General features: G+C 35.3%; 1 protein-coding gene across 1 annotated transcript; it reads right to left on the reverse strand.

The window, feature by feature from the left end:
* Positions 1 to 30879: 30879 nt before the first annotated feature.
* DRP5A (Dynamin related protein 5A) lies at positions 30880 to 42654 on the reverse strand. Its single transcript, XM_089378367.1, has 9 exons — positions 41936 to 42654; positions 41417 to 41608; positions 35080 to 35286; positions 34733 to 34998; positions 34260 to 34422; positions 33912 to 34139; positions 33453 to 33651; positions 31923 to 32634; positions 30880 to 31707 (listed from the first exon to the last, which is right to left on the reverse strand). Exons 1-9 carry the CDS (start codon positions 42299 to 42301, stop codon positions 31521 to 31523), a joined length of 2520 nt encoding a protein of 839 aa, XP_089234493.1. The 5' UTR covers positions 42302 to 42654; the 3' UTR covers positions 30880 to 31520.
* Between the last annotated feature and the right edge of the window lie 27776 nt (positions 42655 to 70430).

Here is a 70430-nt window from a genome sequence, read left to right on the forward strand (position 1 = left end):
AGAGACAACGTGTCAAACCATTTGAATGGCATTCCTTCATTTTCCAAGATCCAACATAACCACCCAACTCTGCGGAAAGGTCTCTATCCTCTCTTAACCATACAAGAAACATGCAAAGATGACCAAGAGTTGATAAGCCTTCCTAAGTGACTTCTTCTTGTAGACCTGGTTGGGTGTCCCTTTGAAATTTGATGGCTCTTTTACCCAATGCATCATGATGTCTCTAGTGTTCACATTGTTGTTGGGAGTGTAGAATAGTGCATCCATGTAGTTCATCGGTTACAGAAAGTGATACATTTGATTGTATTTTTTTTGTCCTAAAGGTGGCAATCTGTGTTCCACTGGCACTTCTCAGTATCATCATCTTGGGATCGGTATGTAATACAATCCAGTGAATGATATCCGTACACAGGATGGCGGGGTACCTACATGCAACCTTGTACAAGCCTGAATTATGAATGTTGACATAGACCCATCGTTCTTCCAGATCTTCCTTAAAGCTACCTACAAATATGTCCTTTATTTATTTCCATGTAATATTCATGTCCTTCTCTACGAACAGTTGTGTATCTTCATAGATGGGCAATTTCATTGGCACATGTTCAACTACATCTCCAATGCTACTCTCTACAGTATCCTTTGATCCATATCTCTTGGAAACCATGATGCATGTACTACTGAGAAGTTGTTCAACAACTGATGTACCTGGACATGGAGCGAACACTCACGGCAAGCAAATGTCAGCTTAAAAACACAAAGCACTTCAAGGATTGATCATGCAACAAACTAGGCAACTGTTGGGCAAGATTGCACAATTGTGGCTCTCAGAGGTGAGAGACTATCATTTGTATTTGTGCATTGTGCAATCCCAGCTACCAGTGAGAGGTACTAATGATCACAATTGTGCAGAGTGTAGTCCAGTGTGGCTTGTTGTGGACTAGAACTGTGTAATGCACGGTTCAGTCTAGATTGATGTTGGTTTGGACTGCGCATTGCGCAATCCCAGTGGGAAAGACTTGGGACTGACTCCTCGAACTGTGTAGAGCACAACTAGAGCCAGTGACTGACATCCTCTACACAATTCTTGGAGCCAAGGAAAAGCCTTAAGTTCTAGAAATGTGCAGTGCATGTCGGGAAGAGCTATATCTGAGCCAAGGCAGCCTAGATCTACCCAAGGGCAACTTCAAAATGAGTAGATTTGAATGCATGAGTGAAGGATCTGAGTGAATGGTCATGCATGCAATCAAAGCAAGTGCAAAAATTAGTCAAACAAACGAACAATGAAGCTTGTGCGAAGAGTAGCCGCAATGGCAACCATTAGTGCAAAAACGGGGTTATGAATGAGATGCTTAAGAAAATCAATGCAAAACTTAAAACAAAAATTCTACAAGTTAAAACAAAATAAAACTCCAGTGGTCATTCAATAAAACATGAAAAATTGCACTCACACAAGCCAAGGAAACAAAAACGACAAAAAAAGCAGCAAAAGACTTGAAAAGCATAACTTACCCAGAAAAGTTGTGTCAATCGTGCCAAAGGTTCCTAGATGCCTCGAGAAAAGCCAGAGCTCCAAATCGAGTGTGAAAATGAGATCTGGCGGCATCCATTAAATATATTTGATCGATTTAGGGTTTATAACACGCATGCCAAAAATCTAGGAAAAAGTGGCAAGTTGCGACATTTTCCTAAAATTAACTCAAGTTTAACTCCCAATGCTAAAAATAGATCCCTATTTTTTAGGCATGCTTTTTTTTGCTTTTTTTCTTTTTCAGAAAAGGATTCCCTGCATGCATGGAGAAATTGCACAGTTCTGGAGGGAACCGGGCAACCTGTCGGCACATGCATCAGGCAGCAGTTGAGGGAATGCTTCTACATAATTCCTGGGTTGAGTGGCTCTAACTGCCTATCATGCTTTGCACAATTTCCCAACTGAAGACAAGTTGTCATTTGGGTCTACGCATTTCTGGAGCCAAAGCTCACTGTTGGGCTACTTTGCACAATTCTTGAGAGCAAGGCTCATTGATGGGCTACACTGCGCAATTCCTGGGAGTAAGGTTGGCTACCCTCTAGGACTACACAGTTTGCCAAGGCAGTGCAAGAACCAGATGCAACCAAGTCACAAGGGTTCAACTTGTGATTAGAAGCAAAGAAAGTGAGTGACACAAGTTGTAAAGTGAAATATAAATTCAAATGAAAGCACAAGTACCTGAGCAGTGAAAGACAAGCTACTAAGATTTTAAGGAGGGAGGCTCCAAACTGAAGCAAAGGCAAAATTTTGGAGGGTGGTTGTAGCCGATACAACACTAGGATAAGTTTCAATTCTACTCTTTTAATGGTGCCTAATCTAATATTAGGTGGGGACTTAAGTGTTACTTTCCACAAAGATGAGTATTAGGGGCACTTTATTCATATTGATTCATTTAATGCTTCTCTTATAACCTCCTTGGAGAAGGATAGCTTAGTAGATATTGATCCGATGGAAATAAGACCCACAACGATAATCAATAGAGTATGTGTTGCAATTGTCTCAAAGAGATTGGATAGATTCTTGTCGCATACAGACTTGTGCAACAAGGTTGGGAGATTTAAATCATGGGTTGGTCTAACTAGATGTTCAAACCACTTCCTTATTACTCTAGAACTTAATGATATTGTAGAAAATCCAAAGCCTTCATTGAAATTTAACCCGACTTGGTTGGAGGAGGGAGAATTTGGGGAGATTGTTACATCTCAGTGGGAATGTTTTGACCTGCCAACATGTAGCCAGTTTGTCTTGGCTTCAAATACTACTAAGGACCTGGTGGTGTAGTGGTTAACAATAAAGCATAGGCAGAGGGGGTCTCTTTTAAAGGAAATTGAGGAAAAAAAAAAATGGATTCCACATAGGACCAAGGAATGCCTTTTGGATGATGTCGTTTTACAAGATTTGAAGGCTGTAGAGGCTTGTTTGTTAGAGATGATGAAGTGTTACTCTGGTGGAGAATAAAAAACCATGCCACATCGATAGCCTATGGTGACTAGAACACGAAATATTTTCATTTTTTTCTAATCATAAAATATCCTAAAATACCATTTGGGAGATTCATGATGAGGGAGGCAAGGAAACAATATTTTTCCAATATTTGGCACAGTTGTGAGTGGGGCATTTTCGTATGTCAATATAGAACCTGAACATTCTCCTCTTTGAAAGATTAATGAGTTTGATTAGCAAGTATCCCATAATGGTGGAGTAATATGATGAGGAGGTTGTTTCTAGGGAGGTCATGAAGGATGCATTTATTTTTGTCATGAATACCTTCAAGAATGATTTGAACCTTGGTCTAAATGGTTGAACCATAAATTTTTTTCCCTACTTTTTTTGGTATGCTAGGAGAGGACTTGTTGCAGGTGGTTGGTTGAAGAGGTCCATTTAGACGAAAGGGTCCCAAGGAATATAAACTTTGCCTTTATTTCTTTAATACCAAAAGTGGATCATCTTGAAACTTACAATGATTTCAAGTTGATCTCTTTTTGTAATAATGTCTCCAAGATTATTTTAAACATGATTGCAATGAGAGTAAATCTTATTATCTCTCAAGCTAATTATGTAGAACAAATTGGTTTTCTAGAAGGATAATTCTGCAAAACAAATTGTTTTCTAGAAAGGAGGAATACACATGAGGCAGTTGGTTCTACCCAAAAATATTTACATGGTTTTATGTTACATTCTTCTCCTTCACTAACTATAAAACTTGATTTATTAAAAGCTTATGATCAGGTGTCTCAGGCCTTCTTGCACTTAATGTTACTTCAAATTGGTTTTTTTCTAAGAATAATAAAGTGGATCATGGGGTATGCTTTATCTTTCCAAATGGTGATTATAGTTAATAGATATGCTTCCTCATTTTTGAATCCTTAGAGAGGTTGATGCAGGAGCATCCGAGCACCCTTCATTAAAATTGGAATCCAAAGTTGTGAATGAAGAAACGTGGACAATCATCAGAAACCGGGACAATTTATGTTTAAAACAGGGTTAAATTGATGGAATTGATAAGTCTTTAGAAGACTTAATTAAATGTAATTATCTGCCATGTATGTGTATAGAGAGATTTAGAGGTTGATTGAAGATCAAAAGTTAAAGATGTTAGAAAGACAAGAAAGCATATGACAATGAAAATAAGAGGCGCAGCGAAAGCAAAGGAAAAAACAGAGGAGTCAGTTGTAGAATTTTATTGAGGTAAATATTTTCTTTTATTGAATTGAGTTTGAAGAATTAGTGGAAATGAACATGGAGAAACTTATGAAAGGTTCCAATAAATGTCATATGATTGATGAAGAGCGTAGGAAAAGTATTGCAGAGATGAAAGAAGAATTGGATATGCTACATGAATGGTTTCAAGAGAAAGTGAATGAAGACCGAAGACATGGATGGAGAATAAGAAAATGGGTCAAGTGGAATCTATTGCAATAGAAATGGAATGCTATGTTGATGAACAAACTTGAACAAATACATATTTCTTTGTTGGAGAAGGAGAGACTCATAGGAATTGAGTCACAGCAAAGAGGATTTGCTGAAAACCAGAAATTCCATGGTGGGAATTTGGTGCTTGAAGCATCAAACGAGACCAAAAGGTTTGATATTTTTAAAATTGATAGTTTGTCTTTGAATGCAGTTATGGAATTTGTTGATATAGAGACAGCTAATGACCATTGTTTTGATCAAGAAGTCTTTTGTGAACCTGAAGGAAATTGGGATGATTGTTCTTCATTCCATGAAGTTGAGTTTGCATCTCAACTAGAGAAAGAAGCAATAGACAAAGAGACAGAAGCCAAAGAAGTTGAGACCAGATACCTATAACAAAAGGAGTAAAGGACACCATAGAGAACATCAACTGTGTTGATGTGATTAACAAGAAGGAATTACTCCTAGAGCATGGTGGAGAAATTTTTTTTACAGATGTACAGAATTTGGTTGATTGTTTGAGTAATGATGATGGTGAACTTTCAGATTTAGTTCTTACTTATCTCAGCACGAAAGAGTTACCTGGAAAAGCTACAAATGTAGGAGGTGAACCAGTTCAAGACTCGTTCAAAATTTGGAAACCATGAGAATGGGTATTCAAGTTTCCACATGCAGTACCCAAGTCTATATTTCCATAACAAAGGATCATGTTTAATAATTCTCTGAAATACAAAATTCATCATGAAGTTAATGCCAAACTACATGATCCAGTTATTCCTTTGAAGGACCATCTACAAAACAGAGATTGGAATCCTGGAGGTAGCAATTCATTCAGACTTGTAGCTGTCACATTACTACAGAAAAGTGACAGACCTCATAGACAGGAGTCTATGAATTTTTTCTACATTGGGAGTATAATGCAGGAGCATCCTGCTCAAAATATTTATTGTTCATTTGGTTGATTTAGGGGGTGATGTTTTTAATTATTTTATTGAATTTTGTATATATTGAGTGAAAATATATGTGTGAGGGTTCAGTTGTGAAATATTCTCAACTATGTGAGAATATCATAGATAATTAATGTGTGTATATCTCGTAGAAATCTTAGGGATTATGAGATCCTTAAATAGGAATTAGTTGAGTGATTTATGGAGAAGATTATGGATTTAGAATAATCCATAACTATGTACTTATTTATATAAATGTAAGCCTGCAAGAAGGAGTTGCGAACAAAAGGAGAAGGTACAGTTATGTTGAATATTAGTGAGTTTGTGATCTTTGCACTGTCGTACAGATAGCGGCAGCAGAAGGTGAGAAGATTGAAGCAACCTAGAGCATGGAGTGCTCATATGGTTCCAAATAAGAGAGAACCAAAAAGATTCCAAAAGACTAAGCTCATAGGAGAGAAGCTTGGTGAGGCATGTGTAACAGGGAGACTTGTTACTGCATAGGTTATGTTGCAGCTCACGGAAGGATCATAAAGGCAATTCCACAGAGGATGTGCGTAGAATTGTTAAGGGATGAAGGAGAAGCATATGACCAAGAGGTCATAAATTTTTGTACCTCAGGAGTCTGATGCAGGAGCATCCGAGCACCCTTCATTAAAATCGAAATCCAAAGTTGTGAAAGAAGAAACGTGGACAATCATCGCAAACTGGGGCAATTTCTATTTAAATCAGGGCTAAATTGATGGAATTGATAAGTCTTTAGAAGACTTAATTAAATGTAATTATCTGCCATGTATGCGTATAGAGAGATTTAGGGGTTGATTGAACGATTTTAGGAGAAGATCATGGATCTAGAATGATCCATGATTCTGTAATTATTTCTATAAATTGTGTAACTGTGTGTTGTGATAGGAGAGATTGGATACAATGTAATCAAAAGGAGAATTTGTGACTAAGGCTGAGATGCCTTAGACTGTAATTTAGTTCTGTATATAATGAAATATGTGTGTTGTTTGTATTTCATGTGTCTGTGTATTGTTTAATCATAATTTAGATGTATGTGATGGAAGAGTTAAAATCTCGTGTTATAGGTTTGTTGATTGACCATCGATCACTATAAGGATCGATGGCGATCCAATGATAATACAATATCATAGAGTGAGCTATGTATGGAGTGATGTGAGTGTAAAATGAAGTTCACGTGAACTTCGCCTTAAATAGAGCATGGTAGAGATAACTCTGTATTATAACGTAATTCCACCAATAGCAAACGATATCAAGTCAACAGAGGAGATTGAATAAACACAACAACAGTCGTCAGATCGTCTAGATCAATGGATAGTATTGGTGGAACATGAAGGAAAACTAGGAGTAGCTCTGGATCATCAGATCAATAGATCCACAGATCTACGGTCATCGCGTGGTCAATAGCACCAAGGTTTAATTCTAAAAACGGACTCAATAAAATCATTAAAACAAGTTAAGGTCCAGAGGTGGTCGGACCTTCCGTTTCAGATTGATCGGACGCATATCGCGTCGGGACAAGCGTAGACGTTAATTCAAAAAATGGACACGATGAGGGTTTATACAACAGGATTTAACCCTTGTTGAGTTTCAGCCATCGAGACCGTCTGTTGAATGGATGATCAGACGATAATCGCACGCGAACATGTGCGTGGGTTAACACGTCGAGCGGACCCGATATGTCATCAATGCGGGTTTAGTTTATTTGGGTTCCAGTCTTATGCGTTCAAAGTGGTACCACTGTTTGTGAGTCGGATTTCTTTGTTATTTCGTTGTTTGTTTGCTTTCGGGTTTAATGCGAAGTCTACCTATAAAAAAGCTTCTGATGTAAATGTGGGCCCATAAACCACAAGTCCACGCATGAAATTTTTAAAGATGCAGCTTTGTTGCATAAAGCGGCTTAGCTGTCATCAGAGGTTTACACTAGGTATCTCCTTTATTGTTGTATTTATTCTTCTTGGTGGCTGAGGGTCTGAGTAATGACTCTTAGATGCAAAATATTGAAGATTTAAGAAAGGTGAACAAGTTGGCAGGGAAGCGTCTTTTTCACATCTACAATTTGTTGATGATATTTTTCTCTTTTTTTTCGGGGTCTGAATGAGAAATCCAAAAAAAAATACATATATTAAATCCCTACTGTTTAGGTATTAGTATGGAGGTAAGTGGGGAGAAGTCTATAACCCATGAAAATTTTCTAGAGGATCACCTTTTGGCCCATTTGGATGATTTACTTCCTTGTGGTGAAGGGAACCTAGAGAAAGGTATCAATGTTATCGGAACTGACTGGTCCAATCAGTTTGGGACCAAAACTAGTATGGTTCAGGCTTTGGAACCATAATAGGTTAGTTTAGTACTAAACCAGCCGATTTAAAACTAGTTTCGTGTAATCCATACCCACATGGGACAGCATAAAAAAATTTGTCTTTTTTTTCATTTTTTATTTTTTCAATTGGTTGGCCCACTTCTAATTCTCCCCTAGGCCAACCTAATATTCAAGCCTGTGGCCATAGTATTGCTATGCAACTAATAGTAATGTAATTCTTAAAGTAAAAGTGGCTTTTTCCTTTATATTTAATTTTCATCCTTTTACTCAAATTTTTAACATTACCATCAAATGAATCAAGATGTTTTAGAGTGGTTCCAACCTCATTAGATTTCATATGGAGAAAGTATTTTTTTAGATTTCACTAAAAATTCAGCAGACTTAACAATTTTTTAGGATTTCATGATTAGGGGGATTGCAATGTTTCCATTGGTTTTGTCATATACAAGGGAATGGAACTAGTATTTAATCAAGAGAACCAAGCCCTATGTGTACTTTTATGTTATTGGCAATGGTTTTCAAACTTCTATATCATGATCCAACTAAAAATGTACCCATCGCTCAAACAAAATCATGACTTGACATGCTACATTTTTGCTATCTTATCTTAATGTTTAGAGGGTTATATTGATGATGAAGAACCCAAAATAGGTAATTATTTTTATGATATGTAGGTATTTGTTGTAGCATGATTTTTTTGGATTGTCGAGGCCATCCAGAGCCTATTTGTTGATGTATTTTCGATTTAGAGATGGATTGCACTTGATGCTATTTTGGTTGTGTGCACCCTTACATGCTATATAAATGAGAACTTTTTCTTATTTGTGTATAAATGGTTTGGATTAATATGAATGAACATGAATATGTATATTTTTTCTTTAAAATTTGAATACTTTATGTGTTTTTGGTGAACCAGTTTTTTGGTCCGATTTTTTTACTGGTTCCCGATCCACAAGGAATTTCGATTCGGTTAGTATAACAATGGAAGTTATAAAGTACCTAAGCTTTGTTTTCAAGCCCAAAAACTATAGGAAAGATGATTGGATATAACTTTTAGTTTGGATTGAAAATAGTATACACTTTTGGTGTAACAAGTGGTTGTCTAAAGGAGGTAGTCTAGTTCTTGTTAAAGCAATGTTGGAGACTATATTGTTATAATGGCCTTGCTTAGCACAACCGAAATACATTTTGGGGAAGATCAGGAAATTATTTGTCAACTATCTTTAGAGAGGAAGTGGGGAGTAAAAGGTCTTCATTTGGAAAATTGGAAAATAATTTCCCTTTCAAAGGAGTGGGGAGGGTGAGGTCTAAAAGATGTCCACCTTTTTGGACAATATCTTGTCGCTAGTTTTTCATGGAATTTTATAATCAAGCCTAGTCTCTAACATGATATCATTATTGAAAAATATGTTTTTCCTGAAGTCATTATGGATTGGGTAAAAAAAGCCAACAGGGGTATTTTCAATGTGTCTAACAAGAGTGGGAAGCACTTTCTCTTTCCTTTTCTATTATTGAATATTTCCCTACTTGGAAGGTAGGCCCTGATCTCTTCTAAGGATTAGTGTTGATGCCATTATGGGTTGTAGTGTTGACATTTTTCTCCCTGAAGAAATGATTTTGTTCCTTTAACGATGAGGAATAACTCTATCCAAAATTGTTGATCCAGGGTCGACTATGATTTGGAGACAAGGAACGAAGTATCCTATCAATCCCCATGGTTATCTTTTTTGATAAAGGGGAAACCCTAATTACCCAATGTTTTGGGAAACATGGGATAAGTTTTGGGATAGTTAGGGAAAAAAGCCCAAAGTTGGGGGTTGCCACAAACCCCTCTCAATTAATTAAGAAGGAGAAAAACACCCACAAGGAACTCTATAAATGCAAGAGAGTTATGATCATTTGGATCATCATCGAAGTGGATTGATTTGTCTTTGTTTTTCTTTGACCCTGAGGCTCTGAGGGTTTTAAGACCCCTTTTTCTTCTTTGACTAGTTTCCATGGAGGTGATCCCACCCTACCTACCCACCCTTCTTGCTCTATTATAGGTTATGGGGGAAGTTTTGGTTTGAAGAATATTCTCATTTATGACTAGCATTTGGACCTATTAGGCTATGAATTGTTATAGGATTTCCTCAACAAATTAGTTAGTTTATGTAGAGTAAGATAAAATATTAGTTGGAAAACAATTAAATTGTTGGAATTGGTTTATTACTCTTGCTACAGTATTGAATTATCAATTCTATACAATATTTGTTTAATTGGACACTCAGTCGTGTTCAATATTTCTATCATTTCTACATGTATATCATTGTCGTTAAATAAATCATGTAATATAAGTAGTAATATTTTCTATTTGTATCCATGAATTTTATAATGCTTATATGTTGAGAACCCTAAATTGAATAGAAAAACCTAGGGAAAACCCCAATTATCCAATGTTTGGGAAAAATGGGGTAAGTTTTGGGGTAGATAGGGCATCCCAGTTGGGGGTTGCCATGAACCCCTCTCAATTAATTAAGAAGGAGAAACACCCATAAGGAAATCTATAGATACAAGATATTTAGGATCATTTGGGTCATCATTGAAGTGGATTGATTTGTCTTTATTTTTCTTTGACCCTGAGGCTCTAACATTTTTAAGACCCCTTTTTCTTCTTTTACTAGTTTTGATGGAGGTGATCCCACCCTACCTAGTCACCCTTCTTGTTTTGGCTCAAGTTACGGGAGAAATTATGGTTTGAAGGATTTGGAAAATGGTGGGATATATTTTTATGGTTTAAAAAGTAAATTCATTGCCTTCCTAAGATAGAATTTAGTAACCTCTCAAATCATAATTTGTATCTTGCTAGGACAAAATTTGGTGCCTTCCTGAGGTAGAATTCGGTAACTTCCTGGGGTAGTTTTCGTGCTATTCTAAGACAAACTATGGCACTCCTGAGGAAACTTGGTGGCATCCATAAGGAAATTCACTAACATTCTAAGGCAATTTAGGACACCTTGAGGTGGCTCGCTGGCAGTCTAAGGTAATTCAAGACATCTCTGAGAAAACTTGGTGGGTTTTGTGGCATATCTGCGGCAAAGATTCGTGGGTTCCGGAGATTATTTCAATAGCATATTGAGATAATTAGAGTGGTTGTTCTGAGATCATTTGGTGGCATATAAGGTAGAATTCCATGGAAATCATGGACAATTTGGTGGTTTTATGTGTCATTGATTTAGAACTGATTATGGTCATGAAATTCAACCAGGCTATGGCTTGCCACTGAGAAAAGATATTCTAAGACGATAAGGCAAGAGGGAGGAGAATCTCAAGGATGTGGTCCAACGACTACCTATGGAGGTTTGGTCCCCACATGTCCTATCATCCAATCCCAGGTAGGACTATGTATGTTTGAGAGCTGCTCTAGGTGTGATTTCCTCAATTGAAAAAAAAAAAAAAAAAAGGTGACAGGAAGGAAATATGCTCATTTACGACTTGCATTTGGCCCTATTATGCTATGAAATATTACAGGATTTCCTCATAAAATTAGTCAAGTTCTGTAGAGTAAGATAAACTATTAGTTGGAAAATAATCGATGTAATGTCCCCATTTTTATTTTTCTCCATAGCATAGCCAGGGTGAATTTCCAAGGCAGGGGATGGTCAGGATAGTGGAGAAGGCTTATGTCGTCAAGGGTTCCATTGGAGTTTTGAGGAGTTTTTATAGGATCTGATGAAATTCTCTTGGAATATTTCATCATTTGCACAATTTTCCTTTCATTCTGTCGCATTCCGACAACTTTCAAAAATTAGCATTATTATGGGGCCTAACTTAATTAATTATGCTCGAGGTGGCATTCCAGGGAGATTAATTGATGGAACGCCTCAGTGTAATAGCTTGTTGGAACCGAAACGAGAATATATACAGGATGGGATGCTGAGAAGTGACTTCCAGTGGCTGAAGAGAGTATGGTGGGTGATTTACCATTTTCCTTAATTAAAAATTACTTTAATTAGTCATTTATTTAAGGAAAAATAATTAATTAGATGAAATGCGCCAAAAGTGACTTAAGTGAAATAAAATTAAATTAAAAGGTCACTTAAGATAAATTCAATGGAGGAGCTTCTAGAATAATAATAAAATAATATGCTTCTAGAGGCTTGGAGATCTATTCATCAGATCTATAAAAGAGGAGGAGGAGGTCGTTTGGAGACATCTTGGATTTGATATTGTTTCTTGTATGATAGGTTGAGAACCTAGTTCTCTACTCCATTGGTAGCCTCGAGATGAAAACCCTCAGGCGATTCAGTGAGATTGGGCGAGCACCCATCTCCACTTAGTGAATTCATCCAGAATTCACAGGAGGGTTGAGCAGCATAGTTCAGTTCAGTTTGGAGGGCCAACATAGTGATGCACCAGATTATATTGGAGGTCATCTTTTCATCTCAGCTCTTTTGGTTGTATGTGCATGTAACCCCAGTTTATATATTATTAATAAAGATGAGATTATTTCTGCTCATTTTTGTTATTTACAGTTCTATGGTGCTGAATTTTACATGGAAAACATTTGTTATGAATGAAAGTTATGTCTGAAGAAGTTTTGAGTTAAAATATCAAGGGAACCCAAATTTTTTGCATTTGGGACAATACAATCAAATTGTTGGAATTGGTTTATTACTCTTACTACAATATTGAATTATAGGTTGTATACAATATTTGGTTAATTAAACAATCAGTCTTGCTCAAAATTTCTATAACTTCTACATTTATATCATTGTTGTTAAATAAATCGTGTAATATAATAAGGAATATTTTCTATTTTTACCCATGAATTTTCTATGGCTTATATGTTGGGAACCCTAACTTGAATAGGCAACCCTAGGAAAAATTACCCTAGGATATTTCAGTGGTATCAAAGTTGGAATCATGCGAGTTTCTGAGTGTATGCCACCTTGTATGCTTCCAACAAATACAAGAAATGTTATAATAAGAATAAATAGGAACACCCATCATCCAACAATGGGGGATAGAGGAGTACAAAGAGAACAAGAACCTAGTGATCTCTTGTAGGCAATAATCCATGAGCAATAGTGAATGACTAACCCTTACTTCTGCAAGTTTTAGATAATTAGCCAGACACAACCCAAGGAGCAGTGGCGCAGAATGGACTCTTTAATGAGTACTTTCAGGAGTATACAACACTAGAAGAAAATACACGAGCAACCTTATCCTTTCGAAAATACAGCAACATCAAATACCAAAATAGACCCAGGGAACAATGAAATCAAGTTTTCGCTAACTGGTGCTACTCCCCATGGCTGACTGTCCTTCGGTAACGTATAACATGGCACGAAAACCTCATTCAAGGGCACGGGGTATTGAGAAAACAGGTAACATAGAATCAAATCATTCTGGTCACGTATCAGTAATGGCCCTAACCTGACTAACCTGACTGACTCACCTTGATGCACAACGTAGGAAATTTGTCCATCCCCTCTTTTCATGGGACATCAAAATGCTCAGTAAGGGCTTGGGTACAAAAACTGGACAACTACTTTCAACTCAATCATATGCTAGAATTAGACTCTCTCCAACTTGCCACACTGCATTTGATAGGAGAAGCACATGAATGGTGGTATCATGGATTGGTTACGTTAGGGCATGCGAACATCACTTCTTATGTAGATTTTACACAGAGGTTGATAAATCGATTTGATCGAAAATACCCTGATATAGAGAGTTGACATAACTCAAATAAATGGGATCGCACAAAGAATATATCACAAAATTTGAATGAATTGCAGTCATGGTGATAGACATATATGAAGAAAGACTGAGCATTCTCTTCACAGAGGGATTATCTGAACCCCTACAGGGTTGGGTTAAGGCATTCAGTCCTGCAACCCTACAAGATGCCATCAAGAAGATTTGATATATGTACAGTGCAACACCACAAGTGAAGATTCCACCCATACCACAAGTCCCTCCTAAATATAATGGAAAGAGGATATCTCTGAAGGAAAAAAATAAGAAGGATTGGTTAGATGAAGAAACTTGAAACGAGCTTAGAAGAAAGAAGTTATGTTTCACTTGTAAAGAGTCATGGGAACATGGTCACTGATGTTTGGGAAAGGGGAAAATTCACTACATTGAAGTACTTCTTGATAGCGATAGTGAGAATGATATAATAGCAACACCTACCAAGGAATATAGCATCTCTAAAAATCACCATTTCTGAAAAAGGCTAAGAAGCCACTTCCAATAATTGGAGGTACTATCGCTACTCTCTCAAGAATCCCTTAATATCACACCTTCAAAATCAAGGGTGTTATGCAAGGGAAAGGAATCATAGCATTGGTAGACGATGGAGAAACATACAAATTGGCATCCCTGACCAAGAATTTGAGAGCTTTGAAGTGAGGGAAGCTTATGGGTATCATATCACATGCACACAAGTAGTTCCATGTTTGAGCATCGCACTAGGTAAGTATACACTTACTGATGATTTTTATGTGATATAATTGGAAGATACTAATGTGGTGTTGGGAGTAAAATGGTTGTACTCGTTAGGAAGATTCATAATGAACTACCAAGAGATGGAAATGGAATTTTGAGACCCAAATGGAAACAAGGTAGTACTAAGAGCATGACCAATGGTGGCCCCCGAGTTGTAACAGCTAAGAAAACAGATATCATACCCAAGCAGGGTGAAGTCATTTGCATGATAGCTTTCATAAATACAAACCCTAGATCATCAAGTAAAAATTTACAACCATATGAGTTGAGGTGCAAAGAGAATACTAAACCTAACACATGCACATTCTTGAGGGATTGGAGAACCCCCTCTTAGTGGAATACTCCAAAAATAAGTTTTCCTACGAATTGTTGGACGTATTCATCCATGAAGATAGGTACAAGATAGAAGATGATATCATGTTTTATGAAGGTAGGATATATTTTGTTCCTATATCTGAACTCAGGGAAAAGATCAATATAACATCACATGACAAACCAACTGAAGGCACATTAGAGTTTCACCATCATATCAGAAATCACAGAGCAAATATGAAATGGGAAGCAAGAAAAAATAGGCCAAAGATGAATGGAAAAGAACCTAGAGGAAATTTGATCGCAATAGCAGACTTTGTTGAAGTTGAAGTCAATCTTATAAAAGGAGGAAAAACAAGGCCTACTGATTGTAAGAAGCACCATAAACAACATGAAAACAAATATGTGGCAATGGAAATAAACAAGGAAAATGTTGAGTTCTATCTACATAAATTCTTTGCTCCCTATAAGACCCATTGTTTAAAGGATTGGAAACCAAAGGCGATTGATTTTCGAGAAGGATCTCATGCCCCTGAATTATATGTCAAATTCTATGATGTTGCAGTTTTTTGCATTAAAATTTATCTTTGGACGACAAAGGTTATGGAAGGAGAAAAACTAGTCCATAAGAGGGTTAAAATCATATGAAAACAATGTCTTGAAAATTGAGAATTTGTCACCTATAAATAAAGTGAAGACAACAACAAAACAAGAGCAACTTATGGAGGTTGTCATGAACTTATCATCAATTTTTTTTTGGGAAGGTGTTACTATATCAGAAGTAAAAAAAAAAAAATTAAAAATATATATATATATATATTATGTAGCATCCCACTGTTGTGTTTTTTCCACTTATGATTCAGGAAGAGGAAGTAACAATTATTGCAGGATGATATTTCCCTCGAGCATCATAGCCAGCAGACTGCAAAAGGACAAAGGGAGTGTTGGTATACTCAATATAACATGTGTGTGGCACCTGGACATGTCATTGCTTGAGGGAAAAAAATGTCGAGAAGGAGTTATTGTAGTGTCCCTAACAAATTAATTTCCCCAAGGGAAAAAGTAACCTATCAATCCCCATAGGCCATAGTCTTTGATAAAGGGGAAAACCAAAATTACCCAATGTTTGGGCAACATGGGGCAAGTTTATGGGCAGTTACGGAAAAAATCCCAAAGTTGGGGGTTGCTACAAACCCCTCTCAATTAATTAAGATGGAGCAACACACACAAGGAAATATATAAATACAAAAGAGTTAGGATCATTTGGATCATCATCGAAGTGGATTGATTTGTCTTTGTTTTTCTTCGAGTCTGAGGCTCTGAAAGTTTTAAGACCGCTTTTTATTCTTTGACTAGTTTCGATGGAGATGATCCCATCCTACCTAGTCACCCTTCTTTTTCTGGCATAGGTTATGAGGGAAGTTCTAGTTTGAATAATTTGGAAAATCATAGGATCTATTTGTCTGGTTGAAATAGTAAATTTGGTGCCTTCCTAAAACATAATTCAGTACCCTCCTAGGGCATAATTCATATCTTCCTAAGACAAAATTTGGTCCCTTCCTTAGGCAGAATTTGGTACCTTCCTGAGGTGATTTCTATGTTATTGTGATAAAAATGGTGGCACTCCTGAAGCAACTTTGTGGCATCCCTAAGGAAATTTGCTGACATTCTAAGGTAATTTGACACCCTAAGGCAGTTTTTTGGTAGTGTAAGGTAACTCAAGTTATCTTTGACGCAAACTCGATGGGTTATGTAGCATCTCTGTAGCAAATATTTGTGTGTCCCAAAGATTATTTTAGTGGCATTTTAAGATCAGTGCAGTGGTTGTTCATAGATCATTCGATGGCATCTGAGACAGAATTCGGTGGCAATATTGGACAGTGTGGTGGTTCTCTGCGTTATTGATTTGGAAATCATTTTGTTCAGGAAATTCAGTCAGGTTGCGGCTTGCCACAAGGAAATGAGATTCCAAGACATTAAGGAAGAAGGAATGAGATTTTCTCATTTATGACTAGCATTTGGCCCTATTAGGTTATGGATTGTTACAGGATTTCTTCAGCAAATTAGTCAAGTTCTATAGAGTAAGATATACTATTAGTTGGAAAACAATCAATTCTTTTTTAATTACTATAATTGGTTTATTATTCTTGCTACATTATTGAATTATAATCTTTATACAATCTTTGGTTAATTGGAAAATCATTCATGTTCAATAATTCTATTGTTTCTACACATATATCGTTGTTGTTAAATAACTCATGTAATATAAGAAGGGATATTTTCTATTTGTACTCATGAATTTAGTATTTCTTATATGTTGGGAACCCTAACTTGAATAGGCAACCCTAGGAAAATTTACCCTTGGATATTTTATAAATTCTAATTAATTTGGTCTATGCAAAAGTTAGAAATCATGATGGGAGAAATTTGCTTACACTTTGGTTAATGTCCACATTAAACTTATTAATAACAAGGATGAATTGGTTTAGATGTGTAACTCTTCAAATGGTTACTACAATGCTCAGCAACAATATTGAGCCCTTGTTTTAGATCAAGTCTCGAATGAAGAATGGTAGTGGAATCCACCATGGAAGCTAAGGGCCCTTACTGAAAGCATTGTCTTGATTGGCTAACTCTGAATGGAAATATTTTGACATGGGATGTGCTAGAAAAAAGGAATATGAATGGGTCAAGCCTGTGTTTTCTGTGTGTTGAAACCTAGTCCTCTGGGATTGGGCAAATATGTTGTAAATATGTAAATACAAAATATGAATACAAAGAGACCTTGGAATGTGAATCCCAAGTGCCTCTCTCATATGTGTATATATTGTTATTCTTCTTAATAATAAAAAAATCAATATTCGAAAGTTACCATACATCCTGGTCTGACATGGTATCAGAGCACAGGTCCATGTTTCATCTGCAGGTTTGTCCTGTTTAGTAACTCCTGACTACTTCCATTTTCTCTCTGTTATCCACTTATCTTGTCATATGTATTATTCTAGATCCTGCGTTTTTGTAATGGTACCTACGTTTTTTGCAATGAGTTAGTTACCTATGTTTTTGTAGTCATATCCTAACGTTCTCCGTGACACGATTCTCAGCTACACAACACCCTCCACATTTTGGAAGGATTCGTGTTTTTCACTCCTTGATATTTGTTGTGGCCAAGCTTGAGAAGCCTGCTACTGAGAAGAAGTTTGGTGATAAGCACAAGTCCAAGGTCGTAGGTGTCATGAAGAAGGCTAGCAAACCAGCTAAAGTTGCTAAAGCGTCAGCGGCCAAGATCGCTGAAAGGTGCCTGCTAAATTTTCCACCAAACCGACCCAAGGCTCAAGGCCCAAGGCTATGCTCAAGAAAGTTGTTTCCACTAAGGCTCCTATAGTATCTAAAGTTAGCAAGCCCATATAGTAGTTCGAGAGAGATGTGGAGAATTGGAATTAGTTCAAGAAAGATGTGAATGCCCTCCTTTCTCCCCTGGACATGAAACAAGTTCTCAAGGCGATGAAGCGTGAAGAGACAAAGGTCAATAATACCAAGGTACAGTGGCTTTGTAGCTATAGGAGTAGCTTCATAGTTGGATCTAGAGTTCAAGAACACGATTTTCTCTCATGGTCATATTTTTTCTCTCATGGTGATAGTTATTATAGATAAAGTTTGAATAGGTATATGTTGTGTTGTATCTTATCTCTCTGTATTATTTTGAATCCTCTCTACAGTTGGATTATATGAGAGTTGGTTTATTTATATGTGCAAGTTGGTTTATATCAAAGTGAGTGTTCAAGATCGAGATCCTGAAGCCAAATATAACACTGCAACATCATTTTTTGGGTTATTATGATTAATTTTTAATGAAAAATGGAGATAAATTTGTATGGTGGGTCACTGTTGTTTGTAGAGATATATTAATTTTTTATCAGTGATTATTACTACAAGTATTTTGACTATTTGGGGCTCAGCTCAATACTTTTTAATAATGGATTCTCTCATTTCAATAGTTGAAGTAGTTCTCAATGGAAAAGAGAACTACCATGAATGGTCAAAAAATATTAGGCACATGCTCATCTTTAATGACTTATGGAAAGGTGTATGTGAAGAAGTTAACAATTTGCTTGCAAAACCCACACCAAACAAAGAGCTCGCCATATGGGAGAACAAGAATAGAAAGGCCTATGCTTTAATTGTTGCATATGTAAATAAAGAGGTGAGTCGTCACATAAATCCAATTACCAATGCCTTTGATGCTTTGTAGAAGTTTAAAGATTTATATAATTCACACTCAGAGCTTGAGGCAGTCCAGTTGATGATCAAACTCTTCAAGATGGAGTTGAAAGATGATGATCCCCTTGCCCTATGTAGAAATTATGTGTGTATTTTCAACTTCTTATGAAGTTTTAATCAAAATCACAAGACACAAACCTACTCTACTTCTCTGCGGACATTAAACCACAATTTAGAACAAAAATATCAAACGTGCAATAAGAAAGCACACATGCAAATAGTATTTTTCCCTAGGAAAGCAAACTGCTAAAACCCCAATGTCTGCTCAATGCATTAATCTAATGAATAAAGATGTATTACAATTTCGTTGCTCGACCTGTAATTGCATAACCTATCTCTTTGTTCACTAAGAAGCTCTAACCCAGAATTAGTCAAATTATGTCTCTGCTTGAGCCCCTATTTCCTTGAGAAATTAGGCCCCTATTATTTAGGAATTTCTCCAAAATTGATTCTGAAATTCCAAAGGTTGATCATCGAACTTCATGCAACACCTATACACTGAAGACTAGTCTACAATTGATGATACATTGCCTTGAAATCTCCACCACAGCTAGGGAACTCAAATTCTCTACATGCACTCGTTGTTATGGTTTGATTGATGAGTTAATTGGATGATCACTGGTTTCTACTAAAGTCCCACTGCACAACTAACTTCCACTAGTTCCTCCAACAGTTGGAACTAGTTTAACTGAAAACAACTTGAGATAACTTACCTTGATTGATACAAATTATAAATCAAACATGCTTAATTGAACTCTAACTCCTCCAACTCAAATTTGCTAATTAAACTAGGTGACACAAGCCATATCACACAAATTAACTCCATCTAAGTTGTCTACTAATTTGGAAATTCAAATTTTCTTAATTTAATCAAGGTAAAATCAAATTGAGAATTTCTTGCTATAGTTTTCAACACTCCCTCTCAGTAAGAAATGGATTATCAACCACCCCTATCATGCACCAGTGGAACTCGAACTTCCCTCTTGACAAGGCCTTTTTCAAAATGTTAGCATCTTATTCCTCTGTCGGAATGTACTGCAACAACATTATTTACCTTTGCACATAGTCTAGTAAATGGTGATACCAAATATCTATATGCTTGGATAGATCGTGAAAAACAGGATTCTCAGAGAGCTTGATGCAACTTTGATTATCACAGTAGATCACAGTCGGATCTATCATCTTACCAAACAATCCAATAAGTATCTTTCTCATCCAAATCGCCTCACATGTTTATTTATTTACAGCCATGTATTCTACTTCTGTCGAGCTGAGCGCCACATATCTTTGCTTCTTGTTGTACCAGGGATCAGATGTGGACCCAACATTGAAAATTCCACCTGATGTACTCTTTCAGTCTGATGGAATCCCTACCCAATCTACATCTGTGAATCCACACAGGGTCACTCCCTCTATCCGTTTGTACCATAGTCCAAATTGGGTAGTGCCTCTTAGGTACTGTAGAACATGCTTAGTTGCCTTCCAAAATAATTTTGTTGGTCTAACCATAGCTTGGCTCAGCTATTTGATTTCATAGCACATATCTGGCTGTGTGTTCACAAGATACATTAGTGAACCCACTAGTTGCCAATAAATGGTAGCATCCACTTCCTCACCTAAAGTGGCATCGTCCTTCCTCCAGTTGGTCGCTAGAGATGTCTCTGTGGATTTACAACTCTCCATGTGGAATATATCTATTATCTCATTTGCATACTTTTGTTGAGATGCAAACAATTCCCCATCATCTTTCCATACTTATAATTTGAGGAAGTAGTGCATGAGACCCATGTCCTTCATTTCAAATTCTCTTGCGAAGTCCTCCTTGCGAGATCTGATCAAATGTTCATCACTAGTTAAAATAAAATCATCAACATATAAGACAATAATGAGCAATTTACCTTCTACCAAGATATGATAAAGGTTTTCATCCGCTTCACTTTTGGTGAATCCCAAATCAGTGAGATAGTTATCAATCATAGTGTACCAAGCATGGGGTGCTTGTTTGGAACTGTACAATGCTCGCTTGAGTCTGCACACTTGAGACTCTCAATAAAAAGTATCTAAGTCTTTTGGCTGCTCGATATACACCTCCTCCTCAATAACTCCATTGAAGAATGTTGTTTTGACATCCATCTAGTGGATCTTCCAACCCATCTGCATAGCTAAAGAAAGAACTATTCTAATGGATGATTACCTTGCTATAGGAGCAAAGGTCTCCTCATAGTCAATTCCTTCAACTTGAGAGTACCCCTTGGCCACAAATCTGGACTTGTACTTTTCTATGCTTTTGTATATTGCATGATTTACCTTGAAGATCCATCGCAAACCCACAACTGATCTATCTTCCGGTCTTGGGACCACTTCCCAAACATTATTCTTCACAATGGATTCATATTCCTCCACCATTGCATCAACCCATACAAGTTGCTCAACTGCTTCCACGAAATAGGATGGCTCAGTCTCTACAAGCTCAATCATTAGAGCCATGTAGCTAGTGTACCAATCAGGTGACCTTATCTGTCTACATTGATTTGAAGGAGCACCCACATTCTCCCTCGCATCCTACACAAGTCTCTTAGCTTCCTTGGCCCATTTTCTACCTTCTCTGGATGCTTCTGCTTGAGTGGTTGTCTCCACTCTTTGCTCCTCAATTTGTGGTTTCTCCACAACTTCTTGAGGTTCCTCCTTTGGAGCTAAAAGCTCCTCTTCTAGTGAGATCTAAATCTCCCTCTCAAGTGAGCATCACATCACTTTCTTCTCATCAAATTTTACATCCCTTCACACAACTGTCATTCTAAGGGATGGAAAGTACACACAGTAGTTGTGGGCAGTTTTTGTTTAACCCACAAATACCCCCAATTATGTTGTCAGATTGAGCTTCTTCTTTGATTCTTTGGAGACATGGTAGTAAACAGAGGCTCAAAAAATCCTGAAGTGTGACACATCTGACTGCCTCCCCGAGAAATCCTCCTCCAGTGTAATCATGCCCAGAATCTGATAAGGACTCTGGTTCTGCAAATACATTGTTGTGTTGCATGCTTCAGCCCACAAATACAGAGGTAGGCCTTGGTCATATCCCCCTTGTTTCTCCCACAATGCTACAGTTCTTTCTCTCAACCACCCCACTCTATTGTGGGTTGTGGGGTATTGTCAACTCTCATTGAATGCCTTCTTTCGCACATAAATTTTTAAATTCATTCGACACGTACTCACCTCCATTATCGCTCCTAAGAGCCTTCACCTTCTTTCCAGTTTCTTCCTCAACCAGTGCCTTGAATTCTACGAACTTGGAGAATGTCTCAACTTTCTTCCGCGTGAAGATATATCACTTCCGTGAGAATTCATCTACAAAGATAGCATAATATTTGTGTCTGGCAATGGAGGCTATCGAGAAAGGTCCACAGACATCGGAGCGGATCCTTTCAAGGACTGCATGTGCTTTGTTGTCACAATCACAGAATGTGGATTTTGTGTACTTCCCCAAGGTACATCCTTTGCATACATCATGTTGCTCAAGTGCTCCTTTGGGGAGGCCTGTGGTTATCTGTTGCATGATCTTCAAGGCACCATGATGCAAATGGCCAAGTTTTCTATGCCAAATTTTGCCACCATCGCGGCTCTACACCTTCTCCGCCTTTGTGCTTAATGCAGCGCAGTCATCCACATTTAGCTTATACAATTTCTTCACACGAACCTTGATCTGCTTCACATTTCCCTTGGCTATGTGTCTCAGGAATGTTTTTCCGTTGTTGAATATCACATCATAACCACGATCTTCCAAAACTGCAACAGAGATGAGATTTTCCTTTAGGCCTACAATGAAAAAGACATCCCTGAGTTTAAGAGGCGATCCCGACTCCCTCTGAAAATTGATTGTACCAATCTCGGTCGTGTTGTACCTTCTGTCATCCCCAAACTCAATATTCATGTAGAGATCTCTCTCCTCCAAATCACTGAAAAACTCTCTACACCCTGTCATATGGAACAAGGCACCGTATTGCAAGTACCACACACTCCCCATCACTGTGTTGCCCATGCATGCGATAAGGGTGAATTCAAGCTCCAATTGTGAACCTAAAGCTTCACCCGATGCTCCTCCTGCAAGCATCTTCTTGCTAGACTTTTTGTGTGGACAATTTGTAGCTTATTTCTAGAATTCATGACAACTGAAGCATTTAATTTTGGACAAGTCTTTCTTCTTTCCCTCTTTGTTGGATTCAACCTCACCTTGGGACTTCTTTCTCTTGGCCTTCATTCCTTTGTTGACTAGAGCAAATTTCTCTTCCTCTTCTTTGGATGAGGTTCCATCTTTGGTATTCCGCCTTTTTCCTCCTGTACCATGTCGTACCATGAGCGTTCCCAATTTGGTAGCTTCTCCCTCTTGTTCACCAAATCTTAGTAGTTATTCCAGCTCTTGGGAAGGCCTAGAAAGGCTACGCTCACCAAGTCATCTTCTAGAACAGTGACACCAAGTCAACCAAGTTCATCATGACATTGTGTGAACATGCTCAAATATTGTGGAATATTGTCATTCTTTTGCATCTTGATGCTTCGAATTTTATCCTTGAGCGTCAGCTTCTTGTGGTCACTACTATTCTTGAACAATTTTGTCAGTGTTTTCCACATTTGAATGGAGTTTATTTTCTGTGGACATTTGAGACAATGTGATCCCGTACAACCTCCAAGATTATTCTCCTCGCCTTGGCTACATCTTTATTCCACTGAGCATGGTTCTAGGCATCAGGTTCTAATGGTTTGCAACATCTATCTTGATGTATTCTAGCAATCCATTATCATCTAATACCGCCTCCATGTGATCCTTCCATGCAACAAAATTAGAGGTGTCTTCAAAGGTGTACTCTAGCCTTAGTCCATTGAAGGCCATCTTCTCAGCTCTGAAGAGATCCTTCTTCACTGAACTCCAAATTCAAACCTCCTGAGAACCAACTTCGAAATTTCTACTCTAATGTGAATCTTGCTCTGATACCATGTAGAAATTATGTGTAGATTTGCAACTTCTTATGAATTTTTAATCAAAATCACAAGACACAAACCTACTATACTGCTCTATAGATATTAATTCACAATTTAGAACAAAAATTTCACACATGCAATAAGAAATCACACACATGCAAATAGAATTTTTCTCAGGGAAATAAAATTGCTAAAACCCCCAATGTTTAATTGCATTAATATGATAAATAGAGATGTATTACAGTTGCTTTGTTCAACTGAGCTCAACCTGAAAGTGCATACCTATCTCTTTGCTCACTGAAAAGCTATGACCCAAACTTAGTCAATTTTTGTCTATGCTTGAACCCCTATTTCCTTGTGTAATTTCTTGAGAAATTAGGCCCCTATTATTTAATAATTTCTCCAAAATAGATTGTGCAATTCCCAAGGTTGATCATCGGACTACATGCAACACCTGTACACTCAAGAATAGTCTACAATTGATGTTACACTACCTTGGAATCTCCACCATAGTTGGGGAACTTGAATTCTCTGCATGCACTAGCTATTTTGGGTTGATTGATCAATTAACTAGATGATCACTGAGTTTCACTGAAGTCCCACTGCACAATTGACCTTCCACTAGTTCCTCCAACAATTGGAACTAGTTTAACTAAAAACAACTTGAGATAACTAATCTTGATTGCTACAAATTAGCAATCAAACATGCATGACTGAACTTTAACTCCAACTCGAATTTACTGAGTAAACTAGGTGAAACAAGCCATGTCACACAAGTTAACTGCATCTAAGTTGTCTGTTGATGTGGAAATTCGAATTTTCTCAATTTAATCAAAGCAAAATCAAATTGAGAATTTCTTGCTTCATTTTTCAACACCCTAGCGTCTGAAATTAGAGCTATCATGCATGATTTAGAAGCCACTGAAGTTAAAATGGATATTCCTCATAACTTTCGTCAAAGGTCTCTATACCACATATTCTCACTATCTTGAATCCTTATAGGCTAGTGCTCAACTTAAGAATATTACATTTGTTGCTCTTGTGGAGAAGTTTGCATAAAGGGAGAAGGCCTTTGGGAAGAAGAAGACAATTTTTCAGTCTCCTGAAAAAGTTGTGTCTTGCACGAAAAGAGAAGAATTAGACACAAGAATCTTCTAGAGGAAGGGGTGCTAGAAGAGGACGTGGAAAAAGGAATCACAAAGGTAGTGGGGAAACGTTATCAAGGAGGAATATATGATCTCCATTGTATTCGATGCAACAGAAATGGACATGATGCATCCACATGCAACTCTCTTGGGACAAAATCTAGCAAGAATGAAATGAAGAGAAAGGTAAAACCCCATATCCAGGGAAAGGTAAAGCACCTGAATTTGCTCATTACATTGTGACGCATTACAATATTGGAGTAACTGAAAACTTATTTAATACTTCATTTGCTTCGTGGAAATATGTGTAGTTACTTGATATAGGTTAACTGGATGATCACTGAGTTTCATTGAAGTCCCACTACACAATTGACCTTCCACTAGTTCCTCCAACAATTGGAACTAGTTTAACTAAAAACAACCTTAGATAACTAACCTTGATTGCTACAAATTAACAATCAAACATGCTTAATTGAACTCTAACTCCTCCAACTCGAATTTACTGAGTAAACTAGGTGACATAAGCCATGTCACACATGTTAACTGCATCTAAGTTGTCTGTTGATGTGGAAATTCGAATTTTCCCAATTTAATACAGGCAAAATCAAATTGAGAATTTCTTGCTGCATTTTTAAACACCCTAGCCTCTGAAATTAGAGCGATCATGCATGATGTAGAAGCCACTAGAGTTAAAATGGATATTCCTCATAGCTCTCGTCAAAGGTCTCTACCCCACATATTGTCACTATCTTGAATCCTTATAGGCTAGTGCTCAACTTAAGAATATTACATTTGTTGCTCTTGTGGAGAAGTTCACAGAAAGGGAGAAGGCCTTTGGGAAAAGGAAGACAATTTTTCAATCTCCTGAAAAATTTGTGTGTCTTACACGAAAAGAGAAGAATTAGATACAAGAATCTTCTAGCGGAAGGGGTGGTAGAAGAGGACGTGGAAAAAGGAATCACGGAGGTAAGGGGAAACGCTATCAAGGAGGAATATATGATCTCCATTGTATTCGATGCAACAAAAATGGACATGATGCATCCACATGCAACTCTCTTGGGACAAAATCTAGCAAGAAAGAAATGAAGAGAAAGGTAAAACCCCAAATCCAGGGAAAGGTAAAGCCCTGAATTTTCTCATAATATTGTGACGCATTACAATATTGGAGTTATTGAAGACTTGTTTAATACTTCATTTGCTTCATGGAAATATGTGTAGTTGCTCGATATAGGTGCAACCTAACACATGACATTTTCAAAAGATTTCTTTGAAGATTCTAGTGACAATGTAGATGGAGCAGTCTACTTTGCAGACAAGTCAAAACCCAAGCCATCCGACTTGGCACCATCAAGATCAAACTCCCTGGACTTACTAACTTTCTTCTGCATGATGTTCTATACCTCCTAGAGTTGAAGAGACTTTTCCTTGATTCACATCCGCCAACGAGGAAACGCCATTCATATCTTTGATGGCAAAGTTGAGGTGAGAAAAACATTAGACAACTCACTTGTCATGATGGGAATAAAAGAAGAAAGACTCCTGAAGTTGCAAGGAATGCCTGCTCATGCACAGAACTATGCATACAGTTCTCAGTATAATGAAAGTAAATTTCCATCCAATCTCTTATGGCATGCAAGATTTGGACATATGAATTATGAGAGTCTTTGTTTATTGAAGAGAAATGGTGTTATTTGTTTGCCAACTATTCCTAGAAAACTAAAGCAATACGGTGATGTGTGTATCTTAGAAAAACATAGCAAACAACATTTCACGATTTTGTTTCCATAGCACCTAGAAATCTTGAACTGGTTAATTTTGAGTTGTGTGGCCCTATGTTTGATCCTTCTTCTAATGGAAATATATATATATACATATATATATATATATGATGACTTTTATTGATTACTACACCAAAATGTGTTGGGTATATTTATTGAAGAATAAATCTAAAGCTTTTGAAACTTTCAAAAAATTCCATGCATGGATTGATGCACAATCTAACATTGGTTCTATTTGTACTAATAATGCAAAATAATATACTTCAAATGATTTGAAAACAATAAGTTCGCCAACATGGAATTCAACATCAAACAATTTTGCCATATAATCCTCAACATAATGGTGTAGTTGAAAGAATGAACAGGGTAATCCTAAATATGGTTCGATCAATGAGGTTTTTTAAAAATGTAGAGTTGATATTTTGCATTGATACAGTTCTATGTGCAATATATATTAAAAAAGAATGTCCACCTCATGCTCTCAAAAACAAGACTCCTTATGAAATGTGGTATGGCCACATTCTTTCTATGAGGCATCTTAAGATCTTTGGTTCCACCTGCTATGCCTTGATTCCTAAGGAACAGAGAAACAAACTTGGTGCAAGGGGTTGAAAGTGTATCTTCTTGGGGTACTCAAATACCTCCAAAGTATGTTGTCTCTACAATGAAGTAAATAAGAAGTTTATATTGTCCAGAGATGTGATTATTTTAATCTTCTAACACTGACAATGTTGTTGAGCAGCAGCTTGATCGTTTGGACAAGTTCAAGGATGCAAAAAAAAAACCAGGAATTTGATAATGAGATTCTACATCTTGAAGGGGGGGTCCCTATCCTAGATCAAACTATGGAATCTCCTTCTAAAGCACTCTCCCCCTCATGAATCTCCAGCCACTTCTTCAAATCAAGAAAACACTTTGAGTGATGTGATTGAGAGGATTGGAAGGCTAGATCTTGATTCAACCCCATCTCAGTCAACAAAATAGACTGGACCATCTCAGAAAGGTCCTCCAAAATGGCTCACTAAGACACTTGAAAGTGTTCATCCTGATAAGGTTGGAAACACAAGAACTAGAAGTTCCACTAGACAAAATGGAGGTGATGAGAGGATTTTGATTCAGTTGTTGATATCGATGTTTCTTATGATTGTGAATTAAATGTGTCTATTGTGAAGTTGTTTCTCGCGATAAATGGAAAGAAGAAATGCAGAAAGAGTATGATGCTCTCATAAAAAATGGAACTTGGAAGCTGGTGGACCCTCCATTTGGAACCAAACCAATTAGTTGCAAGTGGGTCTTCAAGAACAAGTATAAATCAAATGGCTTGTTTGACAAGCACAAAGCAAGGCTCCTGGCAAAAGGATTTCACAAAAAGAAGAGGTCGACTATGAGGATACTTTTGCCCCCATAGAAAAATAGACTACCATCCGAACTCTCTTTCCCTTGGCAACTTAGAATGGATGAAAAGTCCAATCAAGTGGATGTAAAAATTGTTTTCTTGAATAGAGATTTAAAAGAAAAATGTTTTTTGCCTCAACCAAAAAGTTTTGTTGTGAAAAGACGAGCATAAAGTATGTAAGTTTATCAAATTCTTGTATAGCCTCAAACAAGCACCACAAGCTTGGTATAAAAAATTCGCTAAGCATCTTTTGAAACTAAATTTCAAACACTTTGAACTTAAAGATGCAACTTTATTTTTCAATAAAGTTGGCAAAATTGTTGTCTATCTTGTGGTATATGTAATTGATCTATTAATGACAAGGAGCAATGGAAATTATATTGCATTCATAAAGAAATAATTGAAAAAATGATTTCAAATGACAGATTTGGGATATGTTCACTACTATTTGGGTATTGAAATAACCCAACATCGGAAATATATATTTCTCTCTCAAAGGTACATTGGAGATTTGTTGAACAAATTTGGCATGGTTGAATGCAACCTCTTGTCCACTCCAATGGAACAAAATTTAAAGCTCATATCTAAAGAAAGAAATGAATTTGAGGATGCAACTAAGTACAACAAATCGAACGAAATCTTAATTACCTAACTACTACCAAACCAGACATTTCATTTGTTGTTGGAAGCTTTTCCAGGTTTATGCAAAAACCTTGTGAGGGTAATTGGTCTACTGCAAAAAGAGTTGTAAAGTACTTGAAAGGAACTCAAAACTTTGGACTCAAATATACACAAGTAGATAACTTCAACTTGATTAGATACTTTGATTCAAATTTTGATGGAGATAAGGAAAATGGAGTATCTACTTCAAATTATGTTATGAGTCTTAGATCAAGAATTGTCTCTTGGAGGTCACGCAAACAGACAATTCTAGCAGACTCCACAATAGAGACAGACATGTGGCAACTGCAAAAGCAACCAAGGAGATTATGTGACTCAAAAAAATTGAAAATTTATAGGAGAAACAAGTGCACTTTACTCCTCTTCTAAATGACAATACTTTTGCAATTAAATGGGCCAAGAATCCAAAATTCCATAATTTAACCAAGCATATCAATACAAAGTATCATTTGATTCGACATCATGTTGAAGCCAAGACTATTCACCTACGTCATTGTTCCACAAATAAGCAAATTGCAAAGATCTTCATCAATGCACTTAGAAAAGAAAATTTTGAAATATTCAAAATAATTTTGGACTTACAAACACCCCTTCAGATTAAGGAGGGGAATGTTGACACCTAATCCTTCGTGATTGGGCGAATATGTTGTAAATACATAAATACAAAATAAGAATAGGAAGAGACTTTGGAATGTAAGTATCAAGGGTTTCTTTCCTCTGTGTATATATTGATATTCTTCTTAATAGAAAAATCAATATTCGAGAGTCAACCTACATCCTAGTTTGCCACTACGCAAAAATACTAATGAAAATATACATCTCTTTGTTCAATGCAGGTTCACAAAGGCGGTTAGTCTAAGGTGGCTCAAGTTTCCAAAATTCAAAGAGCCTTGGAAAAGAGAAAGGGTGGTTACTTATTCCGAGAGTGGTTTGCTAAATGCAATTTAAAGTTTTTAAGAACTCTTCCTTTAATAGTGAACGGGAGTATATGTGCTGCAAAAAAATTTACTATCTTCAAGGGAAGGTTTATTACACCTAAGGCGGTGGCATCCAAAGCAAGAGTTCATTTCAATTCATGCCTCTCGAGGCCAAAGATTGCTTGTGTAAGATAGGTGGATGTTTTGGTTTTTTATCACAATCAACTATGCTTGTGTAAGACAGGTAGATCCTTTGGTTTTTTATCAAAATCAACTATGATCCTTTGGTTTTTTATCAAAATCAACTATGGGAATTTTTTTATAGGGCATGCCAAGGAAATGATAACATATATGGTTTGGGTTTTGAGGTTTATCTCTAAACATTATTTTTTTCATTCAAAGAAAATGTTGCAACAATCAAAATCAAGTTAAATTTCTAGCTTTGCTTTATTTATTACTTACATCAGATACAAGTGACAGGGGACTCATCCCTAGTTATTAATTTGATGAAAAACAATAATCAAGTGCATGACATCTATCTCATGGCTTTGGCACATCAAGTCAAAGAAAAATCATCCCTAGTTATTAATTTGATGAAAAACAATAATCAAGGGCATGACATCTATCTCATGGCTTTGGCACATCAAGTCAAAGAAAAAAAATTGACTCTCTTGCAGATGAGTTACCAGCATATTTACCAAGAACATAATGGTAAGGCGGATTCTTCATCCAAGGAAGATTTGTCATTGACAAATGTGGATCGTATCAGTTGGAAGTGATTTTATTGTAAGCTGATGCTGGTCAATGTATCCATTCTAAAAGTGGTTTTAATTTTATAATTTTTGAACCTCTTTAGAGCAGATTCTGACTATTGATGTCTAAAGATGCTCTTTTGTCGAGACCTCCAACATAGTCCTATTTTGGATGTTTCTTTTTAGCTGTGCAAAAAGCACCTCCAGACTGTACTTTGTTTTCAACTCGAATATCACGTACAATTTTTTCCTCGGAATAAAATATATACATAGAAGCACCCCCCTAGTATTTCTTAGGGTTAAGTCATCTTCAGGCCACAGCTCCCAACAATTTACATTGTTTTAGTTGATCATGGTATTAAAAATTTAAATTAATAGGACCACAACTCCCTTCCCAGTGCTCTGCTTGATAGTTGCCAGAGAGAATTTTTAATTACATTAACTTGAGTGTTATTATCAACACATCAATCTCGCAAAGAAGTACATATCACCAATCAGGTTCAAACACCTTTCCAAGAGATCTGCTATGGGTCGTTACATTTAGTTCCATATTAGTAATGAATGTAGTTGATATTTTGCATAAAAAGATAGCATGTTTGCTAAGCATATGCTTAAACCCCAACAAAAATTTAGCCATCTAAGAATCCAGGTTGAGTGTCATACTGCAAAAATAAGACCTTAAATGTAACACGCCTCTGACAAGGGTGGCTTCCAATAGCCAATAAAATTACATGAAGATCTAATCGTAACAACCAATGTAACTAATTCGTCAAGTGACTTGGTCCTTCAGACTTCCGCCCAGCACAGTCCATTATTGTTGCAATTGACACAATGGCTCACCCCAATGATATGCTTGATCCTTTCAACATCAGTCATTTGATTCATTGGCAATCAAATTGCTTGAATGAACAAGAAACTCTGTTCAAACAACTAAACCCATGTCTTGTTGATCGAACCACAGGATAAGACTCGGGTCATGCAAAGAAGTCCGCAAAGCTAGCCATGACCACTGGATGTGATATGCATAGTGATAGATTTGACATACAGATCCAACTCAAAGTGCACGAGCAAGATTCCTAAATTCATTCAAGCAAGATTGCAAAGTCTTTAGACGCTTTTGCGTGACTTGGCGTTCATTCCTAAGAAGGTCCACAGCACCAGGTGCAACAAACATATCCATAAAGGTTTCATCCGTCACAGCAAATAGCTCCACTCCCAGTGCCACTACTAATTTGTCTCGACTATATCAACACAACACAAGAAAAGACAGTGCTCATTAGAGGTGCATACAAAAGGTAATTATACCAAATGTGACATAATATAAAAAGAAAGACTTTTAACAGAAAATGTATTTATAATATATACTCTAGGACTAAGTCACTTATTCTAATTTCAAGACCATGGATGAGAAAAAAAGTAGAAGTGATATAGGACCTAAAATAAAACATGTGCTTACCAAGGAGTCAGGAAGCCAGCATTCAGAGCGGATGGCACACTTTGTTCTATGAGGGCTTCACGGATACTCCCAAAATGCTGGGCAGCTAAAGAACAAACTTCAGTGTATGCTGATGAAGAGTTGTTGTTCCCAAATAACACATTCGAGTTGGAATGTTTAGGCTCCTTGTTTTGACCTACACGAGAATTAGATACCAATGGCATTTGCCTCTTCCGCCCTCCCAATTCAGCTCCAATACGCCCACTGGCAATTCCATATTCCTTTTTCTTTGCTGCACCGATCTCACTGCTTGGTTGATCCGGCGAAGGTGTCTCAGGGACAGTCATTTGACTTTCTCTAAGTGGATCTCTTGAATCAGACCCTCTGTTTGGTGTTGCTTGCAGGTGCCCTGGCGGAGCAACATTCTCATGTTCCTCATCCAATCCCTCTTCTTGGGGACATCCTAGATCTTCAGAAAGGTCCATAAACATTGGAGCAGATGAACGATTGAACCTGTATCCTGTGGTTGATGCTCCAAATCCAAAAAATCCATTTCCCATGTTGTATTCTGGCCTATAAACCTGAGAATAAGGACTTGTCACCGAGTCCAAATGATGCCTCACAAGCTCCTTGCATTTCTTTGTCAAATTTTGGATGAACTGGTCATAGGCCCGCCTCAAAGCAGCATGAAAAGCAATATAGCCTCCAACCCCAGCAGCGGTGCTTCTATCACCTAGATATCAAAACAACTATGTAAATTTAGCACATAACTATTATCCAGGTGAAAAATAAATATCATGTTGGCTTGAAATTTGGTTTACTGACTCTGGATAAGTCATCCAAAGATTACTGCACATAAGAATCTCAACACTGACTCTGGATAAGTCATCCAAAGATTACTGCACATAAGAATCTCAACACTCAAACCCCAATGCGTAACATAGCCAATCTAAGTATCCCACTGTCCTATCTCCCAACCAGGTTTGGTTCATTTTGGTACGGTGAACAGGTTCAAAGGCAGGCAGTATTGGGAACGAAAGCCTGCAGCTCTGTCCCAGAGGTTGAGGTATACCAGTCTAAACAGACAGGTTTACTATGGAGACCATTCATGAATGTGGGAAGCATCTCTGGGTTTCCCTGGGTGAATTGTTCCCTTGAAAAAGAAAGAATCACAACAATTAATTCTATTGCAGAAAGAAAGCATATCAATGTCAGACAAACTTTCATAAAATGAGAACAATTGCAGACACCTACTAAATTGTTTCCTGAGAAGAAAGGATTTATTAAGTTGTTGGTAAAATCCTAACTTAATGTCTAAATCAACAGATAGGATTTATTAACTTAATGCCAATTTCATTCAGCCACGTTTAGCAAATCATTAAGCATGCAAACATTTCTGCGTGTAAATGTCTAAGAAACTGCAGACCTTACTAGGAAAATGGATGATTTAGCAACCTATACAGTATAAAGTCATAATGGTAAACACGGCAAGTAAGTTTCAAAGTGAAAACATATAGTAGGCAGATAAAACAAAGGATAGCAAAGTCTCACAATCAGAAGAGTCTTCAATTCTTTTGCGCTCAATTGCAAGTTCAAATAGGCTTCTGAGCACAAAAGCAAGGCGATCACAAGCAGCATCTAAAAGCGGAGCCAACCACGAACGAGCAGATGCACGCACTATTCCTGCTGCTGCTGCTGTTAATCCCCCCCCACCACCTCGACCAGAATGTGCAAGCAAAATATTGGCAACCTGTCAAGTACAACAAAAAAACAAATCTGTATCATCATCTCATACTAGGACTCTTAAGATCAATTCTTACCATATTATAATCTACTAAACCCAAATACAAAGACTTCAAAAATCTCAGAGGATCAATTACATTGTCAAGCGTCAAATACAACAAAAAATACTAATCGCTCCATATGTTTTTAAGAGATCAATTCTGACCATGGTCTGAATCTATTCAACCCGTAAAACAAAGACTTAAAAAATCCCGGAGGATTGATTACCTTCTCTCTTGACACTGGCGGGCATTCTATGGAACAAGTAGCACACTGAAATTCGTGCATTACCCTCTCAAAGGCAGCTCCTCCATGCAGCTTCAAGCTAGCATTTGCAGGTTTAACATCCACAGCCAAACCAGGCCAATTGCCAACACCACTCTCAGACCTTTCTTCATCAGTTTTCTTTCCCCATTCCTCGGGATCTGGATCTGCAGCTCCATCTATAAGTGCACCCTTCATAATTACCACAAAACCCACATAGCCCATATCATCTACTATTTAATGAAAAGATCCTGCATTTACAAATTTTGCTTGAGATATCACGTATTAGAAAAGAAAATATCAAGAACGTACCACATGTCTAGCCATAGCAGCTGCATATAACATGGCAGACCTTCTGAGCACAGCCACATTAGAGGTTGCTTCAAGTTTTGCATCAATTTGAACTACTTCCGATTCCACTTCACTACAACGTTGTTCAAGCAGTGCAAGTGTTGCAGGGGCAGCTTCTCTATACCTAAAACAAGAAAATAAAACAGAAAAGTTAGGCATGTTCTCTTTCTCTTCAAATGAATGCCATTTATCAATTAATCTTCTTAGTCTCATCCTCCAAAGTGAATTGACATTTCATGGCCCCTCTTTAAACTTACTGAATGAGTTTGACATTTATTTGGTCCCTTTCACCATACAGTTGCAAGTTTCACAAAATATTATTTGCCTAATTTGTAATTTGTCATCTACATCGACCATTTGTTTGGTATCATTCTTATATGAATCAGAATTATTCCCCTGCATTGATAATTGCTTGCAAAATGGTATAAAATTACCTGCGCTGAAGTTCATTTTCCAAGTAGCGTTTCAGGCTTCCAAAACCAATGTAAGACCCAAACTGCTCTTCGTCAAATCCACCACTTACACTCTCCCGGAGATGGCGAATGACTTCAGCATCCACATGGGCAATTTGTTTTCGAAATTCCTCATTCGTGATGTTCCCCCTATCTTTAGGTAGAGCAACAAAGAATGGTTTGGTGTTCTCACCGAGATAACCACTAGCACCAAGATACCGATCTACCTCCCATCTTTCTCCAAATTCCTACATTGAAAGCAATAAGGTCATCTGGCAATCAAGAATATTTGAAAGAAATCAAGTAGACGCTTCTCAAATTTTAATTACCTTGAGACGATTATCAAATTTAGAAACGACAACAATCGTACGCCTCAAAGTAGGATCAACTGCACGAATTGTGTCCAACCAAAGTGAAGAGCACCACTCCACACTACTCTGTTGAAGGAATAGAAGTAAACGGTGGGTGGGTGCTGCCAATGCCTTTACCATAGCTAAAATATCATCCGGTGTACTTTCCGGTTCACCCTTCTTTGCCTGTTAAATACACAAAAAGAAACCCATCAAGAAACTAAAATAAGCTTACATCAGATCTGACTAAAGTTGCTGGACCCTTGAAATTCAGTATCTAACAAAGATCACAGCATAAGTTACAAGGGGTGCTTTCAAGGATTCGACAACACTCGGAAAACTCAGAGCTAATCTAAACCCAAACATGTCTCACAAAGATCAAAAATATATTATCTGCTGGCTAAAACCAATCAGAACAGTAGCCAAGTCCTTAATGTTAATTTAAATACAAAGATGTTGCCTTGCTCACATCAAAAACAAAATTTGTCCTCTTGGCATTTTTCAACCGTGGTAGTTTCAAAGACTTACAACATAAGATTTTGCCCGTAGGTTAAGTGATTCATGGTAATGCAATATATTATGAACCATGCATCATTTCTCATTAACAAGAAATACAATTTCTTCCAATGATAATTTGCAATACTACCAGCAGCATATAAAGTGCACTTAAGCTTTTAATACACTAGTATAAGCATGTCTCAAGTAACAGTTAAACTACCCTTTGGGCCCTGCTACCCCCTTGACAATATAATATTCAACAATGAGAATCATTTCATAAAACAAATCTTAAAAGTACTAAAATAATAATGAAAACATGTAGACGCCTTAATGACCCTAGACAATACTTGTAGTACTGTATAGAAAAAAATAAATTTAAAAGAAAATCAGTAATTCATCTTTATTGATTTGATTACTCTGACAATGAAAATGATGACCTATAAATCCTTTACTTCATTGGTGTTTGCTCCTATGCTTGAAACAATCTAACAATTAATGAAGTCAGAAATTAGAATATGCTGTTGTGATCTGGAAATTGATGTATGAAAGTAACAATTAATAAGATTCATGCACAATGTGTAAACCATTTTCTTAACAACTTAAAGAACTCAACCAAATTGGAATATACCGAAAATATAGTGGGTGAATTAAGAACATATGGAGACAAAATCATCACCTATTTATAACAACAAAGAAGATCAAGCAATGATCAAAGAGAATGAGAATTGAGAGTGATTTCAATTGATTTTGAGTAAATAGAAATTCATTTGAATAAAATTATGAATAATGTTGCACATCAAGCAAACTATGAATCACTATTCATAACTGCAACCTTCCATTTCCAGATGGTGTTTATACAACTTCCACTTACAGTTGGCACTTACATGGCTTCTACTTTCAAGCATTCCACAACTTCAATCAGAGCATTTCCTGGTTGAATTTCTATGTCTCAGACAGTTATCCTTGTCAGTCAATTACCCATCGACCTTCGTTTTCATAAACTGCCATATGTCACAGCTTACTGTTAGATCAAATTCTAAGCGTTGAGATGTGCACTTCTAGATCCCATATTATGGAAGAAAAAGCAATGCTCTTATTACATTCCCCTTCCAACTTTGTCTATATAGTCTCCTCCATTCATGGTTCTTGGATTTCTCTTTTTGTATTTTATATGGATTTCTTAGTGATTTTTCTATGTCAAAGTCTACATCACATAATTAAGAACAAGAAATAATGGTAGACCAATAAGTTGTCCCAAACTTATTGATTGAAGCCTATGTGAATTATCTAAGTCAATAATATCTTATGCCTTGCTTATCACTTGGTTTACTACTAATCCCAATCTTGAGATATTGATAGACAACATATAGGCATCACATGATCTGTGGCACACCCGGCACCCTTTGTCTACTACGAGAGTATGGGGCACCTTAGAAAACACTTCCTAATTCTCTATATTATGATACCAATTTTTTTTTGTGAAATTCGTTCCCAGAGATCTACTTAGCCCATTCGTTCACGAATACCACTAGCCCATCAAATATCCATCGACCATTCTACATAGATCGACTATCTGTCGACCACCCATTCACCATGTACAACAATGTACATGGATCAACTGTTTATCAGCTACTCGTTATCCATAGTTTTAAAAACCAGAACCAGCCACCTATCAAATCAAGTTTCAAACCTGAGCCAAACTAAACAATATCTGTTAATTTTAGGCAACAATGGTATGTTCTATGCTTTAGAGCAATTTTACTTCAATTTTTTTATTAGCCCAATATCAATATCCAAATTAGCAATCACATCAACATGATAGTAAAATGTAGATAGAGAACATAAACATAAATAGTAGAAGACAAGCCAAGACAAGAGGACAGAAGATGTGGCACCAACCAGGGACAAACCCCAATGTGGGGAAACCCTTGATCAATTCTTCTTATAGTCTTCATTAGTTCAGTAGAGAGAGACATAGTACAATTTCCAAATCTAATAATTTATAACAACAACAAAAGAGCCCTAACCAAAAAAGTCAACGCTGGTCAACAGGGCAGATTTGACCTCCAAAATAGCTCGGGCAAACCCAATCAACTCGGCCTCCAAAAGTCCTCTAAATCAGCCCAAAAACAATCCCGAAAATCACAATCAAACTTGGTCAACGCAAAAGTCAAACATGCGGTCAATTCTCTGCAGTCAACGTTGGTCAAATATTATGGAATGCCTCAATTTTTGTGCCCAAAAATGCAGCCTGCCCAAACAAAGATTTCCCTCACAAAAACATAGTCAAACAGGGCCAACAAAGTCAGCCTCCGAAATTTTGGTCTCCTGAAATTTTGGTCTCCTGAAATTTCAGCCTCCTGAAAATGACTATCTTCTTCTTCGCACGTGTGGAGAGACTGCCCAGAAATTCGTACCCAATCATGTGAGGAGATAGAGATGTGTGAGAAGTGAAGTGTGTCCAAATGAGGATGAGGCATCATGTATTTATAGCAAACGTTGAGGATGAATAGACATGACTATTGGGGTTTTGAGCCTACATAAGTTTGTTGGCCGACCTTAACAATTTGTCCATAATCAAAATAAATTCATAACTTCATTTGTACATGTCATAATTAGATGATCTCTAGATCAATCCTACACCTCTCGGAGAGAGGAATCCAAGAAAAATATCTGTTGTCAAAAATAAGATGACCTATATGGAGTTTGGCCCTAGCTTCCAATTTTAACACTCCCTCTCAACTAGGGAGAACTCCATCTGCTAATCCATCTGCCAATCTATACTATCTCTACCATCAATGCACTGCTCTGTTGTGTCGAACTATGAAGCAGAAGTGATCGAGAATTTATCATACCGTTCTCTACCGACCCGAAGTTAGTCCCAAAAAGAGAGTGTCTCATATCACTCTTACTGACCCAAAGTCAGTTCCAATCAAAAGAGAGTGTTTCATACCACTCTTACTGACCCGAAGTCAATTCCAATTGATCCCAAATCAATATCGGCCATCCTACCATAGGGAGTACGATAGTACACAATGCATTCATCAGTAGTACTATGGTCCCTATCCTCATTTCCCTACTCATCAGCCAAATGAGAGGTACTTCCCATAAGTCCCAGACTGCATGGATAGGATGTCTCAGCATGAGAATGATGAACCACTCATCCTGCCTACATGTCGCCAAGGGGTATCACAGGGGAAGGCTAAAACACTCACCCTGTACACAACAAACCACTAGGGGAAGGCTCCAAGATTTCTGTCGACCATTTCCTTGATGTCCCACATTCCTTTTTCCTTTGCCATTTGCCCTGTCATTCCTTTGATCGTTATTGTTGAAGTTTCCCCCGGAATAATTGTGATCATCATCATGCGACGTGTCCCTTCGATTTGGACACTCCCTTGCATAGTGGCCAAACTTATTGCAAACAAAACATCTTCCCTTTCTTCCATTTTTGAATCCCAGTCTTCCTTGACTTTGCTTCTTTGAACCTACATTGTTCTTCCTCTTAACATGAGCGAAGAATGCAGTGGGGTTGCTTTTATTAGAAGGAATTTATTGCTCCACCATTCTTGTTTCTTCTTGAATGCATCTTGACATCAATTCTTCAAACCTTGGAGTTCGATAATTATTGAGTATAGTAGTTCTAAATACATACTACTCAAGTGGGAGTCCTCCAAGGGTTGGTGAGAATAAGTTCCCTATCAGGAATGACTTCTCCAGTCAAGAGTAGATCATTCTTGATCTCAGTGATCCTAAAGAAATAGGATTGAATGTACTCGTCCTTCCCCTTCTTAATATCCTTCAATTTATTCTTGAGAAATAGAATTTGATTAGCATTATTAACCTTGAACATGCCAACCAACTTGTCGTAGTCTCCTTGGAGGTCTTCAATTCGGAGATATAAGCCACCAGATGCTTGTCAATGGAATCCCGGATAATCTTCTTCGCTTTGACTTCAGCCCTATTGTACTTGGTCTTCGCAGCAGCCAGTGCATTTGAAGGAGGTTCAAGGATTTTACCCTGCACATAATCCATCACTTATTTTTCTTCCAAGGTCAAATCAAGAGACATCTTCCATCCATGATAGTCAGAGCTATCATGGAGCTTGTCTTCAGCTGGGAAGCAGGATGAGGAACCCATTGAGTCTTTTGTCCTTGTCCAATTGTCTTTGGTGATTGCTCTTTCACTCGCTTGGGTTTTGTCTTCACCTCACCTCTGATACCATGTTAATTTTAAGCAACATTGGTATGTTCTATGCTTTAGAGCAATTTTACTTCAATTTTTTTATTAGCCCAATATCAATATCCAGAATAGCAATCACATCAACATGATAGTAAAATGCATATAGATCATAAATATAAACAGTAGAAGACAAGCCAAGACAAGAGGACACAAGATGTGGCACCAGCGAGGGGCAAACCCCAATGTGGGGAAACCCTTGATCAATTCTTCTTATAGTCTTCAATAGTTCAGCAGAAAGAGATAGTACAATTTACAAATCTGATAATTTATAACAGCAACAAAAGAGCCCTAACCAGAAAAGTCAACGTTGGTCAACAGGGCGGGTTTGACCTCCAAAACAACTCGGTTAAACCCAATCAACTTGGCCTCCAATAGTCCTCTGAATCAGCCCAAAAACAATCCCAAAAATCATAGTCAAACTTGGTCAATGCAAAAGTCAAACATGCAGTCAATTCTCTGCAATCAACACTGGTCAAACAATACAGAATGCCTCGATTTCTGTGCCTAGAAATGCAGACTGCCCAAACAAAGATTTCACCCACAAAAACGCAGTCAAACAAGGTCAACTCTGGTCAAAGTCAACCTCCTGAAATTTTGGTCTCCTAAAAATTCAGCCTCTTGAAATTTCGGTCGAATCTGGTCAACGCCCAAAACAGAAAATGATTATCTTCTTCTTTGCACGTGTGGAGAGGCTGCCCAGAAATCCGTACCCAATCATGTGAGGAGAGAGAGATGTGTGAGAAGTGAAGTGTGTCCAAATGAGGATGAGGCATCATGTATTTATAGCAAACATTGAGGATGAATAGACGTGATTGTTGGGCTTCTGAGCCTACATAAGTTTGTTGGTTGACCTTGACAATTTGTCCATAATCAAAATAAATTCATAACTTCATTTGTACATGTCAAAATCAGATGATCTCTAAATCAATCCTACACCTTTCAGAGAGAGGAATCCAAGAAAAATATCAGCGATCATAAATAAGATGACCCATATGGAGTTTGGCCCTAGTTGCCAATTTTAACAGTATCGAACCAAATTCAATGAACCGTTTTTTTTAATATACAAAATGATCAAGTTCTAATGAAAAAAAAAAAAATTTTAAGATTAGAAACCATTAAAGATAAAACTAAGTAAAGTTTGTAAAGATATGTACCATTTAGGGGTGAATATATCAAAATGGTACCTAGTGCAATATATGGGCAACAAAATACATAATCAATGAGCTTCTAAATGGCCCATAGAGTCAAAAAAAAAAAACATTATGCAAGCTACTTTGCCACAGGCCTACTACAGATCATTGATCTACATGATTACTTATCAAACTCATCACCACTACTAGGAATGGGATCTATCGGCAAGAGCTACATAAACATCATCTTGCTCAGTTTCTGTTGTTAACTTTCCTGGCCCCTATAGATCTTTGATGCAAAAGAGAAAATAATTGAACATAACAAAATATGTATCAACTGAACAGATGCTTCAATATTGTCATCAGCAGCGCATCTTAAAATGTGAGTTTCATTTTCTATAGTTTCACTCTATTGAATAAAGGAGATTCAAAACGGAATTCCATACCTTGAGAACGAATCCAGGGGTATCAATGATTGTCAAATTGGGGCAGTATGCATACTCTGCCCGCATCACAATAGGCTTCGCAGAGACAGCAGCTCGGATTTTCTTCAAATGATGCTCTGTTCTGCTTCTGATGGCATCAGCAATAGCAGAAGACAATGCAATTGGAGCTTCATAGTCATCAGAATCCTCATCCTGAAACCAAATAAAAACCCATAAAAAAAATGATGCATATATAAAGCTAGTTTAAAGAGAATACTGTCAAACAGAGAGTAGGGCAGAGCAGTTCTGCATCTGATCCTTTTTGCCGTTGCCGATATACAGGACTATTTAAGGAGGGAAAAGTATCAAAGAAAGAGGCGAAAGTAGAAGAAAAGCAGCTCTGTATAACATCAAAAAAAGGTGTAGAAAATGCTCAATCAAATGCAACTAATCAAAGTCCAAAACCCCAAACATACAGCTTTAAATCCAAGATATAGTCTTTTAATCCCGATGGGCCTAACGCGCCTACCGAACGCATACCTGAAACCGGCAGCGGGGTTCTAGAGCCGAAGGGTCGTGCACCATTTGCAGCATCAACGGCCTTCGCGTTCCCATTTCGACTTCTCTGATATTGAATCTGAAGCCCAGTAGAGCTTCTAGGAGAGAACTCTTTCCATCAGACTGGCCACCGAGGGCAACGATCTCGGGAATTGGGAGCTTCTCACCAAATGCCACAGCGCTAGCCTGAAGCCGATTGTAGGCTTCGAATCGAGATCGAACATCCGGCGATGCATAGAAGCTGTCAACATATCTACTCTGTTGAGATTGAGAGTGAGATTCCTGCCTCCGGCTTTGGCTGGGTGTCGTCATGGATGCCTTTGGCCCGGGCGTGCTGTTTTGACTCATCCTTTTGACTGGCCAATGAATTGAATCCCTCAGCTGAACTGAAAAATGGGTGGGGATCAAAGCTTTTTCGCCAAGGGATTTTCAATTTTTGGCCGGAGCAAGATGTTAACTGCTGTAGCTCCCGGGACCTTAATGTTGAACCCTCATCGACCAGTTTCGATATACTCCCACAAACTAGGAAGCAACCAAGCCGACTGGAGTATTTTGTTCATTAATTCTAGAAGTTGGAGGAGCAGATTAAAGGTTTACCAGAGGAGAGGCAAACAGCGTCTGCTATGCCTCAGAGCAAATGAGGGTTTCGAAATTTGAATGGAAAGAGCTGTTAGAAGGCAACCGACTCAGACGGTGTGAGATAGCTGTTGACCCGGTCATTTGGTTCCAATAGTTGTGTATTTTGAATTTTTGAATTCGTTTAGGGAAAGGAAATGTGGATGCTCTAAATGGATTATGAATTCTAATCATTTCTTTCCTGTAGACTACTTTATTTTAGGTTAGGTTAAATTAATAAATATTATTATTATTTATCTTTAAGGTGACGGTTATTAATTTCTTTTTTATATACTATTTTATTTTAGGTTAGGTTAAATTAATAAATATTATTATTATTTATTTTTAAGGTCACAGTTAAGTTAGACACTAAATTGGTGTATGAGATTTTTTTGTTTGTGGGATAAGGGAGCACCCAACTTAAACACCAAATTGGTGTATGAGATCACCAAATAGGTATATGAATTAATAAATAATATTATTATTATTTATTTTTAAGGTCACAATTAATAATTTCTTTCTTATATACTATTTTATTTTAGGTTAGGTTAAATTAATAAATATTATTAATATTGATTTTTAAGGTCACAGTTAAGTTAGACACCAAATTGGTGTATGAGAACACCAAATTGGTATATGAGATCCATTTGTTTGTGGGACAAAGGACCATAGTGTATGAGGACCATTTGTTTGTGGGACAAGGGACCAACGTTAGACACCAAATTGGTGTATGAGAGCACCAAATTGGTATATGAGATCCATTTGTTTGTGGGACAAAGGACCATAGTGTATGAGGACCATTTGTTTGTGGGACAAGGGACCAACGATTTGACTGCTAAGTCTACAAAGGCATACATACTCTACCCCTCTGGTTTTGAACTTGTGACCTCTTAGGAGGAAAGGCATGCTCTTAACCATTAGGCCCACTCAAGTTATATGTTATTATGAATTGTTAGATTAAACCTTTTTTTTAGATTATAATTTGTAGAATTAGTATATTCATATCGTAGTGTTATATTAGTGAGTAGTTGTTTATAAATAAACAACCATATAAATTAAATGATTAATGAATGCTCATAGTCATTAAAATATTTATGTGTTATTTGTAAAGTTATAAATATGTAACATGAATAGAGGTAGGAAATAGTCAAAAGTGGAGGTAGGAAACTTAAAAATCATTTAGAAACTCTTAATTTCATTTGTTTGATCAATGAATAATACATTATTAAATTAAGACCATTCATAATTTTTTACTACTTAAAGAATAGAAATTCTAGAAATCCTATTCTGAAATAGAACATGTATGTTACATAATAAATAAAACATTAGAACACTTAAATTAGATATAGATATTCATATTAGGATATTATGTGGATTGTGTATTGTGTGAATTAACAGTGCAACAAAATATTGAAATACACATATTTTGTCATCTTGGAATAATGGAAAATTTTGAAAGTTTTTCTATAGTCTAATTATTATACGTTTTGGAGCTTTTTTGGGAATATTTTCCAGTGGAATTAGCCAAGAATTTGTTAGAATCCCAAGTTTGAGTTGTAAACTCTCCATAAATCAAGTGCCCCACTCTCCATAATTCCAGTGCCCCACTCTCCATAATTCTAGTGCCCCATGGGTTTTTCAAAATGTTGAATCCATATATACAATGAAAAACACATTTTAAACAACAAAAAATCATGATTTGATCATTGTTTCGCCAAATCGTGACTAAAATCTTTAAAATATATAATATTTAGACAACACCTATTGATTTTTGTGGTGATTTGGTGAGACAATTTACACTCCCTCTAACCCGACAATGTAAAAAATATCCTTCATACATTTATGTATTTTGGACATTTTAATATAAAATGATATTTGAATTGTATTTTATTTTATTGTTATAACATTTGAATTAGTCATTATTGTGATTATTAGTGTAGTTGTTCATCTCCATACTTTAAATGAGAGTGGTTGTAGAACACTTTTAGGGGATTGCTACATTGTCTTAGTTATGGGCAATTCATGATGTGATTTACAATTATATATGTCTAATGAATCTTTTCTTTTTAGAGGATTGCTACATTGTTTCAGCTATGGGCAATTCATGATGTGATGTGTAATTATAAATATCTAATGAAAATAGTTTAGTGCAAATTTATCATATGAATGAAAAGGTGCATTAAAGTCATGCACACCAAATAAGAAGCATGTCATGTAAACTGGCATGTTTTGTCATCACCACTCATTGTTGTAGAGCAATCAAGTAGGTTGGAAGAGGAAGACTTGCAAGCCTATGAAGTCCCAGTTCAATTCAATTAGAGACGATTTATTAATAGAGAAAGGGATTGTGGAGCTTTCTTGAGCTGTTTAGATCCATATGTTTGATTTATAAACAGACACCAAATGTACATGACTATACATAAGCCATCCATAATAGTAGTATTGTTATTTATGTGTGCATGGGAAACGTGGAAAGACCTAATAGTAGTGCTACTAGTATTTGCAATGGAACCATATACATGTTTGCTCACCCTTATTAAATCGTGGAAAATAATTTTCACCATAAATAGAGTTAAGTTGAATGCTTTATTGACCAAGAATGTGAAGTTTGAATTATTGGTCCAATGCATTTCCTTTCCTGTCTCTCCTATCCACCACCTTATTAATTAATGGAAAGGTAGGCATATAGTAATTAAGTAATTTATGCTAGAGGTTGTCATCAAGAGGCAATGTCTATGTCCCCGATGGGGTGGAAGATGAGGAAGGTCGGGAGATTGGGTGGCGAGCCCACCACCCCACCTTTGAGTGGATCATTTATGAATGGGGTGGTGAGCCCACCACCCCACTATCAATTGGATCATTTATGAAGTGGGTGGCATGGTCAGTCTCCTACATGCACAAGCATGTGAACATTCATCGTGAAGTTAATATGGCAAGTGGCACCTTGATCCTTTGCTCTAGCCCATATATCTATTCTCCACGATAAATAAGGAGGAAAAAGCCTTTGCCCCCACTACAGATGGGATCTTTTAAGGGCGCCACTGGCAATGAGGGTCCAGGCCTTGATAATCTGGTGATTACCTTAGTTAATTATGTTATGTTTCCTTCTAGAGTAAGTCTAGCTGATCTTGTTACCACTTGCGTGCTGATCTATGTTTGTTTGGGCGAGAGTCTGGTTTCGGGGTGATGGAAGACATGGTGCCTATTGCATGAGTGGAGAGGTGGTTGTGCTGCAGAAGTTATTTGATGGGAGTGGTGTGTTTCTTTAGTTGTTGGGTCATTGGCACTCCCTCCAGTCTTATAGCTCTCAAGTTTTGGGTTGCAAACGGACGCCCTGTCAAGAATAATTTATGAGTCCCTCGCCTATGTTGTCAATTCTTGTTTTAGGGTGCTAGCTTGGCACTCCCTCCAGTGTTATATCTCTTGAGTTATGGGTTGCAGATGGATGCCTTGTCTAGAATAATTCATGAGTCCCTCGCCTGCGTCATCAATTCTTGTTTTAGGGAGCTAATTGGTCTTTGTTCTATTGTTATAATTGTTTTGATTGGGTTCTGGTTGCATGGCTGGCAAATTAATGCTAGTAGTTTGATATTTTTTTTGGTCTATGAAAATTATTCTAATCCTCTGCTTGCTAATTCTCCTACCCTATGTTGGTTTCTTGAATTTTTTTTGTTGCATTCTTACTTCCAGCTTGATTTGGTCACTCTTTTCTTCCATTCCCCTGTCCCTGTTAAAATTTTTGTGGACCCCTAATGTGTGCTCCTTTTGCACAACATGCCATGAAAACATATGTGTAGCCACCATGGAGGTGGGGTTCATGGCCCTCGAGGTCAGAATCTGACAATAGGCGTAGGAAGTCACAGATATTTTCCATTCGCTTATCCCTCCTTAAACTGGAAACAAGATTTGTCACCTTGAATCTATTACTACTATGGACCATCAAGCTTTTTCATATTCAAAGATATTGGAGAAGGTTTCTCATTGGGTTCCTGACCCTAATCACACTAGGGGAAGAAAGAAACGGTACCTTAACTCCATCTCTCTTCACTTGCAGATGAAATTTGTTGGGCAAGGTCTTAAAATATAAATAGGAGTAAAGGTATGACATCGTTTTTGCCTTGAATGACATCAAACATGCTCAAAGGTGTCAATATGTTTGCCTAGAAAGATTATATGCTTGGATAGAACATTTAGAGGACCACCTTCAGTGTGAGGATGACCCTCCAGCTCCTCCAGGATCCAACGTCAAAGACCTGTGTCGGTCACCTCCTCAGACTCTTGACTTCATGTAATGTTTGATAACCGTTTTTTATATTACAACATTGTAGTAGATAGGCTTGTTTTGCTAGAGATGGTTATATTTTGAACAATTTACTTATTTTATAGGCGGTTAAAAATAATTGGTTTCCCTCGTGGCATATTGAAAATGCCTACATAGAACTTCATTTAAACTATGGTTATTTGGCTTATGTATTTTGATATTGTAACATATTGAGGCAATACGAATATTAATTTGCAAAAGAGAGGCAATGTCTATGGGCTTACTAGTACAACTATATCCCCTCATGGTAATATAATTATATGAATATATTAGAAGCTACCTACTATAGTATTACCTATTATAACTAGATGGGGTTCTTTGATGACCCTACATAACTATCATAATATGTTAAATGTTAGATATATTATCAGGGTGTATATAATAATCTCCTTATAACATGTTTACCCAATGTTAATGATATCCACTTAGACTGTTAATTCTTCAATATACTATTTAGCTATGACATGTTATTAAGACTTTTGTGCCCCAATATTAATGGTGTCTACTTATGTAGATATTTCTTCAATATATCATATAGTTGGCATTTGTTATTAAGATAATATTGTATTAGATAGCACTGTATCTAATATGCTTTATCATATTATGTTATAGGAGATTCATTGTGTCCTTATTATACTATATGTTCATTATACATTAGTTATAATAGCTCATATATCATTTAATTTCTAGTATGAAGAAACAAAATTATTTACATAAATAATTTTCCCATGTTATGAGAGATTATTCAGAATTTCAAATTCTTAATCTCTTTGTTTTGAGTTAGCAAATAAAAGTGATGATGAAACAACTAGGGTCAAGGATACCTAAGATGTAATCATTTCAAATCAGTTCAAAGGACCTTTTTGTTACTGGTATCTCATGTTCAAGTTATCAATGAAGAGGGGGATTTGGGTTTTGGGAGATTGGTGTCTGGTCCATTTGAATTTTTTCAGTTCTCTATAGCCAAGCAATGCGATGAAAAATCACAATGAATCTTATGGATAAATCATAGTGAATCTTATGGATTTATATGTATTTTTAGGTTATTATCATTGCCTTATACATATTTTTAGGTTACTATCAGGGCACAAATAAAGCTTGGCCTTGCGCATAGTTCAACGTAGCATAAGGTATAACCTTCACCTCACCCCAAGCATGATTCTCTATAAACACTTCATGATTTTCTCAGGATCATTGAACAAAGATAACTCTTTATGAAATCTCTTTAAGAGCTCCACAAACCACACCTAGTAGGATTCTCGTGTGTGTCATGAGCTAATTGTAAACCATAAAGATCATAGCTACAAATGAGCTTTCACTTGTAGAACTACTAGATATATTAACCTTCAATAGTCCCTTGCAACCAATAGCCCTCACAATAAACCTACAATAGCTTGACAAAAACAAAAGAACATTTACAAAGATGCCTCCACATAATCGATACACTCATAAGCCATTTCTCATTATCAGATTTATGAATAGCATAAGTGGCATTGATCCATGAGAAAATTCTACCATGTATTTAAATATATCTTATTAAATAGTGTTGTGTTTACCATTTAATGTGTGCTTATCTCAGTGTGCATTCCACACACAGGGTGCACCAAAACCAAAATGTAACTTGTCAGTGTTGATACACATCCTCAACATGCATTCTAATGCCCATGTAGAATGAACAACGAACAAAGTTCGATTCTCACAAAGGCTCTCACATTTCTGGTGAATGTATCAAATTCAATACACTAGACCATTTGTAGTAGATTGTTTTATTTTTATGGAAAACTTAGCTAGTGTGAGGAAAATAGAGATTGAAGGAGGCTAAGCGAAGAGGTTATCACATTTCCCCATCCACTTCATTTCTTCTTTACTGGATTATTCCTTCTTCTTTTTAGGTTTACACCTCCTTATGTATTTCTACAAAGAAAAATTCCTTCACCTCAATATTTTTGCAACACAGCCTTTCCCTGAGTGCCATTATAGAATGAATGCCCTCCCTTTTCCCTGGGTCCTTGTTACGATATCTCTTGTTGATAGTTTCCATTAACGATACACCTCCTATGGTTACTACAATAATTGTTGGGACTTTGGCATTTCTTGGCTTTGAACTAATTAGGTTAACATCCCTTTGTTTGGCTTTAGACAAGGGAGCATGCTTCTATTTCATTCCAACCCAACCCATTATTCACGTTTATTCTATCCTACCATTCATTCAAACCCTATTTATAGTCCTTGAGTTGTAGTTCCTTGAATAATGATTTACCCTATTGCATCCAACTACATTTTTCTTTGACATGGTGATGCAAGTGCATAGATGGGGCACTAAATTCAATGAAGACTGGACCAGAGCTTGTTAATGTGATAGGATGGTCACATGATGATGCTGGGAGAAATTTTAAATTTTTTATTTACATTTGGAAATGAGTTTTGTTACTTAAAGGAATTATTTCCTAATGTAAATGTAGTTTTAGTTTCCCTTATTTTTTGAGAAGGGGAAATGATTCATCTTGTGACTCTTGGTTGTCCCTGTTAGCTTTCTTGACAAGGAAATGAGTGTTTAAGAAGAAGAGTAGTGTGTGCAGTAGAGGACAAGCGCAATGGAAGAAGAGAGGAAAAGCTATAGCGCTAGGAAAAGAGACAGAGGTTGAGGGCCTAGGCTACACATGCCCACATTGTACATTTTGTCTAGTTTAAAGTATGTCTAGATTTTATTAATGAACATTTTGTTTCGATGCCTATATGGTTGTATACTTCTCTATTTGTATATGATTAATGAGTTTTTGTTATGTGGATAAATCGATTTCTATCTAAAACTATGGTTATCACCTTTTATTCTTGTGCATCGTTGTGTTTAGAAATCTTCTCTTGGTAAGAATCTGAATGTTTCATGGTTGTATGTCTTCATGTCAAATTTATGCTTAGAGATTAAATGGAATTTGGGGTTGAATATATATTTACTTGTGCGTATGGGTCAGAGGTCGTGTGAGGAAGCATTGTTGTCATCGTTGTTTGCTTATGGATTGTGTTCCATTTTGGTTTGATTTATGTGTATTGCTTGCCTTTGAAAGTTTGTTCTTACTCCATTGAGTTGTATTGAGAATATGCACTTTGAAGCCTCCATCATGGTGTGGTGTCCCTTTATGTATTGATTCTTGTTGTGTTAGATTAAAGCTTAAGGAAGAAATTGCCCATGCATTTTGGAGACTGGTGAGTGCATAGTTTTGTGACGTAGAACCCATTAGTAAAATAGAGCACCATTGTTCGGGTGTAGTCATGCCCTTTCAACTGGAATGTGATGTGCCCTTCATATTTGTAGACTCCCCTAAGGTTAGAAATAATGTAGTTGAGAGTGAGCAAGCAATATTGTAGCCTATAGTTTATGCTAGCACTGTTGAGTCGATTTACATTAGAAGTTTGCACATGGTGGCCCAACCATTATGTGGTTGTTAATGACCCTTTAGTATTTTGTTTCCAAACTTGTGGGGAATTTTCTCTATGGTTTTGGAGTGTGAAGGTGTAGTATTTACAACAAATAGAGTGTTGCTACAGAGAAATAGAGCACCTTGTTGTGTGAACGTTGTCAAACCCCTTTTGTGGTTGATTTTGATTGGAAAATGTTTTAGCTTTGCAACCCCAGTGAAGAAGGAACAATAATTCAATGGTTGAGTTAAGGAATAAGTTAAGGTCATGAATATGTGATTTGGAAGTCGACTGGAACAAGGGCGAGGAGTTTCAACTTCCCCATAATCCGAAAAGACATTTTTGGAGCACTACGAAAATATTTTGTAGCGCCTACAAGGTTTTTACAGTGATGCAAAAATATTTCGCAACGCCTACAAAAAGCATTTTCCAGGACTGCAAGTTTGGGTTTTTGAAGCCTGTTTGGCCTGTTCGGTCTATCATTTGATAAGTGGTGTTAGGTCCCTAGACTACTAGTGTAACCCCTATTGTTATTAGTGCAACCCCCTTACTATATTGTTGTGCCCTTACATTATTATTGTTATGTCGCTCTGATTATATTATGACCCCTTAGACTCCTATATATAGAAAGGAGGCCCTGTCATTTGTATCATCCAAAAATTGTTCATTTGTGTAATGTAAAGGAGGTTGCCCCCTCGAAGACACTGAATTCTAAGGCGTTAACCTTTCTTTTCTATCTTTTTGTGAGCTTGTTTCATAAAATTTGGTATCAGAGCTTTGGATTCTAGGGTTTCACTGCTCCAAACATGTCATCATGGAATTTTTGTTGTAACGTTTCTTCTGCGATGTTTCAGAAGATAAAAAAAACCCATTTGAGCCGAAATCTCACTAAACCTCGTATCCGAATTTCGGATCTTGTTACTCTATATTAAGAGATATGATCTGAGGAAGTTAGGGTTTTTGCAAGCTCTAGAATTCCATCTCACACAGGTCATCGTGGAATGTTCGCTATAATTTATTTTTTACTAAGGTTTAGATTATGAAAGTAAACCAATTTGAGTGAAAACCTTGGTGAATCTCGAGCCCGAATTTCATATCTTTTTTCGCTATATTTTTGGAGATATAGTCCAAGACATTTAAGGTTTTTGCAATATCCTGAATTACATCCCAAACAGGTGACCTTGGGAAAATCATCATAACTTTCCTTTTGAGCATCAGATTGAAGTTTACGAAGAAGTTCCAGAAAGAGGACGGCCTGTAGATTTCTGTGTATCATTTTCAAGTCTGAAGGTCGAAACAGTGACACGTGGCACTTCGTACAAGTTCGCTCTTCTGAAAAGGTATATAATCAGGTCATCTTGGGAGATTGTGCATAAATATTTCTTGGAGAATCCAATTTCGATCAAATTGGTGGCATTGGAAAGAGGACACAGAGGGCTACCGCAGGTCATAATTTCAGAACTGGGAGATCTGAAATTACAGAGTTATAGTCGTTTCAAGATCGAGCTCCTAAAATCAAGAAAAGGCGATATGAGGAAGTTTAATGGCAAGAATCCAGTAAATTAGATACTACAAATGGAGAAATATTTTGATCTACATGAGGTGCAACTGTTACAAAAGGTACATATTGCATCTTTATATTTAGAACCGAATCAATTTTAATGGTATGAAGGGCTTTGTTCTCGTAAACCACTTGTCACGTGGAAATGATAGCACATTATGAGGATACAAAGAGAAACACCTTCTTTAGCCAATTGATAAATCTCAAACAAAAGGGTTCAATGGCAGAGCACATTGAGGACTTTCAAAAATTGAATATAAGGGTAAATGATATTCCAGAGAAGCAAAGGGTTGATGTCTTCATAGGGACTTTAAAGGATAACATTCAACATGAGGTTCATCTTTGGGAACCTGATTCATTGGAGAAGGCATTCAAGTTGGCAAGAAAAATTGAAAGCGGAATTATGGAAACAAGGAATCCCACCACTCACAACTATAAATATGGAAGTATTTTTGCTCCTAGGCTTCCACAACGTACAAGGCTTACACCACAACAATTGGAAGAAAAAAGAGAAAAAGGGCTTTATTACATTTGTGATAGCAAATACACTAAAGGTCATAAGTGTGCTGAGAAGAAATGATTTTACATAGATTGTGAAGATGAGGAAGAAAAGGATCAAGAAACATCAAAAGAAGAGGATATACACCAGGAACCAACCCCAAAGAAAGAAGAAATGAATTCGCCAATATTTTTTAAGGCATTGGCAAGAATTACCACTCCCCAAACTCTCAAGATAGAAGGACATATCAAGAAGAAAAAGGTTCAAGAAGTGAAAGATCACATCGAAAAAGAAGAAATGAATCTGACCATATCTTGTAATGCAATGGCTGGAATTACCACTCCTCAAACTATCAAGATAGAATGACATATCAAGAAGAAAAAGGTAATAGTTTTGACTGATTCGGGCAGTACCCATAATTTTATTCATTGTAAGATAGCCAACGAATTGAATTGCTTCCTATATCCAGCACCAGAGTGTCAAGTGATGGTTGCAAGTGGAGGAACCATAAATTGCTCTGGAAAGTGCCATAATATCAAGTTATTCATAGGAGAATATGTATTGAATACCCCAATGTTTCTATTCCAATGGGTGGTGCTGATGTTGTACTAGGAGTCCAATGGCTACAATCCTTGGGTACAATAGCTTTTAATTTTCAAGAACTTTTCATGAAATTTTCTTCTAAAGGAAAGGAAGTTGAATTAAGGGGTATCACAGGGAAACCGAGAAAGATAATCAACTCTAACGGATTGCACAATTATGTTCACTAGAGGTTCTCACATCGAAATCATCTATTTCTCCAAATCTCCAAAAAGTTTTGGACAATCATTCCAAGGTATTTGAGACTCCCAAGGGCCTCCCACCTATTCTTGATCATGATCATGCTATTCATTTGATTCCAGGAAGTGTTCCTCCAAAAATAAGGCCTCACAGATATCCATATGCCCAAAGGAGTGAAATTGAACGTATGGTTGCAGAAATGCTAGAGGTTGGTATAATTATCCAACCAAATTCGATAAACAAAGCAAGGGATGAATGGAAGAATAACGAAGCAAGGTGGGAACTCATTCAAAAATTGCAGAAGATCGTAGTTCAAGCAATATTTCCAGAACTTGACAAGGAAGGAAAAATCATATTGGAACCTGAATCAGTCATAGAACCAAGAAATTGACAACTGCGACATAGATCAATTTCAGAGTATCTCATCAAGTGGAAGAACTTACTCGCTGAAGATTCCTCATGGATCGATGATAATTTTGTACAGAAGCACCCAAAACTACTCAAGCGTTGAGGATAGCACTTTTGAAGGAGAGGGGCATGTTAGGTCCCTAGACTACTAGTGTAACCCCTATTGTTATTAGTGCAACCCCCTCATTATATTGTTGTGCCCATGTAGTCTCCATATTGTTATTATTGTGCTCCATAGAAGGCCACTATTGTTATTGTTGTGCCCTTACATTATTATTGTTATGTCAGCTTTGATTATATCATGAACCCTTAGACTCATATATATAGAAAGGAGGTCTTTTCATTTGTATCATCCAAGAATTGTTCATTTGTGTAATGTAAAGGAGGTTGCCCCCTCGAAGAGGCTGAATTCTATAGCATTTTTATATCTTTTTGTGAGCTGATTTCATAACAAGTGGAATCCCTTGTGAGTTGGATGAGGTGAGAACAAATATTGGAAGGATGAGAGAAAGCTCTCTCATGGGACTTGTGAAGTCAAATTCATATTCCATTTTGACTGCATATTTCAAATTAATTTGCTGAAATTCCATAATGTGGTTAAAGCAGAGCTATTGGTGTTTGTGTTGGAGTATCTTAGGTTTTGGGCAGTCAAGGCAACTCAGCTTGTCCCCATCACATGTCATTAGAAGGTTCTATAAGAATTTATTATAAACCTTGGGAGGACCAAAAGGAATTCATTACAAAGTTCAAACAACATTATTGTTTGTAGTGCGAGTGCTGTCAAATTCAATAGTAATTGTAATGCAAGGTATAATTATTTAGAAAGGAATTTTGTAAAGAAAAATTAACATTATTTAGCCCCAAGATTCATTCCATGTAAATGATTAAAACACCATACATATCTTCTAGAAAATGTTGGTATTTACTAAACAATTTTCATGAGCATAGAGAGTATTATTGTTTGCATGTTAGGCTTGAGTATATTTTTATCTAGATGTTTTCCTTAACCTTGTACATCGAGATTACACTTGGAACCAAATAGGCGCATTATAGTAGACATATTTAGTCTAGCATTTAATGGTGTGTTTCTTATCTTTGAACTATATGGAATAACATATCATATATAATAACGAATTAGCCTTGCCCTTCCTTTTCTACATCCATAAACACCCCTTTGAAAGAAATGTCAATTTTATATCCATCGTTTACCTTGTTGCATATTCGACTACAATTGACTCAACATCTGAGATCGAGATAAATTTTATATCCATCTTTAAATTAGTGAAATCTTGTCAATTCCAATGTAATTATATCACATTAGTAATACTAAAAATCCAAATTTATTTCAAAACTCATCTATTTCTAATTATAATTCTTAATTTATAATTATGTAAAGGATTCAAATGTGTGGTTAGGATTCCACTATAATAAGCATTACTTTCTAAAGCAATAGACATTGCTTTTATTAATGTAGCCTAAAACATAATACGGGATAGGGGATGAACAACTATTTATTACCTCTAAATATATTTGATTGACATATATTCCTCATTTCTTACTAAAAACATTTTTCTGTGTTATAATGGAAACATTGGCTTTACTTATGAAAGTACTCTTGAGAGATCCCTAATCAATATTATTTGGTTTTTATATACAACTTTCAAAACTTTTTAACTCTAGTCGTTTGAACGATGTTGGCCTCTTGGTTTGGATAAAGTGTGTCATATGAAAGATCAATTGAAATAAATAACAAAAGCAATATTCATGGATGAAGCATTATCTTATTACAGAAATAAGATACTGGTTTTTTCACCAAAGTTAGGGAAGCCTTCTTTTTATTTCACGATGAATTTATCTGCACATTAAAAGTTGTGAGAAAATAAATTCTATTATTTATTCGTATATGGGAATTTTTTCATAATAAAAGAAACTATGGTTTAATGGTTGTAAAATTGTTTTGACTCCCCAATTATCTTGCACGAGTCGAGTACATATTGCTCTTGGTGACGATGGTTCCTTTGTTTCAAGGCCAATTGAAAACCCAAGTGGACGTATCTCGTGCAGAGCAGCGAGACACTATGAAATGGTCATTGTATAGACTAATACTCTATACATTGGATAGTTAACCAATGAACGAGGCCCTACAAGTGGGTAGATAGTGTTCTTTTGGCAATGGTAAGAACTATGGTAGATGGCCAACACGCACATTAAGGTATCATTTAGGCTTCATGTAATAATTATTATGAAAAATTAATCTAAATTTTTTTTTTTTGAAAAAGTAATAATATAAAATGTTAGGGATTAATGCCAAGGATAATTTTAGGGGCGAATGTTCGTCCTTTGGCGAAATTAAGGGGTTTTAAATTTTTAGTGGGCGAATATTTTGTATCATAGTACATTTTTACAAATCACCTCAAATAGCCCACCTTATTTTAAGGGAGAGGGTAAAAAAGGTAAATTTAGCCCTTGAAATTAGGACTTACAACCTTCCATTCGCCCATTTTCAAGAATAGGTTTTATTTAAGTGAATCCATTCGCCCATTTTCAAGAATAGGTTTTATTTAAGTGAATCCATTCGCCCATTTTCAAGAATAGGTTTTATTTAAGTGAATCCTATGGGCCAAATACCATATTTATAAAAGAGTTATGGTAAATTAATAAAAATATAAATAAATGAAAGGTATGGTAAATAAATAAAACATTTTTTATATTTACTCCATAAGTCACCTTATATACATGTAAGGGTGTAAACAAATAAAAATATAAGTAAAGTGGAGGTATGGTAAATAAATAAAACGTCTTTTTATACTTACTCAAAAGGTATGGTAAATAAATAAAAATATAAATAAACTAGACGTATCGTAAATAAATAAAACCTCTTTTTATATTTAGTCCATAACCCTCATTCTATTTATGAAGGCTCAAGAAAGAGGTTCTATTTAAGTGAATCCTATGGGCCAAATACCATATTTGTAAAAGAGGTATGGTAAATTAATAAAAATATAAATAAACTAGAGGTATGGTAAACAAATAAAACATTTTTTTATATTTACTCCATAAGTGACCTTATATTTACGAACACTCAAAAAATGGGTTCTATTTAGGTGAAACCTATGGCCAAAATACTATGGGACAAATACCATGGACTAGATTGTTATTAATACCATGCAAAAAACCATTATTAACCCTAATATTAGAATTAATAAAAATAAAAATGGCACATGGTATTGACCCATGGTATTCACCAAAATGGCACATGGTATTGACCCATGATATTCACCAAAATGGCACATGGTATTGACCCATGGTATTCACCTGGAATGTAGCCTATTTAAATGGGGGAATTAAACCAGCATGTAGCCTATGCTAAGATTCACTAGGACTTTACAAAGTTTTATTATTTAGTGAAAGACTCGCCAAGATCTTACAAGATTTTATAATTGAGTAAAATATTCGCCATGCCTGGTGAGAGATTCGCCAAAAAATTATATATACATATTATATTATTGATAAAATCGCCTTTCATTTTTCCTATATACCATGGAGATTCGCCCATTTATTATATTTATAAATTTAGGGGGGGTTCTTAAAATTTTCCCTGATTAATGCTAAGTTCAAGTTTAGCATTAATTATTTTTAAGGTAGTTTTAAGGGTTAATTTAGTTAGTCGAATTTTCATCATTAAAGCACTTTTACTATTGAGAGGTTATGTGTTTAATTCTTTCAACACTCTCGAGGTCAAGTTTCGTGGTTGAACCAATAGGAAGTGATCTTTTCGGGTAGATATGTCTGGTACAAGTATTTTATGAACGTGGCGATTGCCAATCTACAAGGACCATGAACCACATAGAAAAAAGAAATCCTCAAGATAAACTAGGACAAATATATGATATGTTTTCTAAGTTTATTTGACGAAATAAATGATCCTTTGCCTCAATATGAGGCCAAAAAAGGCCTGAAGGTTTATGATTTATTAAACAAAAGCAATGTAGGTGGTTAGGAAAAATATTTACTCAAATATTGAGCCAAAACTTTATCTTAAGAAATTGGTTTGTGTGTAGGAACTAATGTGAAATTGTGATCCAATTACTAATAGTCCCTACCACTTTAAGGGAGGGACTAATAATGTCAATTGATATAAAAGAATCCAAATTTACATATTATATATTATAAATTGGTTTTTTTATCATCTAAAGATAATATTAAGGAAGGAAAATTAGTATTGCTAACCTAAAATCTAGTAAAATCATTTTAATTTGACGGAATAACCTATCTTAGATGTTAACATTACGTTTGGCATAGAATGAGTGTTTGAGAGTGTTGAATTTTATTTTATTTTTACATTAAAAATAACAATTTCATCAAATCCCCAATTGACAAACCTAAAAAGGTCAAAAGCATAGTATATTTAGCCATTTCCTTAGAAAAATGCTTACCATTTGGTTGAATCAATGTCCACAAGTACATCTAAATGAGCTAAAAAAACAAATAAAGTATTTAATGCAATGTTCCTCAACATTAAATTAACAAAACCAACCAATCAACAAGGCTAGACCAAATAAGAGAAACTTTTTTTTTAACTGAAACCAAGTTAAAATTTCTCAACAAAGAAACAACATGTTCCCATAGTCATTACAAGATTTTGTGTGTGTTAGTGAAATGCATGCATATTGCCAACTACAATTTTACTCCATAAACAATTAGCTTTCGTTGAACATTATAATACAATTTTCCATCCATATCGCTAATCAACCTGCTTGAGACAGACACATATCCCATGAGCTTCAACCCATTTGAGACAGACTTATCTCCATGATATTCCCTTTATGATTGAGACATAATTAACTACATCATAGATCTTATAAGCCTCTCACTTTACCATCAACCATTCCACACTTACAAATTCAAATCCATGTATATTAGCTAAAAGAATTATGACTAGACCATGGACAACATTATAAACATATGTACCAAAAACATCAACATTGGTATACATCACGGATAATTTTTTCAATAGGTTCCATCCTTACTATGCTTTGGCTTATGCATAAATACAAACAATTTGCAATAATATAAAGAACTATAATTTATATTATGGCAATGCACTTCCAATTCTAGAACATAAGCATGATCATTAATTTACTCATAAGGTACTTTGCATTCTAGGAAATTCTAAGAGGGAAATAGGTTTGAACTAACAAATATAAGCATTCACATTTTGCATACATGCCTTCTAAGTGTATTTCCACGTAGCAATTTTAATACATTATTAAACATCTTCTAACAATTTCATCAATTTAATGACAAGAGCTAGAGAAACAACATTAGTACCTAACAATCATTCTACTCATGCTTAGACAATGAACCAAACATCTACAACACCATTCTTTTACAAGTCTTCATATTGATATTAATTTTTACCATCTATAAATGTGATGATAATTTTCCTTTTAACAACCATGAACACATGCACTTTGTACGTTACACAAGCATGATATACTCACACATTTTACCAATTTAGGTTGTGATCACATTTTAGACAACATAACTTTAAAAACTTAGAAATTGTACTTAATTTTTTCTCTATTACTAATTCACCCTAGAAGCTACAATCTATAAATAATTAAACTTCTAACTTTTTTCAAGTTACAAAGCCTAGGAAAAACCCTTAAGTACTTCTCCTCATTTTAAGAATGGTACCCAAGGTAAACCCTAGAATCTTTAAGGCATAAGGCCAATAAAAAATAAGGTTGGAAACAATTATAACAATATACTCATTGCTCAACATGTCACTCACAAGAATTAACCCTAGGTGTGGAGGATATTAGTCATTCCTCCCAACCAACTGAGATAAACTCATTTGATGATCTAAATTTATGAAGGGAACAAAATGAGATACAAATTTATAATCAAAACATAGAAATATAGTGGAACTTAAGTCTTATTAATAAATAGAAAGTGTTGAAACTATTAAAATGTAGAATGAAAACAAACTAGCTTGAATGGTGGTAGCTTATCTCTTAGAAGAGATGTAACAACTACGTGTATTTCCAGAGTGCATTACAATGAGGATGAAAGGCCCTTTTAAACATCAGAAGCAATGACCAAATGCTAAACATCCAAAAACCTAACTCTAGGAGATGAAACACCAAAAGACTTGTGGGTCCCACAGGTGTTAGTTTGTACATCTACTTCGTAAGGTCATAAATTTTGCATACAATATTTATTTGGTGCACTCAATAGCCCATTGGAAAGGTATAGCCAAGAATTACACATGCCATGCCAAAAAATATCATTTAGGGCCTCAAAATGGCCCTAGAAGTTTAGGACGTGAAAAACTGTAGAAAAACTAACAGGATGGAGAACTATGCTTTGAGCTAGTGGAGTAGGTGGATATCAGTGGATATCCACCTAGATCAATTGGCATTCAAATTTCTAGCTTATCACAGCTAATTTACAAAAATAATAGCAAATTCATAATAAAATCAAAGTGAAGCTAATAAAATTTGAAGGAGAGTGTGGAAATCCTCACCCCTTAGGGATAACCTTTCTTACCCTCAAAATTCAAATTAGAATAGATTAACTTCCTCTACTATAGAAATCATTTTTTTTTCTCTAAGAACATTAACATTTCATTTTCTTCATTTAAGCACATATCTTCCATGGCAATTTCTCCACAATCTTAAGAGGCATATGTACTTCAATTACAACCATAATTTAAATGACATAACTAGTTGTAAATCCTTCAAAATACCAGCTATAAAAACTATTTTTCAAATATATTAAGCATGTACTTACTAGTTCAAGAATGGGCACCAATTGTAAAAGTGAAAACATCTACATGAAACCACATGACCAAATACATAATTATACCTAGCAATGATTTTATTCTAGATTCTAAATGATTATCCAACCTTTAAGTCTTTTAGTGTCAACTAATTTCGACCTAACCATGCCTATGGAAAATTTCTTTCCCTAGGACCCTCAGATTATGTGGGACCTAAAAAGAAAAGTTACTAATAGAATATGCACTAGTGACGAAATTTCCATCCAATGGTGGGATTTCCATCACTAGACATGTCGAGCAGGCTATTACGCCTTTGATAAGGGGATTAATGTAGTGATAATGCTCAATCTCCTTCTAGGCCAATTTACTATGCAAGTTTAGTTCCACATTCCCTTAACAAAATTTAATAACATTTCCTTATAGTTTAGGTTACTAATCTAAAACCCATGGAGCCCCTTGTATATATAAGCCTAGTGAGGTTTGACATCTCATCCCATGTAATTTTCCTAGTTTCTGTATTCTTATAATTTCCAAATAATTACCATCTAGGCGGTAACCCCACTAGTTCTCGTTTTGTTAATTTTAAAATCGGTGCTTTCTCATCCCCATAGGTTCCACCTAGGGGTTTTCCTCATTAATCTTCATAACACTCAATTTGTATTTTCATTTAAATATTGATATTTCAATCTACATCTCAAAAGTGGGTAATTTTTAGGTCAACTAATGCCATCTTAGGTTCACTTTTCTTTACCTCAGTATGGCTTGACATTTAGAAGGTTATCTAATTAGCAGTAGTGGCTTCACATATTTTACCATGCACCACTAGCCTCCCCACCCCACCCCCAAATCATAATAGTGAGGCATGTTACCTCCCATAAAAAAAGTACTCAAAGTAGGGATGTTACCTAAACTCTTAGATAACTTTGTTTTTCCAATCTACTTGACTGCCATATCCCACATTTTTTGTAAGGAAACTATGTGCCACATTATTAGAACTAAGTAGAAATGTCGAATCACCTCTAACATCCACATAAAACAAAACCAAAGCCTCATGGTCATGCTCCACACCCATAAGTTAGTGAGCTAGAAAAACTTTTCCCTATATCGCACTCATGCACGAATCCCATAAACACATTAAGCATTTATGCCCAAATACATAACATAATCCAAAACACTATTCTTAATCACACAAATTTCCCTTAGTAGTTATTATTGTCAAACTCTCAACTTAGAGTTCTCCCAAACAATCAATATATGGTTGCCCAAATGCATAACATAATCCAAAACATTATTCTTAATCGCACAAATTTCCCTTAGTAGTTATTATTGTCAAACTCTCAACTTGGAGTTCTCCCAAACAATCAATATATGGTTGGTTGTCTGCATCACCAATATCAATGAAAACCATAATATAACATATGCATGTTGATAATTGAATGTTAGACTAAAGTTTTCATTATAAAAAGTTGAATGCTTCACTAATTCGTAAGATAATTTAAAACACCTTTTTGTATTTTGATGTAATTTATTATGCTACCATAATAGTATGTAAGATATTCAAAATAAATTTATTTTGCAAGTATATATATTATTTTTCTTTTTCTTTTCTGAAATATATATGGAGTGTGGTTCAACTACCAACCATTATAGCAATTGGTAAATTTAAAGTTACTCAAATTTTCAATTGAAATTACGATCTTTCCCATTAGCAACATGTTTTGGTAAAGGATTCAATTGATTCATTTCCTTTTGTGCAAATATGTTATCATAGAATCTCATTATTCATATATAAGCAATCTTGAGTTTCTACTTCAATAACTTATCCAACCCCATAATCTTAGCCTAGGTTAATATTAAGTTTCTCCTTCTAAAAGTCCTACACAAAACTACCATAATGTCCATTCAATCGAGTCAACATCGTTCATGCATTTTCCCCATTAAATACAACCACACATTCAATTGAGTCAACATCATTCATACATTCTCCCCATTAAAATACAACCACACAGTCAATTGAGTCAACATCATTCATGCATTCTCCCCCATTAAATACAACCACACATAAGAAGTATAGACACTCATAAACATTACTATATACATAAACACTTTACATAAAAGTCATCAACTTCAAAATCATAAATAATACAATTATCAAATTTAGCGAGGATAAACATCCTAATATCTAAAAAGCCAAATACAAAGTGGTTATTAAATTTATTATTTTATAATCTTATTAATATTTAACTTTCAAAATTATATATTTAGCTTTTTAAGTTATAAGAATTACGTTAATCAATTAAATCTTCTTCCCAAAACAGGTTGGGAAGAGAAAGATCCTAAGTTCAATTAAGTAATTTACTAATTACTCCACATATATATGTATATATATTTTGAATATTTTACTCCCTATATCTATATATTTTGAATATCTTACCTATAATTGTGATATATATATATATATATATTTATTGAATATCTTAGCTACTATTGTGGTGTTAGGGTAGCATAACAGACTACATCAAAATACAAAAAAGTGTTTTAAATCATCTTACGAATTAGTGAAACATTCAACTTTTTATAATAAACCTTAGTTTTCACGAACCTTCATTCTTCCCCTTTCGGAAGCCACTTAACTAGTTTGGTTTGGTTTCTTATGTAAGCTTCTTTGTTAGTTAATTGTCAAAACTCTCTTTACTGGTTAATTACTTTTTGTCTTCAATTCCTTTTGTTCTTGTCATTGGAACTTACCTACACAAGGATTCCACAAGCTTCATGATTTCAAAGATAAATATAAAGTAGTAGGTTTTCAAAGGCTTCCACTTTGATCCGTGGAAGCCAAATACTCAGTTAATGAACAAATTAACAAGTGCGTTTCATAGGCGTTAATCTTTATAATTGAAAATTTAAACCAATAATAATTTTTGTTTTTTTAATATGATTCGTTTTTTAAATCCAATTTTTTTTTTATTAAGTCTTTTTGAGACGGCAAAAAAACAACAAATATGTAAACAAATGATGAAAGGCATATGTTGTAGAGATGTGCATTTTACAACTTTGAATAAAGAATATATGTAATTTTTTCCATGTTTAATTTAGGGTTGACATGTATCATTTTAAAAATAAAAATAAAATACTTATTATATAAAAAAACAATGTCAACTATAGTAACAAACAAATTATAAATATACATATTTCATTAGTTTTAATTAAAAGCATTATAAAAACATAAAAAAATGTTGATATTATAGTCTCGTATGAAGGAGATGTGTAATTCTTTTATTTTTTAAAAATGTTCAATACAAATTTTAAATAAAGTATTTCAGTATCCATGTTAATTAATATATTTCTATATCAAGTTCACATATTGCACACAAAGAGTATTTTTTCATTTTTTAATTTTATTTTAATGCTAACTATAAATAAAATATTTCAATGCCCACCTCAAGTAAAATAATATTATATCAATTTGATATATATAGAGAAAAATGAATTAAAGTATAGAATTTCATATATATATATATATATAAAGAACCAACATAATCCTTGTCAACGCTAGACCTATTAAGCGTTTAGAGGGATCAGGTGCAAACATTTTTTCATGTTATGGAATTTAAAAGAGTTTTGCACCTATAAGATATTTGATCTCTCTTAACGCTTCTTAGATCCAGGGTTAAGATGGATTTATATTGGATCAAAGACTTTTCATCTTAAGCTTCCTAGGCCCATGGTCAATGAGACTTACATCTATTTGAATGATAATTCTTTGATTTGAATGGTCTTTTCATGTTTTGAATTCTAACAACCTTTCACTTGTTCAAACTTAGCCAAAATTCATTCTTCGAGCACTCTTTGGTCAACAAGACTTTATCCATACCTTGAATATGCCAACTTTATACCATATAACTCTCACTGTAAATCCAAATTTTGAAAAAAGAGCAAGAACTAAGCACTAAATCTGAAAATGAAAGTTCATGCTTTGTGCAAGATTGATGACTCATAGGGACGCCCCTACATCATACTTTCTTGGTTGAAACTTCATGAGCATCTCATTCATTGGGTTAAAAATTAAATTTGAAGTGAAGGCTGCTGAAGTTAACCCAATTGTTCTCTTGAAATCCATATTGTCTCTTCTTAACTTGTGTCCTTACAATAGACTAATAATCCTTGCATTCTTTCTCCTTCATCTTCTTGCAATTTTTTGTTGAAAATTTGTGTGACTTCATCTTATTTCATCTTTAGAATACAACCTTTCCAGTCACTCTCTTGCTATCTTATACCTTTCTCTTTATCTATTGAACCTGCACGATACACATATAAATTTACAATACAAATGTATATGCAATATCCAATCCTTTTGGTAACTATATTTTGTAAGTGTTAATTGAAATCTTATTACAATGAAAACACCTTATAGTGGAGATTTTAAATGTTACATGATTGGACAAATTTTCAAAAATTCTTTCATCGTTCATATCAAAGCTTTTATTTTTTGATGCTCCTTCTAACAACAAGCATTAGTTTGTTTGTAGTTATCATAACCTAGTGCATAAATAAAACTAAAAGCACTAGTGCTTGTATAATTATTATGCACCAACATTATCTTTTTTGCTTAATGATGCATCGATGCTATTATAATTGATATGCACTAAGTTGTACTTCTTGTTTAATAGCACCTTGATGCTTGTGTGCTTTTATATACCAACCAATCTTTTTTGTTTTTTAAATTCTTGGTACTCATTCACCTAAATATAGCATTGGGACATATTGAGTTTTGTATTGTACAAATAACAACATTGATGCCTATATTACCATGTACACCAAAGAAACATGAAATTGCGAGCATTTTGATATAGGATTTTGGCATCATTCTCTGCTACTAAACACTTGTGCATATATTTGTATAAAACAATGAGTATGTATCATTAAAATGCATTTATTTCTATTTTTATGGCATCTATTGTTTGGTGAGTTAAAAAAATACAACGCATTAATATGTATATACTTTAATTAATTGTATTTTTTTAACAAAAAATCAAATAATCATCTTAAAATCAAATATTTTTTATAACCATATTGACTTTCATATTTTTATTGCTGTGTTATGATACATGATTGCATTAATGCGTTATCCAACAAATTACACCTTTGTTATCTGCAATAATGTAAATAATCCATATATTAATTAATCAACAATATAACATTTTACAACAATGGATGATGCAATAAAATTAGAAATCCATTATATATGAATAATACACCCATCATCACAAAATGGACAATGTAAATATCCATAATAATAATAAAATGTAGGCAATATGTAATTATTACAATTATTAGTAGCATATCCACTTCATGCAATTAGGACAATATGTTGAATACATTAAACAAAATCCCTGATTTTCATAGGAAAATAGTAAAAAATATACAACTTATAGTAACATTAAATTATATTGATTTCCATTCATCACTTGAATCGTTGGCATTGCTTGACCTACGTGCATGCCTAATTTCTTGATCACTTCTATATGATAATGTACTTGGTTTATTTAACTTAATGTTTTCTAGATTGAATTTTTTTCGATGTTCTACCTCTTCTCGTTCCATCTACAAACATAGAAAAAAATTGTAATAAACATATCAACATTTATATGGTAGAATATACATGATTACATAAATAAAAAAATGTACCATAGTAACGAGCACTCATAAATAATACACATTCTTTGAAAGCCATGATCCATGTTGTGTCTCAAAATATATTCCATTGGCTCTATTCCATTATTTGGATTTTGTATGTTTAAAATACCACCAACATAGATCCATATTAACCCTAGATCTATCAAGCATCGAGAGGGATCAAATATCTTGAGGTGCAAACTCTTTTATAGTGATAAAACTTCAAGAAAGGTTTGCACTTTAAGAGATTTTATTCCTCTCTGCACTTGATAGGTTTGGGGTTAAGATGGATCTATGTAGGTTATATATATATATATATATATATATACACTGCAACTCGTTATTGAGCATCAAAGGATATAGATATACATGAAGTTGATATTGAAATATATTAGTTAATATTGATATTCAAATATTTTATTTAAGGCCCACAATAACATATTTTCAAGAAGTAAAAAAATTATTGTTTGGCGGACTAATCACTCTTGCGGACGAGAGTGATGTCCCTATGTTCAATTACCAAACACTAGAACAAAACAATCAAACACATAGAAACATTCCCTAGATTACCATCAAAATCATAGATGTAAGATTGGATGAATGGTTCATACCTTTTTCGAAATGCTTGTCCTTGTTGTTGTTTGTTATATCTTTCGATCTCATTCTTAATGCTCCAAGAAAAGATTTACAAAGACACAAACATACAAATTATCAAAGCATGTGATACATAAATGATTTAACATAATCTATACAAGTGATCAAGGAATCTCATAACAATTACTAGAACAACGAATATGGGAAAGAAATATGCATTTATGTTAATAAGGAAAAGGAGAGAGTTACAACCAAAGCCTTAATGTTGATAGCTTCCTCCCAATAGTCCTCAATTCCAACCTTGCATTCAAAATCCTTCAATGGATACTTCAGCAAAGTGGAAGTATAGTTTCAAGAGTCAAAAATCCAACCCCTTTTCCTTTGAGTGCATTGTATTTGTAGGCCAAGGATGGAAGTTTGAGATCCACTTTGGTAGGAGTTAGATCCACAGTGGAGGGGATGGGATCCACTATGGTAGGGATGAGGTCCATTATGGTAGGAGTTCAAGCCCATATCCTAACTGCTTGGAAAGATACCTTCATGAGGCTTCCAGAATGGAAGCTTCGTAACCTTTTTTATTTTTTACCCATGTAAGAAGACCATCACACTTTTAATGAAGACAAGTGCAAGGTGAGACATTGCAGGTTGTAATACTAGCACTTGTGACGATCTCCAAAAATAGGGTTTTTAATGTATGTAATATAGGATTCTTATATTTCATGGAGAGGGATTTCTTCTACCTTTCTTGGGGATTATTAACAAAAGTTCTTCAGATGGTGAAAGATATGAATTTGAAATCATTTGTATGAATGTGACAAATTAATATGTAATAATTACACATTTTCATTTCCTTCATACTAGATCATAATATCAAAAATAGAGTAAGCATAATGATAGTAAGATTATTGATGTTTTAGCATGCTTTTAATTAAAACTGATAAAATATGTATATCTATTTTTGTTTTTTAGTCTAGCTGATATTTCTTGTATTTAATGGCATTTTTATTTTTATTTTAAAAAGGACACATGTCAACTCTAGGTCGAGCATGAAAGGAATTACACATCTCTCTCATACTTGGCTATAGAATGTGCCTCTCAACACAATGACAAAACACACACACACACACACACACACACATATATATTCCATTAATTATAAAATAACGATAATTAGCTACTTGAAAATTGTTTAACTAACCCTTGATACTTCAACATATACCCACAACCCGTGCTTAACCTAATGTTGATCAATTCTTCAGTTGTCTCTTCTGGTGTATGCTAGCACCTATTAAACGATATCTATTGATAAGTGAATTAATTTTACAATCACAAGTCTCACAGGTCTCGTTGGTCATTGGTCCATAAACACTTCTGGTAATTCAAATATAACTTGATTCTTTGAGTCATTAGATTGATTTTTGTATTGTAAATGAAAAATATACCTATACATTCTTCCCATTATATCTCTCATAGTTTTGTAAAATAAATTCTCTCTTGTTAACTTCCAATACCACTCCAGTTGAACTGAAGACCAACCATCATTATTTACATCATTCATAATGTTTATATTCTTAGGATGACATTTCACTCCCTTCCCTATCAAACGCTACACAACATTGAAAAAAAATGTGAAATCAAGTGTTTAAAACATGTTAGTGATTAACGTTAAGACATTCATTAGTATTAGTATTATTATTATTAGTAGTATTATTTTTTTTATGTTGATGAGCTTTTGATCCACCTAATTCTTTTCTTTGCACATTCCCATAAATATTTTTCTTTCTTTTGCACTTAGATTGCAAATAATCTTAATGAGTTTCTTCAATTTTTTGCTTTGCATGACATGCATTCACAAATACACATTATTAATTTAAACTTACAAATAATTCAAATATTATTTTTTTAACAAAACTTAAGGAACTTGTATTCTTCTCTAGTTGGGATGAACTACTATCGTGCTTGCTATAATAAGTTATTATCCTTGAACATCTATCACCCATATTCTATATAATAGTAAAAAGGATTAAAAAAACAAGATGAGATATAGAAATTATGAATTGTTTTTACAAAATAAGAAAATGGCACGATAAAAAATACACATCGATGTGTTATACATATATATGTACCAATATATGATTACCATGCCGTTAAAAATTCAAAAATGTTGTTTACAATTTAATTATATTTATGTGGTGCTTTAATAGTAAGAGACACACTGATGCCTTATTATTGATTACTACCCACCATCAAACCCATAAAAAAATAAAAAACCTTTTATGGTATTAAAAACAACGGTACTTACATTTTTTACTAAGTGATGTTACTGATGTGAACATACACACTAGGGCTTAATTCTTGTACAATGCTCAACAAGGTGCAAGTCTTGGATAATGTGCACTAGTTACCGTGAAAATGTTAAAAATTTCACAGTGACAAGATTTGGGATGTAATGTAATGAATCGTCCAATTGTTATGAATGTCAAACACCTCATGTAAAAACAAAGAAGCCCTTAAACATCTATTGTTTAAAAGAGCAAAAATCTTCTTGAAAAATACAGAGAAGGAAACCAAGATGAATAATAAGAAAATTAGCGCTTCCAATACTGAAGGAAACTATGAAACCCTTTTATGTTTTTAATTATGCACTGAAAATATAAGTTATTATCCTTGAACATCTATCACCCATATTCTATATAATAGTAAAAAGGATTAAAAAAACAAGATGAGATATAGAAATTATGAATTGTTTTTACAAAATAAGAAAATGGCACGATAAAAAATACACATCGATGTGTTATACATATACATGTACCAATATATGATTACCATGCCGTTAAAAATTCAAAAATGTTGTTTACAATTTATTATATTTATGTGGTGCTTTAATAGTAAGAGACACACTGATGCCTTATTATTGATTACTACCCACCATCAAACCCATGAAAAAATAAAAAACTTTTTATGGTATTAAAAACAATGGTACTTACATTTTTTACTAAGTGATGTTACTGATGTGAACATACACACTAGGGCTTAATTCTTGTACAATGCTCAACAAGGTGCAAGTCTTGGATAATGTGCACTAGTTACCGTGAAAATGTTAAAAATTTCACAGTGACAAGATTTGGGATGTAATGTAATGAATCATCCAATTGTTATGAATGTCAGACACCTCATGTAAAAACAAAGAAACCCTTAAACATCTATTGGTTAAAAGAGAAAAAATCTTCTTGAAAAATACAGAGAAGGAAACCAAGATGAATAATAAGAAAATTAGCGCTTCCAATACTGAAGGAAACTATGAAACCCTTTTATGTTTTTAATTATGCACTGAAAATTGTTTGAACAAAATAGAGGAATTATTAAGATGATCAATAGAATGAAGTCACATATCTAAAATTTCTCCTTTGTAGATTTGTATGTAACCTACAATGATTCCTTACAAATTTGACTCTTAAAAAAAAATCCACCTACTCCAAAGTTTTTGTTGGTATATCTCTCTTGCACAATTCCTTCTAAAATTTGGAAAAATAATCAAATAATGATTAGGGTCTTTCTTTATAAACACACATTGTACAAGAATGTAATTCCTTTTTTTTTTTGAGAATGCACTAAAACTTGTTTTAATAAAAAAGGGAAGAGATTAAGATGATCAATAAATATAACCGTATATTGGAATTTTCTCCTCTATTGATTTGTATGTGTCTCTCTCACACACACACATTTTAAAGAAAAGGATATGATGTTTTATATTATAAAAAGAAATTTGGGATTCAACCCATAACCATTACATTTCTTCTATGTTGCTAATGTCTCTTG

Source organism: Pinus tabuliformis, chromosome J (genome assembly GCF_031772625.1).
Source record: "Pinus tabuliformis cultivar Carrire ecotype Pingquan chromosome J, CPIR1, whole genome shotgun sequence".
NCBI lineage: Eukaryota > Viridiplantae > Streptophyta > Pinopsida > Pinales > Pinaceae > Pinus > Pinus tabuliformis.

Excerpts from the sequence above, each read along its gene's own strand:
- DRP5A (XM_089378367.1), bottom strand. The coding sequence starts at position 42,301 with ATGAGTCAAAACAGCACGCCCGGGCCAAAGGCATCCATGACGACACCC. Across the intron at positions 32,635-33,452 it reads AATTGAAGACTCTTCTGATT|GTGATAGAAGCACCGCTGCT; the intron begins GTGAGACTTTGC and ends TTTGATATCTAG. Across the intron at positions 31,708-31,922 it reads GCTGGCTTCCTGACTCCTTG|TCGAGACAAATTAGTAGTGG; the intron begins GTAAGCACATGT and ends GTGTTGATATAG.